Here is a 60,948-nt window from a genome sequence, read left to right as displayed (position 1 = left end):
GACGCTAACGTTAAAAACTTTGGTTTAATCGTTTGTCCTACAACAGTGAGTTATAACCTTTACCATTACCGCACAATAAAAAAGTCAACAATAGTATACCACTGTTCAAAATTAATACATCGATAAAGAGCAAACAAGTCCGGTTTATAAAACTAAAACTGAGGGAAACACATCAACTATAAGAGGGACTAAAAGAAAAACAACAGAACAAATTGCTCAATTCTCAGTTTTGTGGATAATGTTTTATTGTTATTATTGTCCCTTCATCGTTAATATTTTAACCGAATTTTCATTTGTCTATATCATAACGTTTCTTTTTAGTTTCTTTTTAGTTTATTTTAGATTTATGAGTTTTACTGTCCCTTTGGTATCTTTCGTCCCTCTTTTATTACCACTGGGTCGATGTCTCTGCTGGTGGACATTTTATCCCCGAGGACATCATCCGCCCAGTAGCAAAACTACAATTGCATGAACTAACGAAGATCAAACAGAAAACTGGCTCGGACGTCGCCCAGTATAAAAAGGTCCGTAACAGATGTCACCATGGACACGGTGTCGTCTGATATGGCAGGTGTCCCCTTATCACCAGACATGACAAATATCTCAAACACGACCTCATTCAGATCATCGTCCTAGTGACAAAAGCAATATTACACATATACAGCCATGTTCAGTTCTCCTTAAAGACATTTTGGTTTTTGATGACACAGTACAACACTGTCGCATTTCAAAATGTGAGACCAAAGGCTGCAAAACTTGTGCTATTTTAATTACAGACGCTGAATTCACTAGCAATTTGACCAAGAAGTCATATTTTACCAGAAGTTACGATGATCTGATTTGTAAATCGATAAATGTCGTCTACGGATTAGAGTGCAACCTTTGCGGATTGGTATACGTCAGTGAAACGAAAGGAAGGCTAAACAAACGTATTTGCGGTCATAGATCAGACATTAACCTCAATGCTAACGACATTCTATACCAGCATTTCAATCAGCCCGATCATTCCATCGTTTCTATGACAGTTCGCATTATCGAAAAGATATACCATAGCTCTAACAATTCTAATCTTTCAACGACTCTCCGTAGACAAAAAGAAGACTACTGGATTAGACAATTGGGAACTGCAACACCGTATGGCTGCAATGGCAAAATTGATGGTATAGGTATTCTATCTAGTCCTTCGTGTAACTCGGTGAATGTGATGAATATTTTCAACTCGACTCCTCGACGTAGACGCAGTCATGGTCATCGTCATTATACATCACCTTCTCTGCATGATGTCTCTATTAATGACTTGCTGCCAATCATACAAAAGCCGTTAGGTATTCATCACATTCGCACGAAACTTTATTCATTACCCCTTTCAAAACTTCATTCTTTGTTCAATTTATGTTTGGAATCCACTGTTACAAACCCTCATTCAAACCAATACAAACTTCAAGCTATAATTTCGGATATTGCAAGTCACAGACTTTTCAAGCCAGTTCGCATTGGAAAAGATGAAAAAGAGAAAAGATCTTTTCTAAATCTTTCCTTTGCCAACAAAGGTCTCGATGGCGTCAACCTAGGCAATATCCTTCATCATAAATTAGTTCAATCGAAAATACCTCCTTATTTCAAAGACCAGTCTGTACCAATAATTTCTTATACCTATACCAAACCTATTGCAACTAAAACGCGTTTTGCAGAATCTCGATATTGACGACTGCAAGTCTAAACCTCCTGATTGCACTTGTGCTAGTTCCCAATTCACATATAATCCTGCTGGCCACGTTATTACCGGTGACCTTAACATTGTTAATAACACTTCTCTACGAAATGTGTTATCGAAAGGTTTGAAATATCGTGAGCCAAAATCCATCAATTGTTAATACAACTTTAAAATTTTGATGGATTCAGTAGAAGATTATGCCAGGCAATGGGCTAAACGTGAAAAGGAAGACGTAGACACTCTATCCGAATGGATTAAGGCAGTGAGCTCGAGGTCGTTAATACAAATCAGAATTTAGAAACTGAATGGGTCCATCAATGCCCATGCTACGTCAATCTTAAAGACTTAAATGTTGCTTAACACTTATCCGACCTCCATGATAAATATGTTGTTGTCCCCGCAGACAAAGCTCCAAATAACATCGTTTTTGTCTGTAAAAGTCACTACATTAATTGCTTGATAAACGAATTAGGTATAGACAATTCACTTGGAAACTCAACATATACCCTCACGACACTTACCAAAGAGGAAATCCTGGATAATCATAGGTCTGTTCTTTGTTCCTTTAGTATTTCAACCAAAGATGAAGAACTGGATCTTCCATCACTGTATTGGATACCTAAACTACATAAGTGTCCTTACAAACAACGGTATATTGCTGGGTCTTCCAAGTGCTCCACAAAACCTCTTTCCTAAATTATTAACATCTATTTTATCAGCACTCAAAGACGGGCTTCAAAGTTATGGTGAAACTGCCTATTCAAGAGGTGGCGTGAATCAGATGTTGATACTTAAAAATTCCAAAGATCTTTTAGAGTACATACAATCTAACTCTCTTTCATCTTGTAACAGTATCAAAACATTTGATTTTTCTACTCTTTACACAAGTATTCCACATTCCAAACTAAAAGACAAATTGAAAGAGTTGGTATAACTTTGCTTTATAAAAAAGAATGGCCAACGTAGATACAAGTATCTTGTCTTAGGGATGGATAAATCATACTTTGTAAAGAATCACTCTGATTCAAACAAAAAATTCTCTGAAACCGATATTAACAAGATGCTTGATTTCTTGATTGACAACATATTTGTAACGTTCGGAGGACGTGTTTGTCAATAGACTGTCGGCATCCCAATGGGAACAAACTGTGCCCCTCTACTTGCCGACTTGTTTCTTTATTATTATAAGGCTGACTTCATGCAGGAACTTATTATGAAGAAAGATAAGAAGTTAGCAATATCTTTTAACTCTACTTTCCGCTATATAGATGACGTTCTTTCACTAAACAATTCAAAATTTGGTGACTATGTGGAACGCATCTATCCCATCGAATTGGAGATAAAGGATACTACAAATACAGTTAAGTCGGCTTCATATCTTGACTTACATCTAGAAATTGACAATGAGGGTCGGTTGAAAACAAAACTTTACGACAAAAGAGATGATTTCAGCTTTCCAATTGTGAACTTTCCATTTCTAAGTAGCAACATTCCAGCAGCACCAGAATACGGGGTATATGTCTCCCAATTGATACAATATTCCCGTGCTTGCATTTCCTATCATGATTTTCCTGATAGAGGGTTACTACTCACAAGGAAGCTATTAAACCAAGAGTTCCAAATGGTGAAGTTGAAATCATCCCTTCGTAAATTTTACGGACGCCATCACGAGTTGGTTGACCGTTATGGAATAACCGTTTCACAAATGATATCGGATATGTTCTTTACGTCGTAAATACAATCCCCTTCCCTTTCATGAATGTGACCTACCGAATTAGACTATTTACCGGATTTGTAATCACATAAGCAACACGACGGGTGCCACATGTGGAGCAGGATCTGCTTACCCTTCCGGAGCACCTGAGATCACCCCTAGTTTTTGGTGGGGTTCGTGTTGTTTATTCTTTAGTTTTCTATGTTGTGTCATGTGTACTATTGTTTTTCTGTTTGTCTTTTTCATTTTTAGCCATGGCGTTGTCAGTTTGTTTTAGATTTATGAGTTTGACTGTCCCTTTGGTATCTTTCGTCCCTCTTTTTTTTCTTCTGATTGTTTTCAATTCATAGTTTCTAAAACTTAAGATTATTTTTTAAACAATCAAACTAGAGTATCATGTAGTTGTGTACAACCCTTTTTTTTTATTTTTACATGTAAATGATTATACTGTGTCTCATATTTATAGTACTTTGGTTTGATAAGGAAAATTATCATTTTTCTATTATAACAAGGACAATTACAGTATATAAGATATTTTTTTGTTTTAAGATAGGGCGTTGTTTTTTAGTTGTTCATTATTCACTCTATATGGTCCTGTATAAAGCATGTAGATAAAGACTGCAATTTATTTGTCAGGTAAATTTTGCTGTTTAATGTCTACTGCAAAAGTATCAAGAAAGTTTCCAATTATCAGGTCTATCATTCGTAATGTCATTCTAAATTTAAGTTTTTGATTCACTGGCACTTAATCCAAACTAGTATATAATTTAACTCAGATATTACAAATGTCTAGCTTCAGTAGCATTAGTAATCATGATGTATTGTTGTTATTATAGGGTATCTTATCAGTCGTCTGGTATTTTCTGTTATTCTGTTATCGCCTTAAAACAGATAAGATATTTCTGAATAAAGACAACCGAAGTATACCGCTTTTCAAAATTCATAAATTGATTGATAGAAAACAAATTCTGGTTACAAAATTAAACTGAGGGAAAAACAGATCAATAAAAATACTGAAATTCAACTAGAGGCTCTAAAGAGCCTGTGTCGCTCACCTTGGTCTATGTGAATATTAAACAAAGGAAGCAGATGGATTCATGACAAAATTGTGTTTTGGTGATGGTGATTTGTTTGTACATCTTACTTTACTAAACAGTCTTGCTGCTTACAATGAAGCTGATGGATTCATGACAAAATTGTGTTTTGGTGATGGTGATGTGTTTGTACATCTTACTTTACTAAACAGTCTTGCTGCTTACAATTATCTCTATCTATAATGAACTTGGCCCAGTAGTTTCAGGGGAAAATGTTAATAAAAATTTACAAATTTTATGAAAATTGTTAATAATTGACTAGAAAAGGACAATAACTCCTTAGGGGTCAATTGACCATTTCGGTCATGTTGACTTATTTGTAAATCTTACTTTGCCGAACATTTTTGCTGTTTACAGTTTATCTCTATCTATAATAATATTCAAGATAACCAAAAACAGCAAAATTTCCTTAAAATACCTGATAAACAATTTTATCCCATGTCAGATTTGCTGTAAATGCTTTGGTTTTTGAGTTATAAGCCAAAAACCCCATTTTACCCCTATGTTCTATTTTTAGCCATGGCGGCCATCTTGGTTGGTTGGCCGGGTCACGCCACACATTTTTTAAACTAGATACCCCATTGATGATTGTGGCCAAGTTTGGAAAAATTTGTCCCAGTAGTTTCAGAGGAGAAGATTTTTGTGAAAGATAACTAAGATTTACGAAAAATGGTTAAAAATGGACTAAAAAGGGCAATAACTTCTAAAGGGGTCAACTGACCATTTCTGTCACGTTGACTTATTTGTAAATCTTACTTTGCTGAACATTATTGCTGTTTACAGTTTATCTCTATCTATAATAATATTCAAGATAATAACCAAAAACAGCAAAATTTCCTTAAAATTATCGATTCAGGGGCAGCAACCCAACAACGGGTTGTTCGATTCGTCTGAAAATTTTAGGGCAGATAGATCTTGACCTGATAAACATTTTTAACCATGTCAGATTTGCTCTAAATGCTTTGGTTTTTGAGTTATAAGCCAAAAACCCCATTTTACCCCTATGTTCTATTTTTAGCCATGGCGGCCATCTTGGTTGGTTGGCTGGGTCACGCCACACATTTTTTAAACTAAATACCCCTATGATGATTGTGGCCAAGTTTGGATTAATTTGTCCCAGTAGTTTCAGAGGAGAAGATTTTTGTAAAAGATAACTAAGATTTACGAAAAATGGTTAAAAACGGACTAAAAAGGGCAATAACTCCTAAAGGGGTCAACCTACCATTTCGGTCACGTTGACTTATTTGTAAATCTTACTTTGCTGAACATTATTGCTGTTTACAGTTTATCTCTATCTATAATAATATTCAAGATAATAACCAAAAACAGCAAAATTTCCTTAAAATTATCGATTCAGGGGCAGCAACCCAACAACGGGTTGTTCAATTCGTCTGAAAATTTTAAAGCAGATAGATCTTGACCTGATAAACATTTTTAACCTGTCAGATTTGCTCTAAATGCTTTGGTTTTTGAGTTATAAGCCAAAAACCCCATTTTACCCCTATGTTCTATTTTTAGCCGTGGCGGCCATCTTGATTTGATGGCTGGGTCACTCCACACATTTTTTAAACAAGATACCCCAATGATGATTGTGGCCAAGTTTGGATTAATTTGTCCCAGTAGTTTCAGAGGAGAAGATTTTTGTGAAAGATAACTAAGATTTACGAAAAATGGTTAAAAATGGACTAAAAAGGGCAATAACTCCTAAAGGGGTCAACTGACCATTTCCGTCACGATGACTTATTTGTAAATCTTACTTTGCTGAACATTATTGCTGTTTACAGTTTATCTCTATCTATAATAATATTCAAGATAATAACCAAAAACAGCAAAATTTCCTTAAAATTATCAATTCAGGGGCAGCAACCCAACAACGGGTTGTTCGATTCATCTGTCCCAGTAGTTTCAGAGGAGAAGATTTTTGTAAAAGTTAACGATGACGGACGGCGACGGACAACGGACGAAGGACGCAAAGTGATGGGAAAAGCTAACTTGGCCCTTCGGGCCAGGTGAGCTAACAAAAACAAACGCCAATGCAACATACATAGAGACGATCTATTAAATAACAACTGCCATATTCCTGACTTGGGACAGGACATTTTAAGAACAAATTATGAGTTGGACATGGTTTTTTGGCTATCTAAACATAGCGCTTAGTGGCAATGTTCAAAAGACCGCTAAAATGACAACATTACATGACAGGAATACAGTGAAATAAATACAAGAACACTCTGGACAGGGAAACACATAAATAAATTTCAAATTTACTTATAAAGCATTTATTTGTAACATTTGCATAAATATATGTATTACATTTAACAAAATAATCATTAGTAATATTCTGATATAAACATGAATAAATGCTACTTGCAAGAATACACAACAGAGACTTTACGTCTAAAAAAATAAATCATTTTAAATTTACAAATAAATAATAATTTCATAAGAAAACTAGATCATGAAAATCATGTTTTAAGTACATTATTTAGATGATAACTATGATATCTATAAGACATATATATAGTTATATACATTTTCTTTTGTACTTGATACATATCTCTGAATCAAGTAATGTAAAATAAGGATAATATCATCATTCTTCTATCATGAGTTTGGACAATTTGGACACCACATTGAGTGTTTTCAAAGTAGCATTCTGACTTCTGCTAGGACATAAGATCTTTAAATAACAAATGTCTAATTCATTATACATAATTCATTGGTAGGCATTGGGGTAAAGTATCGTTGGTAATTATGTTGTATCATAAAAACTACTTTAAAATACGTTTTCCACCAAAATATTGAATATTATAGCACCATAGGCTTCAATAGGTGACTTGATGGTCGCAAATGCCCATTTATGCGTCACCAGTACACTTAATTTGTGACCATCAATCACCAATTGATGCCGTCTGAGCTTAAAATATAATACAGTTGTCTCCTAAATATACCATTCATTGTCAGGCAACAAGGGAAAGAATCATTGGTAATGCTGTATCATAAAATCTACTTGAAATACTTACATATTTTTGAAAACAAAACAGGGATTTCTTGATTAAATGTAAGAAAGAGGAAACAGTAAAAACATTTAGAGAATGATTTTTTCTAGTATGTCGTCAAATCACACAGAAAATGTATAATATATATATATAACTACTGTACTACTTTCCTCTTCAATATAGCATTTGGAACATAAGTGGTTCATTACCTGCATCTGTCTAGTGGAAGCTTTATAAAGACATGGTTGAAAATTAAATACTTGGTAATATGACATTGAGTTAGGCTATCGTTCAATGAAGGATAGTAGCTACTCTTTTAATAAATTTTTATTGTCAGATATTTGGAATTCGGAAGTTATATTTATTTAGTATACTGCCTATAACATATTATTTAGCCTTTAACTCCATCCTTTTTTTTTTATTTTATTAAATATAGTTTAGAAAAAGTTATTTAAAAATCATATAAATCCTTGTAATTTTTTCATAGTTTTTTTTAAATAATAAAAATGTCAATGATAAAAAAATATCATGAATATGGAGATAATCAATTCTCACCAAAACAATAATCTTCTGCGTTTTATCATCAATAAGAGGTCCTCTTAATAAGTCAATAATGATTAAATAACTTGCTTATACTAAGCAGGTAATGAAAATAATAATGCTTTCAAAAGTTCATTAAGTAAATTTAACAAATTTAACAACAGTTACATATGTAAAGAATGCTTGAGTTTAATGCTTAAGAATTTCATTAAAACAATAACATGTTGTCAGGTCAATTAATGTATAAGAATATTTAATGAAATCAATTAAAGGACGATAAACATTGCCCACTCTCTTTTGCAATAGAGTATCTTTAATAAGACTGTTATTCTATTATGCATTTCTACCAATGCATTCACAATAGAAACCAAAAGTGCAAAAATAAACAAATTCAATAGATAAATTATAATTGAATTGAATAATGAAAATAAATGTAAAGAATAGAGTTTAATAAGAGCATATTTTTTCATCTTTCAACATATAAAATTATTCTACAATCCTTAATGTAATTCTTCTTTGACTGATTATGAATTAAATAATAAAGGTTGGATACTTTAGTGCACACATATTGCCTTTTAACTTATTAAATCAAAGAAGATTTTATTGGCCATTTCAATTAGGTGAAACAATCCAACTTAAACAATCTTTTAATTATGTTTCAAAAATAATTGTATAAGGCAGAGTCATGGATACATTGATAGAATGACTCCAAAATGAGACAGTGCTGGACAGTTAACTTCCCGCCTTATTAAACCTTTTCTATTGTCTGATGACCTGCACTCACAAAACAAAACATACATTGTAATATACAAAATGTCGAGGACAATGCAAACAAACCATCAAATTAATTTGAGTGCCTCTCATCCTCCAACCCATTAGTTTTAGAACAACTGTATATTAATAGTGGTAGCACAATGGTTTCATGTTTGAACATAGAATTCATGCAATTCAATTATTTAACAATAAAGCTTTACACAAAAATCAGTACTCTATTTCTGCAGGGAAAATAAATCTCATTAGATATAATATCTCCTCAAAAACAAAAAGTACAAACAATAAACATAAAAAATGGTACTATATGCATTGAATAACATTTGTTCAGTATTTTCAATATCTATGATATAATGTTTCACTTAAAATCTCCATTAAGTCTCCAATCTGAGCTTTGACCACATAATTCACATAATGACATATGTAAAAAAATAATCCACACTCTATTCTAAGTTTTGGTCAATTAATCCACGTGACATATATATAACATAATACACATAACTTAAAGCTATAGAAGAAAATAGTTTCATTCATCCACTCTTTACAAAAACAACATTAAACATGCATAGAATACAATAACAATATATATAACACTTTATAAAAATGCAAATTCATATCTAACATTTCAAGTTTGTTAAGAGAGTATACATATCTACAAAAACAATATAACAACTAAACTACACCTCATGTCTGTTCCTTTTTGTATATATAAAAGTTGTCATAGAAAAATATTCTCTTTTTCATAATAATAAATTCTTATTCTTGGTTTCTTCGTTTTCAATGAGATCAAACTATATTATACATATTTACAGGGTTTATACATCACACAATGCAGATCTATGCAAGTAAAAACTATAATGAATACAGCTTGTGAGCAACAAAGGAGAGTCATTAAATTTAAGGTAAAAAATATTGTACTGAGTTATGTCTCTTAGAATGTAATCACACTTCAATCTAAAGAGGGTCTGTATAAGTTGTTGTTCATTTGTTGATTACTTTCATTTTTTTTACCCATTATTTTCAATTCTGTAAACTCTCATTCATACTCTCTTTAAAAGGAAGTGGCACTATTTATCATCTAAAATCTCAATTACTACTTTAAATGATACTTATATCTATTTTTCAAAATATTATGATTTTACATTCATGTTCTCTCTAAATCAAGAAAATTGTCTTTTTGCAGTTAGGTAGTATGAAACAAATAATAATCAATATCAGTTGTGACAGAACAATTTGAATACTGTTTGTAATGTAAATAATTGTTTGTAATATTTTCCTTTTAATTTTTTCTGTCTGCAATATTTATTAATATAATATATTATTGATACTTTTTATTTTCTTTACAATATATATATATTTATTGATAATATATAAATTCTTACAGGAATAGTAACAGCTGAATTTTATCATTTTGTTCCTAATACTGTTGAACTTTATGCTTAACATTGAAATGGGGGGAAAAATTTAAAAGGCACACAGTCCTTGATAATATCTGTTGATTATTATTTTACGTTTTGGCTCATTATGAAAAATATCTGCATAAGGTTGATGTTTATAAAGAAACACATGTGCATTTGAAATTTGGTGTTCATCAGAAACTTTAAAATCAATGTTTGGTTCACATGACCACTTCTTATCCAATCATGTTGCAAAATTTGAACATAAATACTTTTCACAAAATTGGATAATAATATCAAAGTAAAATTTACAAGCAATAAGAAAGAAAAAAATATGTTAATGTTTCAAGGATTGAAACATAGAGTTTAAAAAAATGGAAAAGTCTAAAGTCTTTTTTGAAACTTTAACTGTCTTTAAAATTTACATGTTGCCTGTATATAAATAAACTTACAGGAATATTGCAATGTATCTATCAATTTTATTAACTTTTTCTATTTGCAGTTACCAGTACCCATTTGAGCAATTTGGCAGCCATTACAATTTTAAGATTTCACAATACATATGAATCTACTAATGAGCACATTAAAATATTGTTTATCTAAGCATATTCTGTAATTAGTTTCATAAATGGTTGTTATTTTTATTTTCTTTCTAATATTGGCGAGTAAACCAGACTGTCTTAACATAATCCGTAAGATTGTGAGCTTCCATTCAAGTTTTCAAAGTATAATTCTATTCACAATATAAACAAGTTAAATTCTATCATTTAAATTAAACAAGTAAAATTCTTGGCGGAAAGACATTTCTTAACATGCTCTGCAAAAGATTTATTAAACATAAAAATGAGTAATCTGTCATTCTAACAATTAAAAATCCCGCCAAATAATACAGTTTTAAATAACCTGGTTATGCGCTGCTATGTGTCTGGTAAGAATTTACTGTTCTTATTATTTTATCCAATTCTTATATAACATTTGCTCAAGAAAATTTGGAAAACTACAATTGATGCTCCTTCAAATTAAGCACTTTTTCAAACATTATCAATACAGGACTTTTTCTCGACTGTGAGATCGTATACACTGATCTACAGCATCTAATACTTCTGCTGCTGCTTCGTTTATAACTTGAGATAAAATCTTTGTTGTCATTTGATGAATTTTGAAATCTGATAAGTTAAATCCATCCTCTTCAACCTGCTTCATGACCTGTAAAATATAAAAGTTTATTTAGATTAAAGAGCCTTCCACATTTTTTTACTAGGGCTAAAATGTCCAGGTCTTTCAATTATTTGTTTAACAAGGTTGATCATATCATTACAACCTTTTCAACTGACTTTATTATTTGTTATTGTTTATCCCTATGTTCAATACTTCACATCTCCTTCACTATAATTCATAATTAAATGATAAAACTTAACCTATCGGCTAACCTTTCTACCCAAAAATACTGTTCTACCTAGATTTATTGCAAACTAAATGAAACATCTCCTCTTGGTAAATGTATTTAAACTTTTGTCAGTTCTATTGTCCAATTGGAGAAATACGATAGCTATTGTTCTCTGTGTAGTATATTTACTTAGCTTAAGCTTGGACCTTTAAATTTTGTTATATAAATCCATCACTCATTGATTAATTTCCCTGAATAAGAAAAATATCTTTTAAGTTGATGAAAATAGTTAATACAGACATCAACTCTCAGAACTGTATTTAATGATGTATTTATACAATATCAGTAATATATTGTCAATCTGTTTTATATAAACACTGATTGAATCATTAAAGTATGATTTCTGATATATTTGGTTAGAATTGTTTTTATTGAAAATTCAATTTAAAAAAAATATTTGTAAAACAAATTTCATTAGGAACAATGTTGAAAATTTTGTGAAATATCAACTTTTAATGTTGTCAAGAATTAAAAAAAAAACTAATACAGAAATTAATTCTGATCTGGCCACCTCACAATCATTCAATGTCCAAAATGTATTTGAAATGTTATTCATGATAACTGGACAAGTGAGAAACTGACACTGCCAATGCAACTGGTGATCCTTCAAATGCAAATTTATTGAGAGAAACATTTATATTTCCAGGGTTTAAAATACTAGTATGCTTGGAGGGACAAACAAAATATTTTGTATCATATTCCTTGTTTTTAATCTGTAATAATATGTTATAATTCATGCAAGGATGCTGGAGTTTTAATTAAAAATCAATATAAGCAATAACCAAAGTTTAAAAAATTTGTCTCTAGAAACCAAAATTGTTATCCGAATACTTTTTCTCCAGCATCCTCATATACATAAAACCTGTTTGTGGCATATATAAAAAAAATTGATGTATATGTCCTTTGAACACAAACATATTGAGTGTTTACTTCATTAAGTGCTTTCATTGGTGAAGTGACAGTTTCATAATGAAAGAAATTACAAGAAAATAGGCACTTTCATCTAATCTCTGTGGGATTTCTATAATTATTGTTCATCAATGTCAGTGGTTTTTTTTTTAATTATCTTTTTATCAATCTAAAATTATACTGGGAAACTGAGTTAGTCTGTGTATATATATATGTATATGAAACCCAGGTGGTCGTGTGGTCTAGCGGGACGGCTACAGTGCAGGTGATTTGGTGTCACGATATCTCAGTAGCATGGGTTCGAATCCCGGCGAGGTAAGGACAAAAAATTTGGGAAAGCAAATTTACAGATCTAACATTGTTGGGTTGATGTTTAGACAAGTTGTATAAACATTATGTACACAGCCATGTATCCCCATCATTGCTGGTGATCCTATGGATAAATCTGTTGTAGAATTGTCACTGACTCAGACGTACTTATAAATATAATTATTTTCTGTGACTGTATCTTACATTAATTTGTAGGATCCTTTACTATGGATAATTTATCTGATCTGTAAAAATAACATCTCCATGCCTTATATATCATGTACTGTAGTACGACGCTAGATTAAAACTGACGAGGAAAGGTAACACACGGCCACCGAAAGCTTTATTATTGAAGCCCAGGTGGTCGTGTGGCTACAGTGCAGGCGATTTGGTGTCACGATATCTCAGTAGCATGGGTTCGAATCCCGGTGAAGGAAGAACAAAAAATTTGCGAAAGCAAATTTACAGATCTAACATTGTTGGGTTGATGTTTAAAAGAGTTGTATATACATTATGTACACAGCCATGTATCACCATCCGGAAATGTAATCATGTCTATTTCTTGCTCTGTTTTTTGGTAAATATTATAAAAAGTCTAACCAGTATATAACGATTTTAAACCTATAAGCACCCCATCACACTGTGTAAATATCTATCAGAATATTTGTTTCAGCATGAAATCAATGTATCCCACGTGGGAGTGCTCCGATATAAATATATAACAGCGGAAGTACCTGTACAGAACAAAACATTGGTTTCTTTCCCCTTTTCTTATATTTCTTATATTTCAAAAAATGTTCGTTGTTATAGGTAGAATAAAGTACAAAGAACTTCTGAAGGATTTGCCTTCAACTGCAATTATATTGTATGCTGGCGAAACAAAACTATCCATAGCCGCTGCATGTTTATGCACCTGTTCTTATTGATTCAGGGGCCTGTCTTCGGCAGTTATTGTTTGTTGATGTGGTTCATTGGTATTTTCCTGTTTGGATATATAAATTAGATAGTAGGTTTTCCTGTTTGAATATGTACACTAATAATTTTAGGGTCCATTATAGCTTGCTGTTTGGTCTAGATCAAAGCCCTGTGTAAAAGGCCATACTTTGACCTGTGTTTGTAATTATCAGGTTGGAAAATAGAAATACCAAGGATTTGTAAAGTGCTACTACACAAAACCTTTGAAAACTTAGAATTTTTTACTCTAAAAGAGGAGAAATACATAATAGTTTTTACAACTTTTATAAAAGAGGGGTCCACTTATTTTGAATAATATTAAACTGTAAAAGTAAATGTGTTAAAGTCCAGGAATATTACTCAAAATAAGTGAGAAATTCACATGAAAAAAAACCTATACTGTCCATTATCCATTAAAATAAGGAACATTGTAACATACATATCATTATACAAGGAATGATGCATCTAAGATTTTCTAGGAAATATAAAGTATACAAATAGTGTATCTCCTGAAATAAAAAGTGTTACTATACCTCTTCTCCAAGACCACATATTGACCATTTACTTTTTCCTGGATAATGACACTTGAAACAGGACATCATTTTATATACAATATTAGGAAATTGGCAGTTGTACAAGTATGGAAGTAATTTAACACTCAAATCTTGGAAGCTACCATCAGCACCAAACTGGATCATATGTCCTATAAAAAGAAATAATAAACAGTACACTTTTCATCTTCTGAAAATGTTGAAAAGATTTAATTTTTACTTGCATATTGATGAGTCTGATGTAGAAAAACCCATGTCTTACTTATTAAATTATAAGGTACCTTTGATAACTTTTGAACAATCATGTAAATTGGTTTTGTATACATGATAGAAGTCATATAGTCTACATATATATATATATTGCAATTCTAAGGTATAAAAGATTTGTATGATTTAAAAGGAAATTTGTTAGTTTAATGCTCTACTCGTCCACTGTTCATCATTTACTTCAGTCGTCCTCAGTGAACTTTTACAAAAATTTTCTCAACTGAAACTTGGCGAAATTTAACCAAACCATAATTGTCATTGGAGTAAATGTTTATAGTTAAAAAATCTCTGAAGACCCTCTGTGCCAACTAACATGGTCAACATAGATAAAAATAGATCATAGGGATAAAAGTCTTGTCTTGAAAACAACATTAGAGAAAATCTGATAGCTATATGGCAGAAATGTTGAAATCTACCTACTGTCAATCAACATCAAAACTGATATTGTTATCGGAGTTAATACCCTAAAATGACAAAATTTTATTAATTTAAAAAATGTTAGAAAATTATAAGAGAATACTAACTTTTAAAAGCCAAAAAGATTAGCAAGACAAGACTCCTAATTAGTTTAATGATAGAAATTGTAAGTTAAAATTATTTTATAATATATAATGCCTATAAAAAAGATTTGTAGAATGTAAAAAAACATGAAATCAGTAAAAACATATATATATATGAATCAAAATTACCTTTGTAAGCATACGGAGTTTCTTTGACATGATAAATCTTTGTTAGGTACCATAATAGGACATATTCCACTTGCATCTTCTCCTGTCTAGTAAATTCCTTTATTTCCTGTACAACTGATCGTTGTTCATTTATCAGAAGGCTTTCTTGTTTCAGTACTGCAGGGATAGGGCATGTCAATATACCTGAAAAAAAAATACCGTTCCATTAACTTAAATTGTTTCAAGGGAGGAGTCATAAAAGAGGGACGAAAGACGCTGACAACGCCTGGCTAAAAATGAAAAAGACAAACAGACAAACAATAGAACATATGACACGACATAGAAAACTAAAGAATAAGTAACATGAACCCCACCAAAAACTAGGGGTGATCTCAGGTGCTCTAGAAAGGTAAGCAGATCCTGCTCCACATGTGGCACCCGTCGTGTTGCTTATGGGATAACTAATCCGGTAAATAGTCTAATTAGGTAGGTCACATTCATGAAAGGAAAGGAGGAGGTTTTGACCTAAATTTGATCTAAAATGTAGGTATAATTTTTTTTTAATTTGCATGAAATTGGAACAAATTATGTTTATATAATTATGCCATCATTTCAAGAAACATCTTGTCACATCCTTTTTTTATTGCTGAACACAAGGGCTAATGTATGTGTGTATGTAGGACCTTACCTTTGATTTAAGTATGAGGAGCAACAAGGTCTTATCTATGTATGTATATAAATTTCTGTATAAGGAGCTACAAGGTCTAAATCTGTTTGAGTAATCTATGGTTCATTTGTTAGAGACCTTACTTTTTGTGTGAGGAGTTACAAGGTCTAATCTATGTGTGTAAGAAACCTTACCTTTAATTTCTGAATAAAGAGCTACAAGGTCAAATCTATGGTTGTATGAGGAGCTACAAGGTCTAATGTATGTTTGTATGAGACCTTACCTTTAATTTCTGTACGAGGAGCTACAAGGTCTCATCTATGTTTGTTTGAGACCTTTAGTTTCCATATGAGGAGCTTCAAGGTCTAATTTATGTTTCATTTGTAAGAGACCTTACTTTCTATGTGAACAGTTACAAGGTACAATCTATGTTTGTATGCAAGTAACTGTACCTTTAATTTCTGAAGGAGGAGCTACAAGGTCCAATGTTTGTTTGTATAAGGCCTTACCTTTAATTTCTGTATGAGGAGCTACAAGGTCCAATCTATTTTTCCAAGTATCGTCACCTCTAACAATATCAACTTCATTCCTGGTCATATACCAAACTATGCTGGGAGGAGTGTGGTATATCTACAAGTCAAAGAATATAAATAAATACAAACATTATAAAATATTAGTTTGTATTCCTTAAATGTAAAACTATACATTTCAGCAATCCGATGTTCAGTAGTTGTCATTTGTTGATGTGGTTCATAATTGTTTCTCATTTCTTGGTTTTTATATAGAGTAGACTGTTGGTTTTGCCGTTTGAATAGTTTTACACTAGTAATTTTTGGAGCCCTTTATAGCTTGTTGTTTCGTGTGAGCCAAGGCTCCTTGTCGAAGAACGTACTTTGACCTTTAATGAATTACTTTTATAAATTATGACTTGGATGGATAGTTGTCTCATTGGCACTCAAACCTTGAATTTTGCAAAGTACATGGGTGTAGTTTTAACTGACTACATTTTTCAGTATTGTGTTCATAACTTCATATATATCTCAAAATATTAAGTACCAATTCAAAACTAATTAGTACCTTTCCCAAACTATTCATTACTTACCCAAACTGGTAAGTACTACCCGGTATTTGGTACCTACCCTTAACTGTCTATCCAGTTTATAAACAATATGATATGCAATTTGAAACCCAGATGGTCCAATTTCACAAAAGAGGGGCAAAAGATACCAAAAGGAACAGCCAAACTCATAGATCGAAAAATAAAATGACAAAGCCAAAGTACACAGAAGTAGCTTTAACTGAATACATTTTCATGTATTGTGTTCTAAACTATTTAATACTTACCCCTAAAAGTCTATCCAGTTTATAAACAATATAATGAGCAATATGGAACTGAGACGGTCCAATTTCTGCCAAGTACAAGGCATTCTTAAGTTTACTGTCCGTGTCAGCTCCAATCATTGTTACGTTAAACCTGCCACCAACCGTGCTAGGAGATGTAAAGTCGTTCAGTCCCTCGTGGCTAACTATCTTCTGCCATTTCATTTTCTGGATCCAATCTGCTTCTGTGTAAGCTAGAAATCAAATCATAAATAAAGAACCTTAGTGGAACGTAAAATCACAAAAATACTGAACATTGAGAAAAATTCAAAACAGAAAGTCTGTGACAAAATAAAAAGCTCAAACACATCAAACAATTTGACAACAACTGTCATATTCCTGAATTGGTACAGGCATTTTCTTGTGTAGAAAATGGTGGATCAAACCTGGTTTTATAGCTAGCTAAACCTCTCACTTATATGCCAGTCATATAAAACTCCATCATATTGACAACAATGGGTGATCAAATCAAACAGACATGACATGTAAAAATGTCAATATTAGGGGTACAGCAGTCAACATTATGTTATTAAGTGAAACACTACTCCCTCCCAAATAACACTGGACAAACAAAATCTCACCAGATGCTTAAGTTCAAAGACTCAAACAAAGTGCTTGTAAGCACTGAAGAGTAAAGGTTGCTTTAAAATTTATATCAGTGGGAAGTAAAAAAAATATTGCATTGTATAAAGCATTGGTTTTAGTTGATTCAACCTCATTTTTATGTGAAGGAAGAAAATCCAATTTTTAAAGATAACTTTAACAATGATATCATTGATATTTTTAGAATAGATATTAAGTTCCTGCACCTCGCAAAAGTTCAGTTCAGCATCATTTTGTGACTTGAATATCTGAGCATATATTTCATTGACAAATTTCTGGAATGTTCATTGATAAGATGTGTAGAATATTTTGATCAATGCACTATATTTTGTGTATCTAAAAGGTAGTGATCAATCTTGGAAGATTATAATATCCATAGAGTTTGGTTTTCATTTCATGAAATCTTTACACAAAACGTTAACTGATACTACATATTAAATCTTCATTAACTACAAAGTTTCATGAAATCTATCAACAACAACAAGAGTGCTAGTTAATGTATGACATACTTAATATTTACTATATTACTGGATATACATGTCACAATCGATATATCATATGTAATTCATTGACATTTTTAATGACAAAACCTGTTAATAATAATTATGAAATTTAGGTAACACCTTACTTTTATTTCTTGTGTAGAATAATTCATATCAAAGATCATGCAGTCTACTTTAAACCTTCAACTGAACCCAAAAAATAATTATTGAAATTAAGTTAACGCCTTACTATTAACTCTTGTGTTGTATAATTAATATCAAAGATCATACAAAAACAAGTCTTCTTTAAACTTTATACTGAACCAAAAACATAATTAGGAGACTCTACTCAAACACTTGGTACAGGTAAAGCATAAAAATCTAGCAATACACATCAATTCCTGAGGATTTTGCAGTTTTATACACATCAATAGTATTGAATTGTGTTACAAATAAGCTATTAAACTGTTTAAACCTGTTGTTATATTTCAGTATTAAATTAAAAGCACATGTCAAAATATTGTAAAAGATATAACAACAAATCTCACATTTCAATCCAAGATGTGCCATCAGTCGTCTTTCTCTGCTTTTTCTAGCATCTTTTGCCGAGTCATCAATACGAGCTTTGCATTCTGGGAAATCAGCAGGTGCAGGTTTCAGATCACTGGATTCTCCATTGGCTACATTTCTTTCTGCCCTCTGCTCCACAGCTTTATTAGGTAAACTTACTTGTAGATTCTGATTACTTTGTCCCATCTCACCTCTTGGTGTATACAGAAATAGAGTAGCACCCACATTCTTTTCTGGTGAACCTAACCGAGAGTTCTTCAATACCATTGTCATCAAGACTGAAAAATAAGGTCTTTATTATAATTAGGCAGATAAGAAAACATTCTAGTATCTAGATCTTTAATGAAAAGAGTGCACATTTTTATTTTCTTCTCTTGATCATACAGAGATGTTGAAAGAAAGTTCAGAAGAAATCACAAATATAAATTCCTTAAATGAATAATCAGAAAAATTAAATTGTCTTTCTTCAAATTATTATTTTGTTTTTTTGGTATCCCTATATCATGTATATATCCCACAGTTGTATACTGTTTACAATGTTTACACATCAAAAGGTGAAGTGACACGGAAATTATTTCAATAAAACACCATACCTTCTGCATCTGGTTGAGAAGTGAAGAGGACAAAAGCTTGACATTTAGGTTCTGAGTTACATGTCTGTTTGGCCTCCTTCAGACTTCTTACTGTCACAACACAGCCCCAGGCTACACGAGACAGGGGGCAAGGGAAATCATACTTTCCAGGAAAGTTAGACTGTGTTACTTTCTCATAATCACCATCCTTTATTTCCAATGGTTGCTGCTAAAATAAATATCACTGTAAATTCAGAAATTATTGTAATGTTTTTTTATTGTGAAAAATGCGACAAGCTAGGGTTATAATCGCATAAATTAAAACTTGCATTTTAGTCTAAAATTTACAATATCTCTGAATCATCACAGCAAAACATGATGTTTTTTCCTACATTCAAGAACATTTGATACATATGAGTTATTTGTATAAACAAAATGCATTAATTTATAGGACATTTATATAAAACAGAAATAACAAATATTATGATAAAAAACTGCTTCTGCTTATCTTTTAAAACAAAAAGGTTATGTAATTCTGTCGCAAGGAAAAATACGTCCAGAAATACGAATTTTGGGCAAATATCTGAAATTTCTTCCTCATTTTACTCAAAAAGTAACACATAAAATTATACTTTATATATTTCATGTTTGATTTAATCAGGTAAATATAGTCTACATGAAATTTTCATAAAAAGTAATGGGATCAAAACTGAATCGTATGCCCTTAATCTCATGCTACAATAAATACCAATTGATGGTCTTGTTTCTATTGAGAGTTCATTTCAATGTTGTTTCAATACCTTACCATGTAGATGTTGCTGTACAGTTTTACCTGATCTTGTATGATCCTGTTTTGTTGTATCTCCTGTTGTCGTATTTCTTGTTGTCTGACTGAGTCTCTTGGCTGGTCTCTATTCTGTACAACATATTCTTGAACTCTAGGTCTCTCCTCTATTTGTTGTTGTGGTTCTTTTTCTGGAACTGTTATTAATGATCACAAACATAATACATTATTCTCAGTTTTTTTTCAGTTTTTACTAAAGAAATTAGTTTTCATTATTTAAGTACCGGTCTTTGTAAAAATCATGCAGAAGGTGATTCATGGCATGTCACAGAAGTAATTTTTTTTGCCCTATATCATAAGAACTTTGGTAGATGGTCAAACTTCTGTCTTTATTTTCCCTGTATTATGCCCGTTGCCATGGTAACCATCAACTCAACATTTTGCCTGAATATGTGAAAAAAGACCCTTTTTGAAAATATAAAATAAGGGAATTTAAAGTCCCATAGAAATAAAGTTAATCAATACAAAGGATATGTATATTTACAGTATTGACAAACAAAACCCCAAACTATATAAAAACGTTAAAATTGTGAATTTACTAAATAGTTTGTTTCCATAGCAACCATTTAAAAATGTGTTAAAATTCGAAAATGAAAAATTTCAAAAACTTTAAAATTTTAAATCTGTTTATCTCCCAAGACCAACAATACCATGACATGTCATTGACAAATTTTGAAAGACCACATTCTATATATTCAGAAAATAAAAAGAAAGTCGTGTGTTTTTTTTTCTTTAAAAAAAAAAATTTAGTCAAAAATTGTCAATTTTCACCAAAATTCAGATTAACAATCAGATGAATAATCAAAAATTTTGAACTTAAAAAGCTAAAACATTCCATTTATATGTGCAATTCTGACACACATTTGTTAATTTTAAAGGAGAATATATGATAAATGAAGATATACTTGTACAAAATGAAAAATCATCACTCTGGGTATGGTGCACCCCCTTTTTTTTCGATTTTTTTTTTTTTTTTTTTCAAAATTATAAAATTTGTTGAAAGAAATGTGGTATCTCATTGTGTTTACTTGTGAACTAAGTATTTTAAGAATTTAAGCATAACACAACTTCTAAAGTTGAGGGCAGCATATGTACCCCCTCCCTTCAATCTTATATGTAAGATTTCTCAGAAGTTTAAAAAAAAAATGGTAATACGCATAACCCGTTGTCGTGTCTAAGACTGATGCTGTCAGTGAAAAAGAATAAAGTTGAATCCAAAACTTAATTACTAGTAAGTCTATGTATAAAGATAAGAGAATGTGTTGTAATTGTCAATGAGACAATTAACTCTCAACCAGAGAGAGCAAAGACATAGAAATAAACAACCACAGATCACCGTATATCCTTCAACAATGAGCATAACATGATTATCTATAAAACAAATCTTAATGAACATTTAAAAAAAAATAGCTCAGGATACTTTCTCTTTCAAAATGGCTATAAAGAAGTTACAGTAACAATTTAATGCAACTCATTGTTGGTTTTTGAAACAGATTGATGCTTTAAAAACTTTAACCCTAGACTAAGATCTGCTAAACAAGAAGACTCACCCTGAAATGTCTGGTTGGTTTTATTTATAATTGAATTACTTTTGAAACTCTGTAAGTGTTATGTAAAGATTTTAATACAAGTATCATATTAACTTAACATTATCAATGTTCTAAGAAAATGAGGTCAGGGTAAGATGAACTATGTCAGACAGACGAAAAAAAGAGAACGGAAACGGAAAATTCAGCATTTTTTTCATTTTTAAAGGGGCATAACTTATTGACAGTACCTGTTACACCAATAACATTCTAACTGTTCTGAATTTATGGAAATAAGCATTGTGTATAAGTTTCAAAACATTTGGTTGTGGCAAACTTAAGTTAGAGAACGGAAACAAAAAAGTCAGCATTTTTTTTCCATTTGTATAAGGGTATAACTCTGGAACGAACGTACTTACAGACAAGGGTACAACTTAATGCCCCCTTTGCTACAATGGGGGCATACAAATTCTACATTTTCTATCTGAGGAAATATATACCAATGATCTACATTAATTGTGCAAGAATTTGTCAATGTTTCTATTGTATATGGTTGAAAAGGACAGCTTGTCTATTATTTTTTTTAAAACCTAACTGAATTATTATTTGTATACCGCAGAATAATCGCGTTTTTTTATGGTTCTCAAAAATATTATCCTTGTGGCCCTGAGGAAAATTTGCTGGTCCGAACTATTGTATACTGTTTTGATTCTCAAACCTTTATGACAACCATGTGCAATGGCCATTCTTGAATTTTGCCTAATTTAATCAATTGTTATATTTACATATTTTTATGCCCCCGCAGTGGCGGAGGGGACATTAAGGTTAACCCTTGTACGTCCGTCAGTATGTCTCAACGTTGGTTTCTGTTCTCTATCTTTAGTTTCCCTCAACCAAATGTTATGAAACCTAATCACATTGCTTATTACCATAAAACAAGACTAAGTTTGGTGGTGTCACTTAAACCGTCCAAGAGTTATGCCCCTTTACAAATAGAAATATTGCTGAATTTCCGTTTCTGTTCTCTAACTTTAGTTTGTCTTTACCAGATGTTTAACCACCAAATGCAGATCAACTTTGAATTTTGGTGGTGTAACTTTCACTGTTCTATGCAATGCCTCTTTATAGAGGGAAAAAGTTGCTGAATATTTTGTTTTGTATTTCTTTCTTTAGTTTGCCTCAACCAAATGTTACGAAACTTTTACACAATTCTTATCACCATAAAAGTTAGTACACAATTGGTAAGTGTCTTCAGTCATGTCCGTTTATGACTTTTATGATATGGAAGCGGGAGCATCATCTGTGTCCAATGGACACATTCCGCATTTATTTCAAATCTTTTAGATAAGTTAGATTATTATATATTAGAATGAAAAGAAAGGTTCTGTAGTTCTTCTTCAATTTCAATTTTAGCACAGTTAAATCGACATAGTGACAAATAAGTGTTTTCTTAAAGGTTTCGATACATGTCGATTTACATGGGAGGTAAATAGTAACAGCAATTATGTGTACATAATCTGACTCTGTGCAATAGTATACTAGTCCACAAAAGAAACGATGCAAGGCATATGTATTTTCCATAGATAATGAAATTGGAAACACTGTACCAAGATTAAAACTGTCCCATTTGTCTAATCTTTACAGAGTGTTATTATCTTATCAAAACCACTGATTTAAGACAAAAAAAATATTTTATTTTTTTATTTTTGTTATATCAAAAATAGTATTTTTATAAATAAACCAGATGCTCCGCAGGGCGCAGCTTTATACGACCGCAGAGGTATTGCACAATACTTAACATAATAATTTTGGACCCCGATTTGGACCAACTTGAAAACTGGGCCCATAATCAAAAATCTATGACCATGTTTAGATTCAGCATATCAAAGAACCCCAAGAATTCTTTTTTTGTTAAAATCAAGCTAAGTTTAATTTTGGACCCTTTTGATCTTAATGTAGACCAATTTGAAAACAGGACCAAAAATTAAGAATCTGAATACACGGTTAGATTTGGCATATCAAAGAACCCCAATAATTAATTTTTTGATGAATTTTGATTGCCATCCGTCCTTGTGTCCATCTGGCTGTCCTTGCAGCGCTCGCACATGTACAAATTATGTCAGATTTTTAAGAAACTAATACTTTAGGTTATTATAAGCAATATCTCGAACAAGTTAGATATTGGTGGTCAATCGACTTTAATAAAAACATTTATAACCCTTGAAAATAATAAATTTATGGAAAATAGCCCCTTTAACGCTCCCACAGGTACAATTCTTGCCAGATTTTTAATAAAACTTATACACTAGATTAATATCAACAATATCTCAGATGAGTTCTATAATCATGGACAATTGACTTTTTTAAAAGAGTTATGACCCTTAAAAATATTAAAATTTATGGAAAGTTGCCTTGTTAGCGCTCTCAATGGTACAAATTTTTTATTTTTTATTTTCAGTTTTATTTCTGATAGAACGGACGTAGTTTTTTTAGGTCACCGTTTCAAAGGAACTGTGAATTTTGCCATCACTTTGCTTCCGTTGTCGTCTGTCCACTGTAAAATATTTGAAACATTTCCACTGAAACTACTTAACCAATTCCAGTAAAACTTATAAACTGCATGATCCTTAGGATATCTAGAATTAAGTTTGTGTTCTATTTTCTATGGAAACAAACCATTTAGTAAATTCAAAATTTTAACGTTTTTGTTTAGTTTGGGGTTGTGTTTGTCAATACTGTAAATATACATATTGTTTGTATTGATTAACTTTATTTCTATGGTTCTTTAAAATCCATTATATTTCAATTTTCAAAGGCTACTTATGGACGTATTTAGGCAAAATTTTGTAAGGATGGTTTCCATGGCAACCAAAGTTGAAAAGAAAAAATTAATACAGAAAACTTATTTTCATACCATACCTTCATCATAAACAAAATATAAAGACATTTGAAGAGGGGTCATGAATCGCCCATCAACAGGAACCTGCATGATTCTTACAAAGACCGGTACTTAACCCTTAGACTGCTGCATTGATTTCTATTGTACTTTTGTGTAATGCTGAGTAAAATTTTAATCACTGATGAAATAAACATGTTCACTTACAATTGCTGTATCTTTGTAAATATTGAATATTCATCAATAAAAGTTATATAAAAAAGTATTGTTAGATTCTGTATTTTTAATTTATTTTATTTTTGTGTGAGTCTCTGGTCATGTTTTACCTGTACAGGTGCGAAAATAGGTAAACAAAGGTAAACTTATTTTTTCATGTTTTATTAAACGATCCATCAATGTAAAAGTATCCATGACTTCAGAATTGAACCAATATAGTTTAAAATCTCTTTTAAGAACTAAGTTCCATTGTGATTATCAAAAAATAAAAGTTTCTTCTCAGACCAACGGCCTTTTTTATGCAAATATTTTCCGGTATTTTCCTCCAACTTTCACTGCGCCGACTTTTACTTCCATGTACAAATATATTTACACGACAAGTTCATTTTTAAAGCTTTCATCAATATATAATCTTGACAAACTTAAAGTTCGGGTCTATCGATGTTAGTCAATATTGATTCACATTTGAAAGGCGAAATGATAAACATCGCAAATCCTGTTTCATGTCATCCATTTTGAACAATGTCTGGGAATCCCCGTAATTCTCGCTTTAAAAGTCTTCTGTTTGCAGTTTTGATAGAATACTTCCATTTCTGTCTATTATATCTTCGGTTCTCGTCCAAATCCTTTTAATCGTCCGCCGCTGTTAAATCGTTATCATTGAAATACTTCTGAACATGTTGGCCATTTCTCCAAACAATGTCCGCCATTTTGTCACTTTTTTCATCAAAAATTTTCACTTTCGGTTTATCGCTTATACCTGATTAAAAGTCAAGAGACACTCGAAAGAACGCAGATTTTAAGCCAATCAGAATCCATACAAGTCGAAACTGCCGCAATCTCATGAATATTGACTCCGCCCATTCCATGGTAACTGTGTAAACAAACGAGTACGGAAAACGACTATAGTCGCGAGTAGCAGTAGCGGACTGTCTTATCGGAACGACAATAGTCGCGCGTAGCAGTCTAAGGGTTAAAACAAACTTTAAAATTATAAAAAAAACAAAGAGAGATATTATAAGAAAGAAGATGTGGTATGATTGACAATGAGACAACTCTCCACAAGAGACCAAATGAAACAGAAATAAACAACTATAGGTCACTGTAATTACTTATTTTATATATAAATGTAGATGAAGTATGCAGACATATTCCAAACCACGAAATTAAATGTTTATGAAAATATAAGTATTCTTCATTCAATGAAAATTGGTACCCACAAAAATAAATGAATCCACAGTCAGTCAGGGGTACTCCTTGTACAAGTAATCTTTATTTACTTGAAGAAGTAAATAAAATAATCTTATATAAGTTTATTTTAATGTTTGAAAAAAAATAATCTCCCTTTATTTTCTCAAAAATTTACTTGTATAAGTATTTTTGTTTACAATCCCAAAAAAATTCTCAAGTTTTGAGATGTAAAAAACATGCTTTTATCAATTTTTTTAAGGTTATCTCATTAATTCAACAAAGAATCTGATTAATGCGCAAAGATCTTAAGATCTTAAGTATTTGTGCAAGGCCTTCAAAAATTGCTTCTTGGGGGCTTGTAAATGAGCAGCGTTCTGAAAATAACAGACAAATAAGATTTTCATTGTCAATGAAACTACACTTAAATGATTAGTAAAGACATCTGCAAAAGACAGACAATCAAAAAATTTTATTGGAGAAAAGAAGTCCTAGGAATTCAAGAAAAGAAGATAGAAGGACTTTTTTAATTACTTGCATAAGTAAAAAACTCAATGTCTAAGGGACACAACTAAGCCCTTTTTTTTTACTATTCAAGTAAATAAAATACACTTGCATTGTATAAGTATCCTACAAATTTACTTATATAAGTATTTTAATATTTACTTCTTCAAGTAAATAAAAATTACTTGTACAAGTAGTACCCCTGACTGACAGTATGAAATATCTGTTTTAGCTGATACATACCATATCTTTTCTCTATATCTCTCAGTTTCTGTAATACTTCATCATTAGTGATTGTCAAACTTATAATTCCATGTCTTAGTTTGTTAACTTCACTAGTATAGCCTGGCGGTGCATTGTTTAACATCTGTTCAAACATCAAAGGACCCATCTTCTTCAAGTTTAGTTTGGTATTCCTGTTTACACATATCCCAGCCTCACTACATGTTACCTCTGAAATAAAAGCAATGTTTAAACATCACTCAGCCAAAGTGCATGTTACCTCTGAAATAAAAAGCAATGTTTAAACATCACTCAGCCATACTGCATGTCACCTTATATAACATATTTATTGTTTTCATTCCAATTTTCTTAATACTAAGTTTCTTTCTAAATGAATAAATCTGTGGTTTGTCAAGAGTGTTGAGATATATATATGGTGACCTGGATTTCTCCTGTTTGGCAGTTGAAGACCTCTATCATGACTATTAAGGAGTTGTCTTCTTATCTGCGCAGTATGTATAAATATACTACAAGCATGTATAAAGGTGAGGTAATTAAGGAACGTATGAAATAATATTACATATAGGGTAGCATTCTACTGTTTTCATTAAATATGACGATCACATGTTTCAAAATTATTCTACCGTATTTGACGTCTTGTTTCTATTTTTACTTATATTGACACTTTATAATGTTTCTATTTATACGTATATCATGTATATTGGTTGTGAATATGAAAAAGTTACTAAATTTAGATTTATGACATCATGACCACACAACCACAAAGGAAGCAACCACAACAGACAAAAATTAAAATAATTTCACTGGATATTTCAAGAATTTTGTGTTAAATGCAGATGCTAAGAATACAAGAAATTAATGCAACAAGCTATGAAGTTGTTTAAAAATATTGATATTTTTAATAACATGAACTCCTGCAAAAAACAAATCAAAACTACACAGAAAGAACTTTGAACTTCTTTTTCTTATATATCAAATACATAGAAATTAAGGACTTTCACTCAGTCAATTCTTTATATATATATATATATATCTATAGACCTGTTAGATTATATTGACACTCTGATTTCGTCCTCAGTCAATATAATCTGAACAGGTCCATATATAACGTATTGACCTCGTCAAAAGTCTATAATTGATAAGTATATATACTTAAATCATTTGGTAATCATGGTAATGTTAAATTCAAAACTAGTTTTAGTATTCTCTTGTGTCAATTTGTCATGTTTGTGTGGAATAGTACTGTTGTTCATCATTGTCTTTGGTAATGGTCAAGTAACTTTAATTTTATAAACTGGAAATTTGAGCAGTCAAAATGCATTGATCATATAAACTTTAGCTCTATACAGCCAATCTTTCACTGTATGAATAAATTAAGTTCCAATGCAGGTTTACAGAATGTTCGTGTCCTTTGCTTCAAGTTTATTAATACTGAAAAAAAACATACATTGCCATAAAAAATGTAGTTGCATCGGACTAAAAGCCGGATAAGTATGATTGACACAGCCTCAAATTCTTCCTATTTTTCTATGCCTTTTACAAGTAAAATAAAATTTATATTTTGAGACAATAATGCTTGGTTATTCTATATTTGAACTATATACACTACACAAATAACTTACTGACTTGACTAGCACCAGGAATTTTACAATCTGCATTAAATCTACATGCTTTCTCTTCTATTGCAACATCATCCAGATCTACTAACTTCAGTTTATTATTCACTATCACAAAATCTGAGTTATATGTATTTGTTAAGGCAAGGCTACCAAGTGGGTGGTGCTCCAAAAAGTGGAGCAGTTCTGACAGCTGTACAGCATACTGGAAATATAAATTGTGGTTAATACATGTACTGATCATAAAATTATTAGTATATATCAGAAAATCTCTTTTTTTTCTGTTATCATGGTTATACATATCTAACATGTCTAATTTCTTTAAAATTTAGATGACTTGTCTTTTCAAATATTTCCCCTTTTGGTTTACTGTGTTCTTTTTTGTGACTTATCCTACAGAACATATCTAAGCAAACTCACATTTGAAAACCCTAATCTGACCTGTATGTAGATTTATAGATTTTATTTTTTTAACCTTTTGGTACAACATGTACATGTACAATGTATTGGTGGATAGTTTTCACATTAGACATATAATACCACTTCTTTATTATCTTATATATATAAGATGGTTTCTTGCATACAAATGACATATTAAATATAAATAAGGAACTCTACAATTAAAACAACAAAAAACAAACACAATTTACACAACTTATTTATCTGATGTTTAAATTTTGTATTGCAAATACTACAAACCAAGGTCATAAATAAAATGCACATATTAATTCCCTAAACTGCTTTGCATGAATGCTGAAAATATTTTTTTGGAGTAAAGAAATGCATGAAATGTATGATTATTGATTCTGCTGTACAATGTACACATTCAAAAATTTTGATCATATTAATGTGTTTACATTGAGCGGATGTCAAGTTATACCCCAAAAATTTATATTGGACCTTAGCCTTCATCATGTTCATTAGACTTGTATATATACTAAACTTAATAGAGACTAAAATATGACTGAAGACTAGCATATGTACCTTAAGTCTATCCTGAAATTTTATAATACTGAAAGTAGAGGGCATGACAGGTATTCCTGGTTCTGTTAATAGAATAACTCCCTTTTTATGAATGAGATGATCAATCTGGTCTCCTCGTATACAATAACCTAATAAATCGGCAATACTGTCATGTTTTAAAACAGAAAACCATAAAACCTCTCTCAATAAACCATAGTTTCCCATCATAGAACATTTATCAGCATCATAAACACTCTGTAAACATTTCACTTTAATGTCAAGGTCATTTGCCTGAGATTTCATAATAACTTCCACCCCTTTGTCCGGAACGAAAGCTCTATCAATAAACTTTTTCTTTCCGACACGGAATGAAGATGAGATTCTTAATCCATCAATATCTTTACATGACATTGGACTTTCAAATCCAAGGTCATAAAGTTCTTGGCTGACTTCCATTATCATGTCATCTGCATCCTGGGCTCGTCCCCAATCTGCAGGATATAAATTTTTTAATAAAGATTTGATTCTGCGATATTTGTTTGAATCAAGAGCCGGAAGTTCAATTTTTGGTAAAGCTTGTAATTTATCTTTCTGTCTTTCTATATTATGTTGTAATGCCTGAACTTCCATTATATCAACCTCTGGATACCGTGGTTTGTCCATCCCATGATTCACAGGGGCAAAGTTCATATCTCCTCCTTGAACGAGATCATTAAGATAATTTTTCTTACTTCCATCGCTGCGACTGTCACTTAGACGTTTGTAGGTCAACATGACACCAGCAATGGAGAATAATATCAGGAAGGCTATCCATGCTGACTTATAGCGATATCGTAACAGCCTCATTTTACTAGTTTTGATCACTATTCCTTTAAGTCACATGTTTCATGGCTAAATACCTCTTCAGTTTCTGAAGAAAAAAAAATATTGTAATTAATTAAGTCAATAAAGCTGCAGTAATTGATATTTAAATCATGTATATACCAAACAAATGTATATTTTAAGACAAAACATCAGTAACTCATACACTGCGCTAAGTCAGGTATGTACCTGATAAACAATGGTTGGCTAACATTTCTTATATAGATGTATCAATGAAATTATAAATTTTATTTGTTTTCTCATTTTGGCCTGTTATTTTATTTTCGAAATACTATCATGATCATCATTGGATATCATCTAAGTCTAGATTTTTGTGGCTATAAAAGGATGGACTACATAAATTACAAAAAGAGCTACTGTATTAATAATAGGGTAAAACATTTAATACATCTAATATACATTGTTTAACCAAGCTGTCTAATACATGTAAAAAGGATTATAAAAAACATAAAACACATAACATTAATTGAATTACAAACAACACATTTCCTGTTGATTATGTTGAGAAGTTTTTTCAGAAAGTCAATGAGCAACTTTATCAGATTTATGTTTAATTCTCTTTATACCATATTAAATCAAGTCCTATATCTATTCAATTTAAGGAGGCTCGCAGGTATAAAAAGCTCCAAATTATCTGCCTTTGCTGCACAAATGTCATTTTTTGACGTTTAAATTGAAATATCTTTTTTAACTCATCGGTGACCTATATTTTTTATTATTGTTTTCAAACAAGCTGTACATTTCGACATCACCAATGTTTCTCGTATTAGTTCAACAGAAAAAAAGACATTAACAAAAATGTATGCTTCTTTCGGAGGCAGATTGTGAGCTCAAATGAACAGTGACCCCATAATTTTATTTTATATTTCTATTAGGTATAAGATAAAGTTCAATCATAGAAAAAAATAGCAAAATCCTATATAAGAAAAAAGGTGATTTAGACCTGTGAGCCCCCTTAACAAATATGTACTGAATAAGAATCATGTAAATCATTAAATAAAGAAATATGAAATTTATAGTTTTAAACAAGGGACATAACAATTACATAATACTCCTAACTGCCACACTTGTATAAACAACCATGGCACAACCACAGAAACCTATTGATAGATTATTACAAACACAACCCACAACTCTGGGCACATGTACATGTATGATTCTTGGTTAAACTAGTCCAAATAATTATGACATCTTGAAAGGCTTACATTTTGTATATTTTTTTCTTTGACGCCCTACAACACCTTCCTGGCGTTAAAGCAAAAGTTTAACATAGCCTTCCTAGACAATGCTAGACTTCATAAATATTTGGTCTAGGTTAAAACTTAAAGCTGTTTGACACCTTTTATTGAAGTAGTAGAGCTAATTAATATGTCATCTTCTTCTTCAGTTTCAGAATACCATCAACATACTGATGTTTACTTTCCAGCGCATGCCTGGTAAACATTTTTCAATTAAATCTATGTATTTATAAATACATTTACATATATATGTAAACATAAAGATTGTCAAATTTTTGTATTTTTGTATATTTGTCATCATGGTTATCATGGTTATATTATTAGTTTTTACAATTTTTCTAAAGTTTTTCTAAAATTTTATTTTTAATTTTTATTTTTAATTGAGTTTGAACAAGGTGAACCAACACCTGAAGTGGTTATCGTGCGGTTGGGTAATACATGTAGTGGGTGGATACCGAAAGGTATTCACAGTTGTCATTCACTATAGATAAGTAAAATAAAACAATAAAGACAACAACACCCATCAATTATCGCATGATAAGAGTTTATTCTGGTCGACATGTTTCGCCAACAAGTGTGGCGTCTTCAGGACAATATTACACATGAAATCAAACAGTGAAGTACAAATTTAGCAGTTGTGTGGTTGCCGAACCATCCCTAGATATTGTTATTGTTGTCATTTTGGGATGAATATTATAGGACCTTTATCTGGAATGTCAATATTTGCTTCAGATGTAAAAGCAAACTTAAATTGTTTGTTCAGTATATATGTCTGCTTTCTTAGACGGATTTGAGTGCAATGTACCTACACTTCTTAGAGGAGCTACACTTGTATGGCACTATTTTATTTTTTCTGGCTTTTAATATAAGAATATAGCTTTATTGAAGCATGGTTGGTCTGGTTCCTTTATTTCAATATTTAAGATCATATTTTCTATATACAAATGTATATTGCCATAAGAGTTTATCATTTCTTTTTGGAGCTTGGTTTTAATTTCTTTGTAATGTTTTTTCGTACTTAATATTTTCTTTTTTCTTTTTGTAAAGTTTGCTTCTCTTGTTAATCAGCTTTTTTAGTTGGTTATTTACCCAAGGTAGTTTTGATTTATAACTAAGGTTTTTTTTTAGGAATATTCTTATCAACAACATGATCAATAGACTTTTGGATATTTATCTTGCAGCTCTCCATTCATCGAGACTCATTTTATTTTGATCTGGTTTAAGATGTTTGTATGTTTCAGTGAGGTCTTAGTCTTTTTGGTCCCAATTTGCCTTTTTTTAGTTTAATATTTTGTGAGCCTGTTGTTCATGTTGTTTATAATTTTTGAGGCAGTGCGAAGTTAATTTCACTGTAAATGATGTCATGGTGTTGGAGTTATTAAGTCAAATAATTTTTCAAAGGCTTAGCCTTGTACAGTACCATAAATCATTTTTGTTCTAGACATCACTGTTCGCAATTTCATAAACTTAGCAGCTACTATATTATCACTTTTGGACAACATTTTTATACATGTTTTGTTTGTGAACAAACTTTTGTATTGTATAGAGTTAATGTGGGTGGTGCGCGCTAGAAATTCTTGTTGATTTTTTGTTTGTTTATTTTTTTAATTCATTCATAGTTATTATGAATATACTTTGTATTAGTATTACAACTGATTCTTACATGTACGGTGTTTGACAGTTTGTAGACATTCACTTTTCCATGCCAGGGGAGATAATCAGGAAAAATATATATCTCGCAAGATTGTTTTCTTTAAGAATCAGTTTAGCTACCATTAATAACCCAACATATTTTTCAACAACAACGCACAACTAATGCACCATATCGGATCAATTTAAAACAGGGAAGAAACAACTATTTTAGATCTATAAACGGAAATTGCTTCTAAATCAGTAGTTTTTGGCTAAAAAATAAATATGCAGCAGACGACTGCCTATTCTTTTTTTCAAAACCTGGCATTGCTCAGTACTATGTATTATATAATTATTATACATGTTATACTAGAACAGTATAATATAGTCCAGATAAAACTATCATGGTAACATACATCTGCCCTTACTTGCCACTTAGTTAAGAAGTCTTACTTATAGCTTATTGAGTCGATTTGTCATTTAACTGATACTTGTCGAAAATAAAATGATTCCAGTATATCATGTATATTGGAGAAAATAACTTGAAAAACATGTTTTAGCTATTTTGTTTGTAGAGCGCAAAAACTGTCTTGTTATTAACCATGTCAACCCGAATAATTCAGTCGATATATTCCGCTTACTACCTCGCAAGTAGGAGAGATCGTTAATGGGAGGGACTGAATTATTCGGGTTATTGTTATAGCCATTTTTATTATAATGTATGATGTGCATTTAATTCTGAAAAAAAAAAATATCCTTCAAGAAATTTGGAATCAAACACAGTATGTTAGACCTGTTTACTAGAGTCTTGAGTTGTATCTGAGCGGCTTTCCTTTTTATTACGGGTAACTGTCTAGTAGCGGTGCTTTCATGGTAGCATGTTCGCTTCAAGTGTGGCTGGTCGTGGGTACGAATCCCGGCCGGTTACTATATTAAGGAAATAAAAACAACTAGATGCAGAATAATATTATTCATTTATGTATTTCTCTGTCCTGAGCGTTCTTGCATTTTTTTTATACTGTATTCCTGTCATGTAATGTAGTCATATTATCGGTATATTTAACATTGTCATAAAGCACGAGGTTGTGGCCAGCTACAAAAACAAGTTTAACCCAAATTCTTTTTCTTAAAATGTCCTGTACCAAGTCAGTAAACTGGCAGTTGTTATCTAATAGTTCTTTTCTATGTATGGTAATTGCAGTGTCGTTTGTTTTTATTGTACTTTAGCGTTTCTCTTGTTTTGTTGTTTTCCTCTTATAGTTGATGTGTTTTCCTCGGTTTTAGTGTTACACGGTTGTTTTTCTATCAATCGATTTATGACTTTTGAACAGCGGTATACGTGTACTACGGTTGCCTTTATTTTACTCCCATACATTATCAGCTGCAGCGTTCAATGTAACCGAAAGTATCTGAATCAAACATTTAGCGGATGTATCCTTTTTACGGCAAACGAGAATAGAAATTAACAAAAAGTAAAAACACAAAAATACTGAACTCCGAGGAAAATTCAAAAAGGAAAATCCAAAATCAAAAGGCAAAATCAAAAGTCCAAACACATCAAACGAATGGATAACAACTGTCATATTCCTGACTTGGTACAGGCCTTTTCTAATGTAGAAAATGGTGGATTTAACCTGGTTTTATAGCTAGCTAAACCTCTCACTTGTATGAGAGTCGCATCAATCAAAATATATCTTTTTACTTCTTTACATTGTAGTGATCATTGATTATAGTTTGTATACTGCTTGAGCGTTTGTTTCCCAGTTCTCCATCTATTTTCTTTTACCAAGATTATTTAGGTAATTTGTGACATCGCCATATTTATATTGTTCGATTTAGTAAACGCAATATAGATTATCTATATTGAACGCATTTCTCTGACGTCAGTCTATTGTCTATTGCGTAAATTCGTTGTTTTCAAACAAACTATCACTATTGAGCTGAAACACTTATATTATATTTTGGATCTAAATTAACCATGACGAATTTATAGTCAATTAAACAAACCATGCCAATCGCTTAACCATTCCATAGCAATTTCGATAGTTTGTTTATTCTGCGTTAATTTCATGAAAACAATTCCAATGTAGATCGTTTGACTGACAAAACAGATTCAAATATCTTATTTGCTCCTTTGGATGGAACTGGGGCAGTTGTTCGGGTAAGTAACTTCACTTAACCATGTTCAACTTAACCAAACTATGACAGCATCAATGCACTAAACGCGTCTTGATATGACGAGGTTACTACGTACCTCTACGTGAACAATACTCTCCGGTACAATTTATTTGCAAATTTGAGATCTTTTGAACCTACTAATTGTATCCGTATATAGATTTTTAAGTTGTTTATGTTAATTAACACATATATTTATCGTGTAACAATTCAGACTTAAAAGCTCATTAAAGGTCATTTTTGCATAGTTTAAGCAGATTCTTGAGTTTCTTTCTTTTGATTTGAGACCCAATTAATACCAATGCAAATATAAAGTTAAAGTCTTAGTCATCCCTTTCCCGCCATATTTTATAATTCAAATATCTCGAAAAGGACCTCCATGACCTATCAATATTTTAAGCTTATTTTGATCCTTAACTATAATTCTCTTCCAGCTTAAAGTAGCAATTTTGAATTCTTGATTTATCAATTTTACCTTAGATCACATTGGATATAGCCTGTTATACGGTAATTGATCACAATCATATAAAATCTATCTTTAAGCAAAATAGAACGGCCTTATTTACATGTATACTTGAAATTCCTGTGCAGTGATCAAATAAGTAATTGTCATAAAATACCATGATTTAAAACCAATAGCAACGTTTAGTGAAAATCAATAAAAAACTAATTTTGTTTAGGTTAATTATATACTATATATATGTTAAAAGGGCGCTCTAAATTCTGCTTCATTGAGTATATAAGTCGGCGAGCACAGGGATACATATCCTGTCAAATTAGAATACTTCTGAGCATCATGAATACATCGTCAATGAAAACCCACAACGTCTAGACAATTTGAAACTTGGGGGATTTTTCACCTGAATGAGTGGTTTTAGAGGAACAACGTTTTATCTGTGTAAATTATTAAAGAATAAAAACTTATACTTGGCAAGCTTTCAATTTAAAGCAAGGAAAGTACAATTAGTGTACAGTGTAGTGTGTCACCCAGAAGAGTATATATTCTGGTACTATAATTTGGTATTTTTTTTTGTTATCAACCCATTAAAGTTTTAAAACAACAGCCCTATTAGTTTGACATTCAAAATCATCGCTACATCAGTTGTGGAATTTCAGTAATAATATTTGTATTGATATTTAAAAAAAAATCTAGCTTAAAAACCTTATAATGCATTCTAGAAACAACAAGCTTCAATAGTCTTATAATAATTATAATCATGGTGTAAATACAGCATTGAGTAAAAGCCCTTAAGTTGTCTCGGTCTTAGACATTCCATTAAATATAACGACATCGTGCCTTAATTTAAGACATTTCGCTCATATGCACTTGTCATTTTTGTTTATATATTCAGTTTATGTATGTTGTGTTCTTCTGTTATAGTAATTTCGGTTTAAACTTTCTTACACTACTCACTTAATACACCTATGAATAAAAACAATAAACACACATACAAAAAATACGAATTAGATACTAAGAGGACATTCTAAATTCAGACGTCAAGAGAAACATCATGTGATAAAAGACTACAGATAACCCATAGAATATTCAAAAACACCACAACGAAATCAAAAGACTAAGCAACACGAACCCGACGAAAAACTAGGAATGATACTGGTTTACGGGAGTCATTATTGGCACACTTCTCGTTGTGATCATTCATGGTAACATAACCGGGTACAATGGCGTTCCTGCTAAATGGACAACAAGAAGGAATAATTCGCTCTTTAAACTTTTATTTCAGCAGTCCGGCAAGACCGAACAAAACACCCTAAACAGTAACAATATATATATATACATGTATGTCGTGTACATGTTGCGATTTTGTACATGTTATAACATGTTGGTGTGTTTTGTCCTTTTTTTATACAGTTAATGTCCAGAGGTCGGTATTACGAAGCATTCCTAAGACCTGTCATAAGATATATTTTAGGAGTTAGGACATGTTTTCTTTTGACTATCTATGGACATATTTCAGACCTCATCTCAAAGTTGTTTACTAGGATTATCTTAGCAAAGATATACTTAAAGGTGTCATTGTATCGGTTATGTATAATAACTCCTCTCCTGTAGTCCTAACTTTATGACCAACTTTAAGAGGTGTTCTTATTTGCGAATACTGGGTACATATTCAAAAATCTAAATACGTGTTTAGATTCAGCATATCAAAGAACCCCAGAATTCAATTTTTGTTAAAATCGAACGAAGTTAAATTTTGGACCCTTTCGACCTTAATGTAGACCAATTGAAAAGTGGACCAAAAATATTAAATCTAAAAGCACAGTTAGATTCAACATATCAAAGAACCCCAATAGTTCGATTTTTGATGAAATCAAACAAAGTTTAATTTTGGACCCTTTTGCCCTCAATGTGGACCAATTTGATTACAGGGCACAGAAATCAAAAATCTTAATACATTCTTAGATTTAGCATATCAAAGAACCCGACATATTCAATTTTTGTTGGAATTTGGACCAACTTGAAAACTGGGTCCATAATAAAAAATCTGAATACATGTTTAGAAAAGAGTAATTAGTGTCCGACACGTATTTGTAAATCATAATCCAAACTGTAACAGAGAATAAATAATGAAATGCATAGAGTAAATGCATTTAAGACCTTTATCCAAGGTTATGACATATAATCCGTGTAAAACTCTTATTACGACAAAGTTCAGAATAGTTAAATAAATGCAAAACATGAATATACAATTAAACAATTGAATTCATAAACTGTTGTTTTAAAAAGTTATTTCATTGCACAGTCCAAATAGTCCGGTCATAGTTATACAAATTCGATGACAAATCGTACTTGACGATTAGACAATTGAGGAAAAGGACGTAATTTCGGTTAAAACATTTGAAACTTATCCAGTGTCATCCTTGACCAAGTTATACTCTACCGAGCAACCGACTTTTGCATATGGCATTCGTAAAATTGTCAAAGGGAGGATTTATATTTTACCTTGTGGAAGTTTCTACAGTGCTAAATAGCTTCCTCGGTAGCAGCAACCCTCTGCTTAGAAATCGTGAAAGGAAACGCAATTAAGCTCTGGAATACCATATCCTCAATTTACTTTTAGAAGTTGCTGAATTGTGAGAGTCTAAATTTAAAGTTTTGTTATTAGACAACCATCATTGCTAATTTGTAGATGTAAGTTTTCGAAAGTAGGGAAAACATTTACTGATTTTAAATGTCCGTTGTCGTATTAATATTCCTTTGTTTAATTTGTGGCAACATTTTTTTCGTCATTGGTGACTTAACACAATAATGAAATTTAAGGTATCTAAATATATGGAGTAAGCTATTTTTCCTGCGTTGATATTTTATCTTTTTTTTTAACGTTTCTGATTCAACATCTATTTATTTTACTTTTAATAAACACATTGTCAGAGGTACTTAACAAGAAATTAAGATAAATTAAGCCATAATTGCGATTGTATCGTTGTGGAAAGAAAGACATTATGTTACAGCATCTCCTTGTTGCTGCTATAGATATTGGAACAACCTATTCTAGGTATGCGTTTTCTTTCCGAGAAGAATTCATTAAAGACCCACTAAAGATTATTGTAAATCAGTCATGGAATGCTGGAGGGAGACAATTCATGTCACTAAAAACTTCTACATATCTTCCTCTTGATTCCGACAAAAATTCGTTGCTTTTGGACTCGAGGCAGAAAACAGATTCACTGAGTTAGTTATTGAGGAGCAACATGGAAACTACTATTACTTCCACAGATTTAAAATGATCTTATATCAAAAACAGGTATTTGTTAAATATTAAATAAATTATGATTTAAAAATTCCTACAATTTAACAAGTTTGCAAACAAATTGACACAGCTGCAATACATGTCAAAATTTTGAACATAAAAATTAGAATGATATCAGTTTTAATAAAACAATGCAGTATAACAATATCAAACTCAACAGTATGAAAGAATATTTGTCAATTAAATATACTTTCATTTTTGTTATTCAACTTGGAGTTCTGTATTTTTGTTACACTTTTTCTGATAGATAGCTTTATATATTCAAGTCAAGAATATAAATGATGACTTCCTACTAAATAATCAAAATTGCTGCATTTTAAAAGTTCATTTTATTCGGCGACATATATAGTGTTTTACAAATTGATAAGTGGATCCATTATCTTCTGCTGAATGATTTATTTATTTATTATCACTATTATAGCTTTGTAAAAACATAGTTGATATTTGTTTTTTCTTTTTTGTTATGTTTTGTTATGTTGTGTTGTGTTCTTTTGTGTTGTTTTTTTTGTGGTGTGTGTGTTTTTAAAAAACAAATTGCGTTAACAACAATTGATATATTATGTATCGTGTCAATAATATAAAAATACCTGTTTAAATCTCAACTGGTACAAATGGCATTATTTAGGGCTCTTTAATTATAATATGTTAAAACGAAACATATTGGCTCTGACGAGGGAAGCACATTAAAACCTAGGAAAATTCATGGTAACAATCTTAGTTTGTAGACGTTAATTTTTGTAAATTGTAAATCTAAATATTACATTTTTCATTATTCATATTAACAGTCTTAAAATATAAAAACATATTTTGGATTGTTTTATAGTCTAGATATCCAGGTTTCGAATTTGAAATAGAAATAATAGATATTAATTGCTTTTTAGAATTTGAACGAAAGATTGACGATTAACGACATTACTGAGAAACCTGTTTAAGCATTAGATGTCTTTTGTTGTCAATTAAAGCGCTAAAGGATCACCTGATCGAAACTATTGACAGGCAAATAACTGGCGTTAGTATAGATGATATTTTGATGGTGCTAACAGTTCCAGCCACATGGAATGATAATGCAAAACAATTCATGAGAAAAAGTGCTGAGCAGGTACTTTCATAGTTTCAATATAGTTTCTTCATAAGCATCGTACCGGCCTTTATTAACCAAAGTAGAAGTAAAAATACTTATATATTAGTAATAGTCCTTTTAAATAGTAGCAGCAGTGTATTATAACCTCTCACTTGTATGATAGTCACATAAAATTCTATTATATTGACAATGATGTGTGAACAAAACACACAGACATCATAGGTAAAATTGTCAATTATAGGGGCAGTTAACAATGTGTTATTATCTTAATCACTATACATACAAACACATGTGTAACAACGAAGCACTAACAAGTTTATAGACTGTTACTGTGTCTATGAATTGTCAGCTCCAAAATAATAATCGAAATTGGTTTACAATATAATAGTTCTTCGTATGTTTACAACTTATAATGATTAATATTTCCTAATCACAATATGTCTAATAATAATACATGACAAAATTGAGGAGAGAATGCATGAACATGATGAAGGTAAACAAATAACAATGACAAAAATGTAAGCTGGTGGATTATGTCTAACACTTTAACTAGTGAGTCATCGTCTTGCATTTTTCTTTATGTTAAAATATGTCGTTATACCTTATTTTTAAATAACAATATTTTTCGAATATTATTGAGTATAATTTGTCTATTAAATGCCGTTTTTCAGTCATTTGTTTTCTCGCTAAGTTTGATATTTACGTCATAATAACCTTCAGGTGAACCAGGTGAACAAGTGTTGCATTGTGATAAACATCATTTCATACTGTAGTCAAAACCTTACTCAGGAGTGTCTAAATGCCCCTTACGAGCCTTATATGTGGTTTAATATAGTTAAATGTAGCAGCATTTCAGCGCCTGTCCCAAGTCAGGAGCCTCTGGCCTTTGTAAATCTTTTATGATTTTTAATTTTAGTGTCATAAATGTACATTCAATATGTTATCTTTTAAGGTGGTACAGCTGATTAAAAGTTCGTGAAAAAATTGAAGATGGGAGACTTGAAGAAATTTATTGTGCATCCGGTGGAAGTTACGGAGGAAAATCAGTAGACGGCGATTTTTTAAACATGATTGTGAAAATCACAAGTAAAGAAATAATGAATGATTTGAGGAAGAATCACCTTGAGGATTACCTTGATCTAGCTAGAGAGTTTGAAACTAAAAAAAAAGATCAATCCGACCAGATAAAAGTTGACCAATACATATGGTTATTCCATTTTATTTCATTTACAGCATTATAATCTATTTACAAAGAACATTTAAACCATGGTTTAAAATCTGCGATTGAATCATCTACGTTTTCAACAGTGTTTACTTATCACTTCAAAAAAATAAACTACGTCTTGAATTCGATCTGTTTGCGTCTTTTTTTAGTCAACAATTGATAGTTTAATAACACTTACATCTGACATCCTTTCTTAAATCAATAGCGATGAGATAGCTAATTTTATTTTAGTTTAGATGCCTTTCCTCATTTAACAGTTATCGTGTCAATATACAGTGATTTGGCTGTTATGAAAGGTGCTGTAATATTTGGTCACAAACCAAGTATCATAGCTCAACGAATATCTAAGTATACATGTACATATGACTTTGGTAAGAAAAAGCCATTTGACCGTGCTAAACATGATCATAATCATCTTGAAACTGTCAAAAGTTACGCAAAATGTACTCATTTATTTGATGCATTTATTAAACGTTACGAAATTATCTCGTCATACAAAACTGTGATTACGACAGCTAAAAGCCGACCCAGTGAGGATGGAATATTTAAGCTTCGTATTTTCCAAAACAGAAAAGGAAAATCCTACCTATACGGACGAAGAAGGATGCTCAGTATAAGGGTTAATAACATTTAAAAGGACTGATCCGAAAAGTTCTGAAAAAATAAAAGTACATTTGATTTTAGGGGGAACTGAAATGCAAGTCGAAATTACTGAACCTGAACTTGGCATCTACTATAAAGCTTTATTTGAAATGCCAGAACAATAATAATCAAAGTTTGTTGTTCAGAACAATACATTTTGTGATTGAGATTATAACTGTGACAAACAGAATACTTGATTGTCAATATTGAGATTTAACAGGTCGAATGTTGGGTGATTAAAACTGTCATTGTTTTTGTAACTCGTGTCCAGCATGGATTTAGTCGAATTTAGAGTAAATCATTCATAAATATTTCTTGTTTCTCGTTTTGTTTTATATATAGATAAGAACTTTGGGTTTCCCGTTTGAATGGTTTTACACTAGTAATTTTTGGGGCCTTTTATAGCTTGCTGTTCGATGTGAGCCTAGGTCCCGTATTGAAGACAGTACCTTGACCTAAAATGGTTTACGTTTATAAATTTTGACTTTGATGGAGAGTTTTCTCAATGGCACTCATACCATATCCCCAAATCTATAGATAGTAGGGTTTTTCAATCCAACACACCTAGTTCGATTTAGGATTACAAATAGTCACTACCGCGAAATTGTTTATCAATACAAGACACTGAATACATGAATGTTCATATATATCATTTTCCATCAAACGCATGATCAATCGGTGCATAATACATATTCACATAACAGTAATAATGGCAACACGTTCACCTCCCGCTTATCGTTAATCAAGTGCGGTGCAAACTGGTGCGTAACATGGTTTTCTCTCTATATCAATTGCAAATATCCTCTTTGCGACCTCTATATTTACAAATTAACTTTCTAAAAAGCATGTTGTCCATGAAATTTTGTACCCGATAAAATAGAAAAAGGGTAAAATATAAAAGTTATTTCTAATCAGTGCAATAAATCGAGCGCAATTTACATTTAGTGTGAATTGATATATTTAACTCAATATACAGTGTGTATGTTGACAAAGAGAAATAAAGTATACTGCTGTTCTATAGTCATAACTATTTGCAAACAACTGCCAAAACTGATGATAACAAGATATTAATCTTAATGCATTAAACTATCATCATAATGTTTACACAACTTATACATGTCTCATATAAATTTGAAACCTTAATAACTCTGGGTACCAAACAAGGCATAACATGTAGCAATTTCGAAAAGTACAATTTTAATTATTTTTTACAACATGACAAAAGGACAGATCGATACACGACGTCTTTGTTTCTGAATGCAAAATATAGCAACAGTATTGACATTGTTATAAAGCTTTCTATGTAAGCGTGCATTTTCATTAACAGTTTCAGAATTTTCAAATTTAGAATATAAAATTTGTCAATAGAGCAGAGAACAATTCTGAGGAAGTGAATTTTAAGAATATATAAAATTTGTATTGCTTAATCATATTTGTAATAAATTGACATTTGCCAACAGAAGTGCATGAAGACAATTGAGAAAACTATATTTGTTTTGTTAATTGAAAAAGTGGCTACTGGCTGGCACATACAGCAAATATACAAATATGAGAAACAGCAACAAACAACTACCATTGAAATCATGTCCCTGACGAGCAAAATTTAATATAGGCACATTCAGAAGATTGCGTAGTTGAATAAGTTGGCTTGCACTAAACTCTCTTACCTGGGATAATGGTGTTTCAGTTTAAGATAAGAACAAACTACAAAAATCATCAAGTTTAAAGGGCTTAAATCATCAGAACGATACGAAGCAGAAATAAATCGGGTCTTTCTTCATCCACAAAAGAAAAAAAAGACACAAATTAAAGAGCTATCATTTGATGTTAGACTGACACATCAGATGGATACAAATTGAAATACATCAAACAAAAACCAATATGAACTTATACATCCCAACAACAAAAATACACTAAGTACAGGTCTGGGAATATTCGAAATTACTGACAGCTCGTTCAAAGCCATTACAAACTAATGAAATACATCAAGAAAATAAGTCTAAATAACAATCAGTACTTATATTCAACATACAATAGATTAAGTATAAAGACTTCATTAACAATTAGAGGAAATACATGACTTTGAGCAATTTCAACCCCCCCCCCCCGAAAAAAAAACAAACCAAAAACACAGAATATAGACTCATGAATGTGCATAGCTATACACAATATTTAGTTTGAGTTTAATTTACCGATAACGAAATCAACTATTAATGCTAATTAAAAGCTTTTCAAATATCTGAATATTGTGGCGAAAAACAACCTTTTAGAATAAGTTTCAAATTGTTAACTTTTCATTTCTGTGTTTAAACTTTTGATATTTTCTGTGTTATTATATCTATCTCACAACGGCTTTACAATAGTTTACTCTCATGATTTTTGGAAGTATAGTTGCTGGCTACACGGAAGCTATATATTGAACCAATGGTTTCTATTGATAACGATAAAACCATCCCTTCTAAAGTTTAACGGGCTCAATTATTAGTTGTTTGACCCTTACTTTTAGGAATTTGTGGTCCTCAATGCTCGTACTTTATTTGGCCTTTTAAATATTTTTTTATTCGAGCGTCACTGATGAGTCTTTTGTAGACGAAACGCGCGTCTGGCGTATATATACAATTGTATTTCTGGTATCTATGTTGAGTTTATTTCCAAGATGGCTGCGTTCATTTGGTATAATAATTTGTATATAAACTACATTTTAAAACTGTGTCTTTGTAAAGCTGTACTTTACCTGTGCACACTTTAAGTCGTGTATAAACTGTACATCGGTTTAAATGCGTAAAACGGTACAATAACTGCATTTGACGGGATACATAAGACTCATCAGAAACGCTCAGATCAAAATAGTTAAAAAGCCAAACAGATACAAAGTTGAAGAGCATTGAGGACCCAAAATTCCAAAAAGTTGTGCCAAAAACGGCTAAGGTAATCTACTCCTGGGGTAAGAAAATCCTTATTTTTTCGAAAAAATGCCTTGCAGCTCCTCACATAGAATTAAGAGGTACGGTACCAAACAAACATAGATTAAGACTTTGTAGCTCCTCACACAGAACTAAAGTGTAGGATACCAAAGAAACATATATTAAGACCTTGTAGCTCCTCACATAGAACCAAAGGGTAAGGTACCAAACAAACATAGATTAAGACCTTGTAGCTCCTCACATAGAACTAAAGGGTAAGGTACCAAACAAACATAGATTAAGACCTTGTAGCTCCTTACACAGAACTAAAGTGTAGGATACCAAAGAAACATAAATTAATACTTTGTAGTTACTCACATAGAACTAAAGGGTAAGGTACCAAACAAACATACATTAAGACCTTGTAGCTCCTCACACAGAACCAAAGGGTAAGGTACCAAACAAACATAGATTAAGACCTTGTAGCTCCTTACACAAAATTAAGGGGTAAGGTCCCAAACAAACATAGATTAAAACTTTGTAGCTCCTCACACAAAACTAAAACGGTGAGGTACCAAACACACATAGATTAAGATTTTGTAGCTCCTCAGACATAACCAAAGGATAAGGTACAAAAAAGTATAGATTAAGACCTTGTAGCTCCTCATAGACAACTAAAGGATAAGGTACCAAACAAACATAGATTAAGACCTTGTAGCTACTAACACAGAACCAAAAGATAAGGTACCAAACACAAACAGAGTTTAAGATCTTGTTGCTCCATACACAGAACTAAAGGGTAAGGTACCAAAAAAACATAGATTAAAACTTTGTAGCTCCTCACACAAAACTAAAGAGGGAGGTACCAAACACACATCAATTAAGATTTTGTAACTTCTCACACAGAACCAAAGGGTAAGGTACCAAACAAATATAGATTAAGACCTTGTAGCTCCTCACACAGAACTAAAGTGTAATGTTCCAAACAAACATAGATTCACATTTTGTAGCTTCTCACACAAAACCAAAGGGTAAGGTAACAAACAAATATAGATTAAGACCTTGTATCTCCTCACACAAAACCAAAGGGTAAGGTACCAAACAAATATAGATTAAGACCTTGTATCTCCTCACATAAAACCAAAAGGTAAGGTACCAAACAAAAATAGATTAAGACCTTGTAGCTTCTCACATAGAACTACAGGGTAACGTCATAAACAAACAGAGTTTAAGATCTTGTAGCTCCTCACACAGAACTAACGGGTAAGATACCAAACACACTTAGATTATTACCTTGTTGCTTCTCACATAGAACCAAAGGGTAAGGTACCAAACAAAAATAGATTAAGACCGTGTAGCTCCTTACATAGAACTAAAGGGTAAGGTACCAAAGAAACATATATATACAATTTGTAGCTCCTCACACAAAACTACAAAGTGAGGTACCAAACACATATAAATTTAGATTTTGTAGCTTCTCACACAGAACCAAAGGGTAAGGTACCAAACAAATATAGATTAAGACCTTGTAGCTCCTCATAGACAACTAAAAGGCAAGGTACCAAACAAACATATGTTAAGACCTTGTAGTTTCTCACAGAGAACTAAAGTGTAAGGTTCCAAACAAGCATAGATTCAGATTTTGTAGCTCCTCACACAAAACCAAAGGGTAAGGTACCAAACAAATATAGATTAAGACCTTGTAGCACCTCACACAGAACTACAAAGTAAGGTTCCAAACAAACATAGATTAAGACTTTGTAGCTCCTCACACAGAACTACAGGGTAAGGTACCAAACAAACATGTACTTAGACCTTGTAGCTCCTCACACAGAACTAAAGGGTAAGGTACCAATCAAACTTAAATTAAGACATTGTAGCTCCTCACATAGATCTACAGGGTAAGGTACTAAGCAAACATAGTTTAAGACCTTGTAGCTCCTCACAGAGAACTAAAGAGAAAGGTACCAAACAAACATAGATTAAAACCTTGTAGCTACTCACACAAAACCAAAAGGGTAAGGTACCAAACAAACAAAGATTAAGACTTTGTGGCTCCTCACAAAGAACTAAAGGGTAAGGTACCAAACAAACATAGATTAAGACCTTGTAGCTCCTCACATAGAACTAAAGGGTAAGGTACCAATCAAACTTAAATTAAGACCTTGTAGCTCCTCACATAGATCTACAGGGTTAGGTACTAAGAAAACATAGTTTAAGACCTTGTAGCTCATCACACAGAACTAAAGGGAAAGGTACCAAACAAACATAGATTAAAACCTTGTAGCTACTCACACAGAACCAAAAGGGTAAGGTACCAAACAAACAAAGATTAAGACTTTGTAGCTCGTAACACAGACATAAAGGGTAAGGTACCAAAGAAACATAGATTAAGACCTTGTAGCTCCACACACAGAACCAAAGCGAAAGGTACTAAGCACAAAAAGATTAACACCTTGTAGCTCCTCACAGAATTAAAGGGCTAGGTACCAAACAGACATAGATTACTAAGTAATACCTTGTAGCTCCTCATATAGCACTAAAGGGTAAGGTACCAAACAAACATAGATTAAGATCTTGTAGCCCCTCACACAGAACAAAAAGGTAAGTTCCCAAACAAACATAGATTTAGACCGTGTAGGTCCTCAAACACATCTAAACGGTAAGGTACAAAACAAAAATAGATTAAGACCTTATAGCTCCTCATACAGATCTAAAGGGTTAGGTTCCAAACAAACATAGATTAAGACCTTGTAGCTCCTCACATAGAACTAAAGGGTAACGTACCAAACAGACAAAAATTTATACCTTGTAGCTCCTCACATATAACTAAAGAGTAAGGTACCAAACAAACATAGATTAAGACCTTGTGGCTACTCACACGGAACTAAAGGGTGAGGTACCAAACAAACATATATTAAGACCTTGTAGCTCCTCATACAGAGTTAAAGTGTAGGATACAAAAGAAACATTGATTGACACCTTGTAGCTCCTCACACAGAACTGAAGGGTAAGGTACCAAACAAACAAAGATTAAGACCTTGTAGCTCCTCACATAAAACTAAAGAGTAAGGTACCAAAGAAACATAGATTAAGACCTTGTGGTTACTCACACGGAATTAAAGGGTGAGGTACCAAACAAACAAATATTAAGACCTTGTAGCTCCTCACATAGAACTAAAGAGTAAGGTACCAAACAAACATAGATTAAGACCTTGTGGCTACTCACACGGAATTAAAGGGTGAGGTACCAAACAAACAAAGATTAAGACCTTGTAGCTCCTCACATAGAACTAAAGAGTAAGGTACCAAACAAACATAGATTAAGACCTTGTGGCTACTCACACGGAATTAAAGGATGAGGTACCAAACAAACAAAGATTAAGACCTTGTAGCTCCTCACATAGAACTAAAGAGTAAGGTACCAAACAAACATAGATTAAGACCTTGTAGCTCCTAACATAGAACTAAAGAGTAAGGTACCAAACAAACAAAGATTAAGACCTTGTAGCTCCTCACATAAATCTAAAGAGTAAGGTACCAAAGAAACATAGATTAAGACCTTGTGGTTACTCACACGGAATTAAAGGGTGAGGTACCAAACAAACAAAGATTAAGACCTTGTAGCTCCTCACATAGAACTAAAGAGTAAGGTACCAAACAAACATAGATTAAAACCTTGTGGCTACTCACACGGAACTAAAGGTTGAGGTACCAAACAAACATATATTAAGACCTTGTAGCTCCTCATACAGAGTTAAAGGGTAAGGTACCAAATAAACAAAGATTAAGACCTTGTAGCTCCTCACACAGAACTAAAGGGTAAGATACCAAATAAACATAGATAAAGACCTTGTAGCTCCTCACACAGAACTAAAGGGTAAGGTACCAAATAAACATTAATTAAGATCTGGTAGCTCCTCACACAGAACCAAGGGTAAGGTACCAAATAAACATAGATTAAGATCTTGTAGCTCCTCACACAGAACTAAAGGGTAAGGTACCAAACAAACAAAGATTAAGACCTTGTAGCTCCTCACAAAGAACTAAAGAGTAAGGTACCAAACAAACATAGATTAAGACCTTGTGGCTACTCACACGGAATTAAAGGGTGAGGTACCAAACAAACAAAGATTAAGACCTTGTAGCTCCTCACATAGAACTAAAGAGTAAGGTACCAAACAAACATAGATTAAAACCTTGTGGCTACTCACACGGAACTAAAGGGTGAGGTACCAAACAAACATATATTAAGACCTTGTAGCTCCTCATACAGAGTTAAAGGGTAAGGTATTAAATAAACAAAGATTAAGACCTTGTAGCTCCTCACACAGAACTAAGGGGTAAGATACCAAATAAACATAGATAAAGACCTTGTAGCTCCTCACACAGAACTAAAGGGTGAGGTACCAAATAAACATTAATCAAGATCTTGTAGGTCCTCACACAGAACCAAGGGTAAGGTATCGAACAAACTTAGATTAAGACCTGTTAGCCCCATACACATACATTAAAGGTAAGGTTAAATACACATTTTTATTATTATATTTAAGACCTTGTAGCTCCTCACACAGAAATTAGAAATAACATTTTATGTGGTATAATTCATTTCCTTGTTTTAGTTAAGGCATGTTGTTTTAAGAGTTGTTGAACAGTGAAGATTTTTACATGACTTTCAGTAAAATGATATTTAAAATACTAGAACAGTATTAAATAGTATCTCATTTTTATCAGGTTGTGATCAAACAAAATCCTATAAACTGACCTTCCTTGAATTACATATATAGCAAGACACCCTTAAACTTGTAGATAGTTGGTCACCTACAGTAACCGAGCTGCAATACCTTCTGTAATTTATTGCCAAGAAACATTTCAATACACTTTTTTGTAGGACCAATGACACACTAAATTCAGAATGACACTGAATGACACCCTGAATTCAGAATGACATTGAATGACATACAAAATTCAGAATGACACTGAATGACACACTGAATTTAAAAACAAATACCACATGATTAATTGTATAATCTTTCTGCTATGGATATTGTATCTGGTACAATAACAAAAATACCGATATCCAAGGAAAATTAAAGTAGGGAAGTCCCGTATCGAATGACAATATCAAAAACTCAAACACTTCACAGGAAAGGAAAACATATGTCATATCCGTGACTTGGTACAGGCATTTCTTTCTGTAGAAAATAATGTATTAAATTTTGTTTTATAGCTTGCATAACCTTTTACTTGTATGACAGCCACATGAAAAAAAATAATTGTCAACTACATGTGTGTGTGTGTGAATGAAACAAACATGTATGATTATACAAAATGTCAAAAACTGGGATACAGCAGTCAGCATTATATCTTAATCACTATAAAATCATACAAGGATGTGAACAAAGAAAAACAAAATGACATATAAAATCCGAGCCACACCAAAAGGATATTTCTAAATAATGATTAAGCAGTACAGGTTAACACTTCACAAAGACAAACAAAGATCACTTTAACACGAATAATATGCTAAACCTTCAGTATCTAGAATATATACTCTATCATGTATTATTTGTGAAGTTGATACAAAATATTTATCAACATTGTCTTGGTATCTTCTGATCAACGTTTTTAGAAAAAAGGCGAAACATTCTTTGACATAACTCTTGTTCATCAACGTTTTGCTCACTGATGGCATTAAGTGAAGTCTGGGTAACAGCTGCAAGCTCTTGAATACGGAATGAGTTGCGGAAATGTATATCCCATATACCATAAAGTTGGTATATTGCTACTAAAGTGGGTGAATTTGATAAAATCAAAATGATGCTATAATTAACTCCACTTTAACACACATACCATAACTTACTTATTCAGTACTTTAAGGAAAAAACAAAATCTTTAAAATGAAATGATTTATTGAATCTAAAACTATACAACAACGTACATGATGATTTAGATATATTTATTTATAATTATATACTGTCAAATTCATTGTTTTATTGACCTTAAAACTAAAAAACAATCATTTTTTAACAAAATAAAATATATAACAAACATATGTGAAAGTTGAAAGCATGAGAAGTCAACATTTTTTGCCCAATCACATTCAAAATCTAGAAGTATTGAAATTCTACAAAACATATTCTCTTTTCAACATTTATAAAACTTCAGTCCGTCAATTATATTTATCAATAGTTAGAATTTTATCGTACACATTTATATTTGTATTCAAACGTCTTGAAAAAAAATACTGTAAGAAGACTTGTCCTCAAAAGCGTTCATTTTTCATTTCAAATTTAATTTTACTTGAACAATCACCAGCTTAAATTATTCATTACTAAGCTTGGAGTCAGAGTTAGTAACAATATTGTTAACCATAGTGCTAAGCTTTTCATTACTTTGCTTGTGTGACCTTATGGAAAACTTTAATTTCATTTTAAAGATATTAATACAAGGATTTTAACTATAACACATAAAAAGCATGTTTGACCATGTCAGTAAGATCTTATTGGTTTGGTCATCATTCATGCCTCAGCAGAATTCACGCAGTCTAAATGTAGCAGATGTTACACCATACAGATCATACTGTCAGCAATACGAAAATATGTTCTAGCTAATTCTGTTTCTCCTAACATCTGAAAAGCTATTCCCAGTAAAAGAAAATTATATATAATTGCAATCGCTCTTTGTTCTCTTGAGTGACTGTATTCAATTACTGTTTCTGATAACTTACTTATACAATACCGACTTGTTCTAAAGTCATGGAGATGGTAACAACACAGAAAACGGAGGAAATGTGCAAATGGTATGGAACTTATAGATATCAATGTATCAAAAATATGAGGAGGTTTTAGTTCCGTTGGGATGAATAAATTCAGTCTGAAGTTTTTAAATACTACATATGGAAATGGTAATAGTGACATCAACTTCAGTGTCTTTTTCTGTTTCAGTGTAATCATCCACAAAGATGATTCAGCTGCCCATTTTGACAAAGTGTAATTGATTATATCTATTGATGTTAAATAATTATTGTGACCATAGAAGAAAGACGCCAATATCAGCCATCCTGATACTGCATCTGAATGTACTCCAACCAACAACTGACTGAGTTCATGTTTGTATAATTTGTATTGCTGTTTGTTGTTTAGGTTATTTACATTTAGTAGTGTACAAGGCATTTGTTGATATACACTTGTTAATGAATGTTTAAAGATGCATCTGGATAATTCACTTTTGCAATGACTTAGCAAAGTGTACAATAAGACTGAACTGTTTGTCTTATAACATAATGCATAGAAGTATTGTGTTAGGCTTCCTATAACTTTATACAGATTAATTTCACACATGGATCTTGTAGTTTCACATTGAAATCTTCTGTAATCATGTAAAGTCTGAGATGATGAGAAAATCTGAATTCCTTTTTGGTGTGATTGTTTTAGGAAGTTGATTAATGTGTTCTTTTGTTTATTGTTAAATCTTAGATAGAACAAGTTGTTATCAGGAATGAAATAATGTAACAACGTTGAATATTCTATACAGTATATTAATCTTTTCAAACAGGCCATAAAACAGGGAATGATATTGTCTGGTCTCCAGACTGATGTTTCATTTTCTTCTGACATCCAAAACATAACAGTCTTTAAAAAGTATGAACACAATAAATCTTTTAATTCTTCCTTTTCGTTTACTATTTCTTTCAATAATATCTTTAACAAAGCATAGCATAGTAGCTGGGTATGACTGAAAGAATATATCAATACCTTCTCTGCAACAGAAAAGGATATTCGCCACTGAAGGTTCTCATTGAGAGATCCCTTGTTACCAATTGGAACAAATAAAGTACCACATAACGTTATTTTGGAAATAAGTTCAGGTGAAGGCCATTCTAAACGTGGTCTTGAGATCCATGATTGGGCATGAGATACCCACTGATCACATTTAAGGCATCCTGCCAAATCCATCGTATCGTTAATGTCTGAAATGCATGGACCATGAATATTTATTTGAAACTTTGGCACCATATCTTGCAATTTGTGTAATGCTAGTGATTTGTAAAGCTCGCTTGAAAGTAGGTGTTTTCCTCTGTGTTGTTGTAGTTGTTGTTTTAACGAGATTGGTAATGTATTAACATTGGTATTTAATTGTAGTTGTGTAAAACACGGTGGTGTGTCCTCGGTATCCATTACTAATGCTATCCTCCAATCTTGACCAATATCATTATCTGATTGGTATACTACATACAAAGGATCAATTATCATTATATCAATATCACTACCTTTAAGATCCAGTCCTTCTCCCTTACTTCCACTGGTAATGACAATATAATGTTTTTGCTTGTGAATGTCTTTACTTATATATAGCAATCGCCTAGCTTTGACGACTTCCTCTGATCCAATCTTCCGACACAGATATGCATAAAAATGTAAGGATTCTGTTTTACTGTAAGACATGGTCTTTAACTTTGTAATGATTCTGTTTTACTGTGAGACAAAGCTTTAACTTTTTAAGGATTCTGTTTTACTGTGAGACAAGTCTTTTAACTTTTTTATGCTTTATAGATGGCCCAGTAAAATTGTCTAGATTACTATAAAACTTTCTATATCCTTGTAATGGTTTGTAGATGTTCCTATAAAATTGTCCGATGTTTTCACTATTCTTTTACCGGTTTCTAAATGGTACTATAATATTGTTTTGTTTGTCATTTATCCTTGTAATCGTTTCTGGCAATGTATTATAGTCTAGATGTTTGTTTACTCTTGTAATGGTAAGTGGTGATTCCCTGGTGATATTCCTTAAAATATACAAAATATTGTCTTATTTACATATCATCTGAGATTTAGACAGTTGACTGTATAATATAAATGAAAATTGTGTTATCATTTGGAGCTGAAAAAATCAAGTTTATACTTAACTAATGAAGCCTTATTTTGTTTCATCCCCCGGGCACTTTTGAGGTTGACATTTACTTGTCTTCAGCTCTTTTTACTTTATTATCAACATATCAACTTGATCTGGCAGGATTTTTAGTGTATGGTTTTATTTACGTCAATTGAAATAAGTCATAATTATAAAATACAGTTGAACTGTATATCAAACAACTTTTCCTTGTTTCATATTTGACAATGTTTTGTATACATACTCATGACACTTTTTCATAGAACTTTTTATTTTAGATAATTCGAAATCAGGAAATTTTAATATAAATTTGTCCTTTTAATGAAGTGAAAGTGGTTTTAGTTAAAAGAAATTTTCCATACTTAGTCATCAAACAGGGAAGAAATTTCCTCTTATAGAAGTATGAACTTGAAAAAAGTTTTTTTCCCACTGAAACAGGAAGATAACATAGTTTTAGTAACACATCTAAATTAAATATTAAATTGTTCATTTAAATAATGAAATATTGATATTTGATATATGGGATATGATATGATTGCCAATAAGACAACTGTGCACAAGAATTAATGTGATTTCATATAGTTAACTTTGTTAATGCCAACATTCAATATTCACATAAACATGAGGAATATATACTAGAAGGTATACAGACTGAGTTGTACCAGTACTATTTATTTTGGTGAAATATAACTAAACATCATTGAGATAGAAGTCATCTCAGTGGGCCCTGCTGTAAAAAATGTGTGGTAAAGATTTTGTATCTTTACCATATGACATGAGGTTGTCAACTGAAACCAAAAATGTTTACTTTTACTTTTGACCTTGGAAGTTGTTCTTACATTGTGACACATCCTCTGGTGTTGGGTAAAATACATGTCAGGTATAAACTTTGACATCTTAACAGTTCTCGTTATATAGAGAGGACATGAACTTGACAATAGAAGATGGGGTTGTCAATTGAAACCAAAGTTTGTTTTAGGGTCCTAATTATGTTGCTTGTTATTTAATTATCCTTTAAAAAGATGTCTACATTCAATTTGGTAAAACATTTGTAAGACATATCAAGTTATTTTTTTCTTTATTTTTTTAATAAATACTTTTTTTATTGATACATAAAGTTATATTGATATTTATATATTAGCCTTAGAAAAAAGGTCCAAAGTAAACATACCCTTTACCATCAAATTTTTCACCTCACAAAAACACAAATCATTATCAATATGCATGAATTTATTACCACTGGACATTCAGCAGGCAACAATCAATCAATGAATCCAAAGTACTAACATGAGTTATTCAGTATCCCTGACTTTAAGGTGATAGCCAACACTTTCACTAAAATTAATTTGGCTCGTTTAATTTTCATAAAAGTTTGACAAAGTATTTACTTTGACCCTTTGACAAAAATATAAAAATTTCAAAACATTTGAACCAACCATTTTGTCAGAATTATTACAATGCTTATATAGTAATTTGACAAACACTAATTTTGATCATTGAGAAGCTTAATATCCCCTTAACAACACAACATAATTAAAACGTTAAGTTGATTTAACAGAGTTATATCCCTGTAGTGTTAGGTACCACCTTAAATGTACTTTCTTTCTCCAAATAACATAATTCACATGAGCGTCTTAATTAAAAAAAAAAATAAATTCATATTTGGTAAATATTAATTTAAAAAAAAAGTTAAATAACAAAATATTCCGGAAAAACTCAAATTAAGGGAACAGCTAACCTTTTTGGAGCACTGGATAATTACACTTTTCTGAAAAACATATGTATAACCTTTCTGGATAACGCAGGATTTTTTCACTTTTCTTAAAACATGTATAACAAGATTTATTTGCTTAAATGATTTTTAGAAAAACAAACCCCACAAAACGGTATTTTTGTAACTTACTTAATCTTTGTGTTTAAATACTTTTGCTCTTTGGTTAGATTATTGTCTCTTTCCCAATTTCCATTATCATATATTATTATAAAATTACAAAAAGAAGCAATTATAACTGATCATTACATTTTTAATGCCATATCCAGGACATTACAAGTTAAATCAAACCTTGTATTAGTTTTTCCATGCATTGTTTAACCTTGTCACAAAGAGCATGTTCAATTTCGCAATGCCTCTGTCATTTAAAACTATATAGTAGTATGGAAATGCTATGTAATGTAATTTTACTGAAACAAACCATCTACAACATTTTATATCTGGTAGAGAGTTGTCTCATCTGCAATCATAGCACTTCTACTTATTTTTATACGTGTGAGTTATTGATTAATTTGTTGTCCTTACAAGCGCACAGTATATTATAATTCATACGTTACTTACCTCCTTATTTAAGTGCTGTTGTATGCATGTTCTTATTTCTCTTATAACTTAAGCCACTGTATCTTTTAAACTGTCATGTATTAATTGTCTCTGATATGATGAAGTCATTGTATATATATATATATAGGCAGACTAACTCGGTTTCCAAGTATAATGTTAGATTAATGAAAAGATAATGGGAAAACCCACTGACATTGATGAACAATAATTATAGAAATCACACAGAGATTAGATGAAAGTACCTATTTCCTTCAAATTTTTCTTTGTAATTTTCATTCATTATGAAACTATAAATTCACAAATGAACAAAAATATTCAGATAACAATTTTGGTTTCTAGAGATGATTTTTTTAAACGCATATTTTTATGATTCAATCCGTGTTATATGAAACATATTGAAAATATATTATTGATAATATATAAACACATCATCACATACATTTTAAATATATTGACCAAGAAGAGATGTTTCATTTAGTTTCGCAATAAATGTAGGTAAAACAGTATTTTTGAGTTGAAAGGTTAGCCGCTAAAATAAGATTTTATCAATTAATTCAGATTGACCAGGATTAAAGTAAACGAAAGGTGAAGTAAACATAGAGATAAACAACAACAAACAATAAAGTGTTTAAAAGGTTGTAATGATATGATCAACCTTGTTAAAAAATAATTGCAAGACCTGCCCATTTTGGCCCTAAAAAAATGTTGAAGGCTCGTAAATCTAAATAAATTTTAATATTTTACAGGTTATGAAGCAGGTTAAAGAGGATGGATTTAACTTATCAGATTTCAAAATTCATCAGATGACAACAAAGATTTTATCTCAAGTTATAAATGAAGCAGCAGCAGAAGTATTAGATGCAGTAGATCAGTGTATACGATCACACAGTCGTGAAAAAGTCCTGTATTGATAATGTTTGTAATTGTCAGCATTGTGTAATACTGAGTTTTGAAATAGTGCTTAAATTGAAGAAGATATGGTACTAAATGCAATAATTTAACTTTTCCAAATTTTGTTGAGCAAATAAATCATTAAGACAAGTAAATGCTCGCTAGACTTAAAGCAATGCATAACCAGGTTTATCAAAACTATATAATAAGTCAGATTCATAACTATCAGATCACTCATTTTTTTTAATAAACTGCTTGCTGATAATGTAAAGTTATATCTTTCCACAAGTATATTCTGATTGTTTCATTTAATTTATATAATTTAACATGTTTATAAGCTCACACACTTACTATTTATGTGACGCAAATGTTTAAGGACAGCCTTGCTAGTTTACAATGAATGAAAGATAAGAAACCAATATTCTAATGAAATTAATCACAGAATATGCTGCGATATTTTAATGCTCTCAAATACAGATTTCCATGTATTGTGTAATCTTGAGATTGTTATCGTTGCTCAAATGATAAGTTGTAGCTGCAAATAGAAAAAGTTTAAAAAATTGTATAGAACTGTTGCAATGTGCATGTTAGATATTCAATGTTCATTAATATGCAGGCAATGTATATAGTTTGAAGACAGTCATAGTTTCATAAAACACTTTAGACGTTTCCACTTTTGAACTCTATGTTTCAACCCTAAACAGATAAAGATATTTTGTCTTTCTTATTGCTTAAAAATACTAGTCTTAAAACTTGTAAATTTCACTTTTATAATAGTCCAATTTTGTGAAAAGTAGCTATGTTAAAATTTTGCAATCTGGTTGGTTAAGAAGTGATCATGTGACCCAAAATTTTATTTTAAAGTTTCCGATAAACACCTCATTTCAAATACATGTGTCTTTCTTTATAAACATCATACAAAGACAGCCTAGTTACACATCAATAAAAGAAAGGAAAAAAATAACAATCACTTATGAAATTGAATCAATTACAGAATATGTTTAGATAAACAAAATTGTAATGCGTTTACAGCAGATTTATATGAATTATGTAATCAGAAGTTATTAGGCTGCCATATTGCTCAAATGATAAGTTGTAACTGCAAATAGAAAAAGTTTATAACGGTATCACTTCTGAACACTACTTTCAATCTTCAAAACATTTTGTTTTCTGTTATATTGTTTGGTAATTCAATTTTTGAAACTTTTATATTGATGCAATTTTTAAAATTTTATCTATGTTTGATTTCTGCAATTTGATTGGATAAGACGTTAATATCATGTGACAAAAAAGATGATTTTTTGAAGTTTTTCTGATAGACATCAAATTTCAAATACATTTATGTTTTTCATTATAGACATCATCTTGCAGATATTTTTCACAATAAACAAAAACATAAAACAATAGTCATCAAATATTGACAAGGACTGTGTGCCTTTTTAATTTTTATTCCAATTTCAATATCAGGCATACAGTTAAACAGTATCTTTAGAACAAAATTATAAAACTGTGCTGTTACTGCTCTTTAAAGAAATTATATTGTATATATATACATTGTTAACAGAATAAAAAGTTTCAATGATTTATTATATCAAATATTAAAAACAAAAAGAATCAAAATAAAAAAGGACAAACATTTATTTACATTACAAAAAATGTTCTTTCAAAATACAAATTGATTTAATTATTTGCTTCGTTGTACCTAACTGCAAATAAACAATATTCTTCATTAAGCATGTTAAGAGAGAACATGCATGTAAATCAAAATATTGTGAAAAAGAGATATAAATGTCATTTAAAGCAGCAATTGAGATTGGAAGAGGGTGAGATGGGGGTTTACAAAATTGAAGATAATTGACAAAAAATAAAAAGAATAGACAAAAATGGACACAAAAACATAAATAGGAGAATAATGAGGTGCACAATTATAAAGATTAAAATGTAGAAATATTAGAGAAAATTGGCCTAATAAATTAAACAATCCAGAAATACAGAACCCTTAATACAGACCCTCTTCAAATGCAGAATTGAAGACAGTATTTTTAGAACAAAATTATAACACTGTGCTGTTTCTGCTCTTTAAAGAAATTATATATTGTATATATATACATTGTTAACAGAGTAAAACGAAAAGAATCAAAATGAAAAAAGTACAAACATTTAAATTCATAACAAAAATTCTTCGAATTGTTCTTTCACAATTAAAATTGATTAATTATTTGCTTCGTTGTACCTCGTATAAGGTATGCAAATAAACAATATTCTTCATTAAGACAGAACATGCATGGAAATAAAAATATTGTGAAAAAGAGATATAAGTGTCATTTAGAGTAGTAATTGAGATTTACATGATAGCAAATGCTACTTCCCTTTGAAGAGGGTGTGGATGACAAAATATAAAAAGAATAGTCAATATTGGACACAAAAACATTAAGAAGAGAATAATGAAGTGCAAAATTATAAAGATTAAAGAATTATAGGCAAAATGTAGAAAGATTAGAGAAAAATGACCTAATAAATAAAACAATACAGACATTAAGAACCCTGAATACAGACCATCTTTCAATTGTTGTGCGATTACATTCTAAGGACGTGTTAACATTTACCTAAACTCGATATAGTGTTAGTGTAACTCACGAAAGGTAAACGCAATTACGTCCCCATTGATAAAACTAAATGTCTACATGTAGTTAAAATCATGTTTTGTCTACATGCAGTCTATAGTCAATGTAGGTTAATTGTACACAAAACTAAGCATTTGGAACATTAATTTTACCATTATGATTTAAGGGCATATCCAACAGTTTATTTTTGACGGTGAGAATTTTTTCCCGTAAAGATATTTCATTCTTCAAATGACAGAGAATAAAATTTTACCAAAAAAAATATTTGTTGTCGATTTCGTTTTTGCAAAAAATACTGCTGAAAATTGAACATTTTTGCAATTTTGAAGAAACAAACGTTTTTTATTAAAAAAAAATAAATATGATTTTTTAATCAACAGATACTTATATAATGGGGCTCAAATTGAAGCAAAATAGTTCAAGATAGTTAGAAAAATCTAACTTTACCATTTAAAATATTAATTCTTACTCAAATAAAGCCAAAAACGTTATGGTTACCCCCAAAAATGGCAAGAAATGAACATTTGAAATTCACATTTTAGATTTTTTTAAATATTTCTAACGGTGTCGATTTGACCAAAATAAGATATGTTATTCTTTGAAAAAAATGGAACGTCATAACGTTTTGAAAAATATTTGTCACCATACTCGTTTTTGAGAAAAATCGAGTAATATAATATTTTTTACTCAATCCCTTCCGTAAGCCTCACAAATTGCGCCAAAAGTTAAGACGTTTCGGGACGTAACGGTATATTTCCCCGCTAATTTTTCAAAGGCAGTGCGACGGTGTTGCAGACAAATGTATTTTTACACTGTGACTTTGTTGGATAGTTGTCTCGATAGCACTCATATCGCATCCTCTTATTAATAATGGACCAGTATCTGTACGAGATAATAATTCAGTTAGCTTTACTATTGTGTTCGTCAAAATTCTGAAACCCGGGTGTGAAACATGCAAACCATTAACCCGTATAATTCAGTCGTTATATTCCGCTGATCTACGATTCTACGATTACTACCTCACAAGTAGGAGAGATCGATTACGGGGAGGGACTGA

General features: G+C 31.3%; 2 protein-coding genes across 3 annotated transcripts; both read right to left on the bottom strand.

Moving 5' to 3' along the window:
- Positions 1–6,785: 6,785 nt before the first annotated feature.
- On the bottom strand, positions 6,786–33,452 carry LOC139528430 (uncharacterized). Of its 2 annotated transcripts, none has more exons than XM_071324399.1 (12): positions 33,388–33,452; positions 29,626–30,514; positions 28,648–28,846; positions 27,026–27,235; positions 20,441–20,589; positions 19,630–19,837; positions 19,015–19,314; positions 17,346–17,575; positions 16,511–16,631; positions 15,356–15,538; positions 14,382–14,551; positions 6,786–11,435 (listed from the first exon to the last, which is right to left on the bottom strand). In XM_071324399.1, the coding sequence occupies exons 2-12, from the start codon at positions 30,448–30,450 to the stop codon at positions 11,271–11,273; spliced, it is 2,760 nt and encodes a 919-aa protein (XP_071180500.1). In that variant the 5' UTR covers positions 30,451–30,514; positions 33,388–33,452; the 3' UTR covers positions 6,786–11,270. The 2 variants fall into 2 exon arrangements, with proteins under 2 accessions (XP_071180500.1, XP_071180501.1); XM_071324400.1 differs by having other exon boundaries at positions 19,630–19,834.
- Positions 33,453–51,715: 18,263 nt separating this feature from the next.
- On the bottom strand, positions 51,716–53,599 carry LOC139526623 (uncharacterized). The gene has a single exon (XM_071321782.1). The coding sequence runs from the start codon at positions 53,597–53,599 to the stop codon at positions 51,716–51,718; it is 1,884 nt and encodes a 627-aa protein (XP_071177883.1).
- Positions 53,600–60,948: the final 7,349 nt, after the last annotated feature.

Source organism: Mytilus edulis, chromosome 6, assembly GCF_963676685.1.
Source record: "Mytilus edulis chromosome 6, xbMytEdul2.2, whole genome shotgun sequence".
NCBI classification, from domain to species: Eukaryota; Metazoa; Mollusca; class Bivalvia; order Mytilida; family Mytilidae; genus Mytilus; species Mytilus edulis.
The sequence above is the reverse complement of the archived record's forward strand: the minus strand, read 5'-3'. Positions and strand labels throughout refer to the sequence as shown.

Excerpts from the sequence above, each read along its gene's own strand:
- LOC139528430 (XM_071324399.1), bottom strand. The coding sequence starts at position 30,450 with ATGAGGCTGTTACGATATCGCTATAAGTCAGCATGGATAGCCTTCCTG. Across the intron at positions 28,847-29,625 it reads AATTTCAGGATAGACTTAAG|TATGCTGTACAGCTGTCAGA; the intron begins GTACATATGCTA and ends TTATATTTCCAG. Across the intron at positions 27,236-28,647 it reads TCCTGGTGCTAGTCAAGTCA|AGGTAACATGTAGTGAGGCT; the intron begins GTAAGTTATTTG and ends CTTTTATTTCAG.
- LOC139526623 (XM_071321782.1), bottom strand. The coding sequence starts at position 53,599 with ATGTCTTACAGTAAAACAGAATCCTTACATTTTTATGCATATCTGTGT.